Genomic DNA, 72,089 nt, shown 5'->3' with positions numbered 1-72,089 from the left:
TATCTCAGGGAAAAATTGGACACCCATTTTTCACTAACGGCACACTGTGCAGTCGGTTATCGCGTGCTTGTTCACTAACTACGCAATATGTATGGTCGCCGACATCCATTCGGATTGACCACACTGTTGTCGTTACAATTATGCGTTTGTGAATGCTCTCTGCGATTTGCAAGCGGTTAGGAATCCCGGTGCGTTCCGTCCAACTGCAGCCTGACGCCTTCCCTCTATAGGCAGTCTGTATAGTGAAGTTTGCTGTGTCGATCGCAGCGCCGTAACACATATCCCAGCGAGAACAGCAAATACTTTTAAGGCTCTTTCGTAGGGCGTTTTCACGCCACCTGCTTGAGCTTACAGGGATCAGATTGCACGTTCTGTCGAAGCTCTGCACGGCGTGTCAGATAACTGGGCTACATCGAGAGCGCCTATAGGCAAGGATGTTATCTGCCACATACGTATCTATAACAATAATGAATATGCTCGGTCGTTTATCGCGAACCAAGCGGCTAACAGCAACATTTTTTAGACGCGCTGCGGAACAAATGCAGCGCCGCCTAGCCAGTGCAGGTTCCCTATATAGGGAGCACGTATGTCTACGTCACAGGGGCAGTCATTTTGCGACGAATGAAGCACTGCAAAAGGCTGCAGCATGTCTAATCGGCTTATCGTTATTGATACTGAAGCTGTGCTCTACACCACAAAATGGCGCCAGTGACGTCAATTTAATACCTACCACTTATAGCTGACCACAGGAAATGCACTCATAATCTTCACGAACACGCATCAGGCGATTGAATATTTTTCTCCCGGGAAACCGTTCCTGGGGTGCCCGCGCCTCACGTACTTGTTGATCATTTTCACTCGGAAATATTTATTTCATAAGCCAAACAAGAGGTAATGATAGAGGTGTGTGGGGCTACTGGGAAATTTTTCAGCCTGCCTGGAAGCATAATCGCTTTTCCACTGCGAATGAACGCGGGAAGACCAATCGACCGCAGCACGCTTCGCGAGTTGACAACGTGCTTGTATGCGCGTGTCTGCATGCACGTATAGAAACAAAAGAAAATAGAAATGAGATCTTTGCATGCCCATCACGTCCGCAGCCTGTGCTCAGCAGCCGAACGGATGGGTGAAGTGAGAGGGAGACCGCTGCACAAGACTCCTAACAAGCACCGCAGAGTGCGAACGTCTCTGAGAGCCTGCGGTTCTGAACTTGCTGCATACACCGGGAATACGCAGAATAATTCAACGTTAGCATTTTCTTCTAACATTTTTCTTCGTCTTCTGTTTGGCGCGGTTTTGAGTATGAGACTTCGCATTCCGGACTGAGCTAGCCGCTCTGTTGCTTGGCACTAAGGCGCGAAATAGCTCTCCGTGATAGAAGTCACAATTACATCACTCGTAGCTGCCAGTGGCGGCACAACGGGCATTTTGCTTTGGTTAAATTTTCTGTGTAGTACAAATGTTGTTTACGGTAAAATATATGTGTATATATTTGCTATCCTGCGGCGCTAACCTGCAACTCTAAATTCAATTAATATTTCTACTCAGCGTCTTTTCAAGCAGAAGTGCATGTTGTCGCTTAACTCGTTTTAGCGTTTTAGCATTTGTGGATAATCCGACTGTTCTTTTTTTCGACTTCTGCTGCAACCACCCTGTGTTGTCCTTTCATCTGGCCTGTGGTTTCAGCCGTTTTGTTCCTTACGATGTCCCACCAACTGGCCTACAATCACTCTTTATTAGGTCACACAACTGAGCAGACAGCATTAAGATTTGGGTAGAAATTTTCCCTTCAAATTTTCCCAACACCCAGGGAACTGCAGCAGGACTGAAGATTGGGAGAGGTTTAGCCTCAGTCCTGTTGTTCTTTTTGTTTTTCGGAGTTGCGTTTTCATTTATTTTTTTTTTTTGGCTGGTTTATTATTATTATTATTATTTTTTTTTTTTGTAAGGAGGACATGCGAAGGATCTGCTGCTTTCAAGATACCAGAGGTAGGCGGTTGTCAAATGTTAGAGACCAGAATGAAGCCATGAATGTTCATTCCAGGTGCCACGGGATTGCTCTCTCAATTTTAGAGTATGAACATGTTATTAATGTAGTCGTAAAACCAGGTTATGACTAGCAGCTTACCGGTATCGCTCAAGATGAAAGTATGCAACAGTTGCATCTTACCTGTGCACACCTATGGGGCTGAAACGTGGAGGCTAATCAAGAGGTTTCTACTTAAGTTGAGGAAAACTCAGAGGGCTATGGAACGAAAAATGGTAGGGGTAACATTAAGAGATACGAAGCGTGCAGATTTGGTCAGAGAAATAACTCAAGTTACTGACATTCTAGTGGAAATTAAGAAGAAGAAATGGGCATGGGCAGGACATGTAGTACGAAGAGAGGATAACCGATTATTGTTTAGGGTAACATATTGGATTCCAAGGGAAGGAAAGCGTAGCAGGGGGTGGCAGAATGTTAGGTGGGCGGATGAGATTAAGAAGTTCGCAGGGGTCAAGTGGATGCAGCTAGCACAGAACCGGGTTAATTGGAGAAATATGGGAGAGGCCTTCGCTCTGCAGTGGGTATAGTCGGGCTAATGATGATGATGATGATGATGAAAACCAGTCAGTGCGCATCGTAAGCATGTGTTAGAAAAACTTGACATATTGTATCTTCCATTGTTGATATCTATAGATAAATATATTGGAGACATAACTCGTTTGTTAAGCGACTAGCATCCAGTTGTGCAGCCAATTACTATCAGTGGTCATCCCAGAGCAGTGTAGCCAACACAGAAAGGGAAAACTCGCAAAAGGAAGCCCAGAAACCCACTGAAACCGCTAAATTAGTTATTTGCATAAAAAAACGTAATATTTACGCATTTATACTGCTATTTTGTCTTTAAACATTGCAAGCAGCACTACGAATATAATAGAAAGTACCTATTTTTCTTACAACTAGAAACTTCGGGCAACGAATGCTTTGATTTTCAGGAATATATCGCCTGCTTTAAAGTTGTACAAGTAATGATTGTTTTCCTGATTGTAAGCTACTGGCTGCAGGCGCTTTCACTCGCATAAAGGCATCTTATTCACCTTGCTTTGCCAAGCACACTGCAGGCGATTGTCCGCTACTACCGCCGGTTGTGCTGCTGCGTATACTTTCATATCAGGCCGGACTTTATGATTACACCTCGTGTAACCTCTTTGTTCCTTCTTTCAAAAGGCTTTTAACCTCTTCGTTCGACTAGAGCAGCATGAACATGGAGAGAGCAAACTCGGCCAGCTCGAAGGAAAGATCTTTGTCGGAGGCAGTTTAGTTTGTGCACTTCGTCCAGTCATTTGGCTGTGCTCCCACAGTTCTTAGAGGTTCCAAGAGCGACCTTCTTCCATTGCAGATCAATGGCAACGATGTTTCTCGTGACATACTCATGAATTACATAAAGGGCACAAACGAATTATAAACTACACAAAGTTGTTCACTTTCATTTGGAACTTCCAGTACCCGGTGTCGAAACTCACCTTCCTGCAGCCACTCTTTCTTAAACTTCCGCACATTCTTTACAGGCCCTCGTGTGCCGGACGACGATATTAGCTACAGGAGATTGGACTACTTGAACAAAAAGAGGCCGCCCATATTTCATTAAAGGCTTGTTGTACGTGTTTCGATATTTGCCATCTTGACATCTCAGTAACGCCATGTGCTGCATAAATTGAGCATAATTTTAAGTAGTATAGTCGGTTGTAAACAAATTGTATAACCGACAAAAACCGTCAATAAAAACGCGAACAGGATCTAACAACAAATAAAACTCCCGCCTCCCCAAGTACAACATTTTTGCCTGGCAAAAAGCAGAAAACCCCACTAAATTTAGCGGGAAAAACTCGGCAACATTGCCCCAGAGAAGCGCGCCCTGTTTCGTAGTTACCAAGTTTGCATAAGCTAACTAAGCTCGAGCTCGGTATTGCGCTCTTTAAGGCAAACGCCGCACTCTTGTGGCCTTCACGTTTCGACAACCAGTTAAACAAAACAGAAATAAAGGCCAAAAAAGACGTACAAAATGAGCGGAAAAGGGCACAACGCAAGTGCGAGAAAACTGCCCATTACATAATTGTTACGTATACATACCTTTTGCATTGCTCATAACCCTCCATTTTGTTTTTATTAACCGTGTCGCATATCTCCATATAAAGTTAATGGAGGGGAGAACACTACGAAGGCTCACGTTTAGCGCACCCATTGTGAGGACATGAATAGAAGAGGGGGGGGGGGGGGGGGGTCAAGAGGGACGGAGGGAATGGCAGCTAGAATTAAGACGTCACGCAAAGCACTGCCGTGCAACTTGTGTTGCCTTCGAGAATGAAAACGTGACGTTGAGATTGAGCATACTGATTCCGTAGTGACTCCAGAATGCCGGGTATAGCCGTGAATGGGGATTTTTTTTTTTTTTTTTTTCATCTTGATAGTCCAGGTCCCAAAGAGGCCCGCAACACTCGAATAGAGCCATCATCCTTGCTTCCGCACAAAAGAAATGCTGCTTCGTCTCTGTTTTGTTTCTTTTAGCGCATGAACAGTTGTAGGCGCTTGTCGTTCGCATACAAGCAATTATAGCACGACCGTATACGGCGCGTAAGTTACGCATTTCGCCACCGTCATTTTTTTTTTTTAATTTTTTTGCTTGCCATTATAGTTTTACGATGCGCGTGTCACGGCAAAATGAGTGGCATAATCAGGTTCGTCCAGATTGATAAAGGACGCCGCGAATTAATAATACACACGATGTGATTGAAAATACGGTCCACACCCTCCTGTCACCCGGCTATTCATAAAAACAGTGACACCCTCCCTTTCTTTGAGGAAGTTGGGAGCCGCATAGGGGGAGAGAAACTTGAGGCCGTCATCTCGGAATGCGGCAAGCAGCAGTTCAGTGACGTCATTATAATGGTGCACTCGTTCGTCGGCTCGTGCTATTGTTTACGACAACGAGGAACCCTTTGCCTCGCCCTGTCTTCTCGCCACCCTCTCTTGAGTATAGCGTGCAGCCTTGTATGGGGTCCCGCATGTAACCGTTTCTCTCGGCGCTCTCCGTGTACAGGCACGCAACAACATCGTGTCCAACACGTGGCGTGTGGCCCAAAAAGGCTTGTTCCAGCTGACAAGCCCGGTGGTTACAGGCTTGTCGACCTCACTTTTCGAGGGGCGGGGCTTTTGTCAGGTGCTCCGCTGCACTTACGCATGCCTATGGGAGAGCGGGGGTTCCTCCACGTGCTCACGTGTACGCGATGACCGCTGCTTTTATACCACAGGCTTTGTTTCTCCCGCGGTACGGCGCCAGGCGTGCGCGCTACGCTCCGACGAGTCCGATAACTGCTAAATTAAATTAAATTGGTTCACAGGAAGGGAAAGGCGCAGTAACTGTCACACTTGCTCTGTGGACACCCGAACCACGCCGTAAGGGAAGGGAGGAAGGTGGGAATGAAAGTGTAAAGAGAGAAAGAGGAGCCGTAGTGGAGGGCTACGGAGTAATTTCGACCACCTGGGGATCTTTAACGTGCGCTGACATCGCACAGCACACGGACGCCACTTCGTTTCGCCTCATATTATAGCGGGCGTCTCCACGTGCACTTCTTTGTCGAGGCGACCCGATGCAGCGTTGGGCGAGTGCCGTTTAAATCGACCTTGTTCGCAAACCTTGTTCTTTACGTTCAGTTTGCGGTAGTTTAAGTTGGCTGATCCTCCTTCGAAATGGCGGCGGCTCTGTAGATTTCGCAGAGTACGTAGTTTGCTTGATTCGAAGCAGCTTCACGTGTGGTGGCGGTCCTTGTAGATCTGCACCCTTGGGTGCCTTTCAAATTGAATACGCTACACATTCTTGAAGCACGTGTCACCAACGGAGAGACAACGCCGTTGTGCCGTTGTGGAATATCGCAACTATAGACCTCTTTAAGATTGGTTACCCTCCTGCAAATATCCGATGAGCGAAGTAGGTTCTTTCATTAACATAAAAAGCGACGTGTTCTCACTCTACAACTGGCCTGTATACTAAAACTTTTGATATCGACTTAAAATGTTGGCGACAAAGAATAGTGCGAATTCTTCATCTGCAAAGCTTCCGAGAAAGCTAAATAACGTCCGTTTGCAGCCGTATGGTTGCGTTCGTATAGACAAAAATTGTTAGTTACTCTCTTAGATATAATGAACTCCAACTTCGTGGGTTCTTCGAAATACATTGAACTAAGGATTTTCAATGTTCGAGAATTTTTTTTTTTTCTTGAGAGGAAACAGTGATGACGTAAAGTTGGCATGGGTTTAGCATTATCAAGAGGTGCAAGCATCGCGTAGTTATGAATATAATTGTAGAAACCTCGATGATTATACTGCACCAGGGTTTGCTCATCCTTTTAATAAAATAGGTTATCGTTTATTTTTGGGCTTCATACTGTCCTATAGTGGTGACAACGTCGTAGACACCAAAAGAGTTCACAGGCGTAGTAGCACTGAAATTCTCTTTAATGGGGCTGACTAAGCAACTCGGTGGCGGCGATAGCAACAAACGTGCTCGTCGATCGTCGAACTAAGAATGCCGGTTTCACGCGTCAGTGCTCGATTTAAAGGCTGCAAAGAAAGATCGAGATAAAACCGCGAACATGACTAGCACAACCTAGAACAGTGAAGAAATATACGCGAGTGGCCGGAATCTTCGAGAAATATCTCGGAGCATCTTGCGCGACAATAAAACTGATAAAGCTGCATCTCGTGACAACGAGCATGATCAAAAAAAGAACACAGAACCGATACGCGTGCCAGAATCGGACTGATAAAACCGCTTGCGGGCGGAAGTCGAAAAATGAACAAATACAGATTTAAATGGTTTGTGGCGTTACGAAGGCCAAAATTTAACAACAATTTGTTTTATTAAAATGATGAAGACACGTATTTTTTTTTCTACTCTGTAACATCCCTGCTGTAGCGCCCTCGGGGTAAGTGGGGTAATCATTGAATAAAGAAACTCTTCCCGCAAGCGACACCGAGACGTTATCTATGTATCGACATTTCCACAGAACGATCTGCTTGAGTCGACACGGCGGACTGAATTTACAGAGCGATTCGAAAACAACTACAGACCTCAGTTATGTTTTCCAATCATATATCGCTTATGGTACGTAATTTCTGTAAACGCCACCTTCGTTTACATCTAGAGTGGCGTCAGGTACAGTTGCTATCTACGTTTCGCCTCGTATGCGGTATCCTTGATGAATACACGCCTACGAAATCGATTTTTGTGATCCAACAGCTGCGCCTTTGAATTGACCTGGAGAATCTCGCACAATAAAACAAAATAGCTTGCTTAGTGTCCCGCAGCGATTGACAGCTGGCTATGGTGCGGAACTGATGAACCCAAGGAGGTGGATTCGATCTCGGCCGTGGCGGCCGATTTTTGGTGGAGATGAAAAACAAAATGTCCCATGTCGTCAGCCCCGCCGCGGTGGTGCAGTGGTGAGACGCCTGACTACTGTGCCGGAGTTCCCGGGTTCGATCCCGACCGCCAGCGGCTGCTTTTCGATAAAGGCGAAACGAAATGGCGTCCGTGTGCTGTGCGATGCCAATGCATGTTGAAGATCGCCGGGTAGTCGAAATTATTCCGGAGCCCTCCCCACGGCAACCCTTTCTCTCTTTCAGCTTTCACTCTCACCTTCCTCCCTTCCCTTACTGCGCAGTTCAGGTGTCCACAGAACAAGTGTGACAGATACTACGCCTTTTCTTTCCTTTGAAGCAATTAATATTAACCCAGATGGTCAAAATTTCCTCTACAGACGAGTCTTATAGCGGACGTTAACGTCCTTTACGAAACCACGCCTTGCTTGCCGTTGTTCTTGTTTTAGACCTTTGTTTAGGGATAATGATTTATAGACACAGAGAACGTTTTTAGGCAATTTTAAAGCGAAAACATTTCAGTTCCTGCTACTATACAAGCCCGGAGTTGGCATTGGTGTCGGCGTTGTGACCGAAAAATCACGGGCATCATAGCCGGCAGAAAATATGATCACTAATTCTTTGTTAGTTTTAGTAACTTAACGCGACCACAAGTTTTTAGGAACTGATAACTCGTGTTTTAAATTTCCCCGTGGCGCTATCCGCATCAATCCTACACAATCCGCCGTCTCCCACCGAAACTCCTGGAGGAGAGGAATCGCATATTTCCTTATAAATTAAACGTCTTCAATGGCGACGGCAAACACTTAGTGGATGAAGGCATTAGCGTGGTTAAGGAGTCGTCTGGGCAACAAGTTCTCTTACTCTCGTTTTCTCTCTCTCCTTTACCTCTTTCCTATTTCTCCTCATGTACACCAACCAGGTCATGTACGTAATCCTTTCATCAGCCCCACCTCCACATAAGCACAATGTACAAACCTAATAAATTAGTCGTGGTGGAATTTGTCCAAACTGTCTTTGTGCCATTAAACTAAAATCACAATTCTTATAATTGTCATCATCATATGTTCCAGCCTGGCCTGGCCCTGGATTATGGCCCAGGTAGCCTCGGCTCAGCTATAGAGCACTCGATGACCCTAACCTGATAGCCGCGCCGCGAACGTTCTGAATACTTAATCTGTTTTTGTTACTAGTTCGCCTTCTCTATTCCTATAATTTGCAAGGCAGAATCGCAAGAAGATTACTTGTTGTTGACGGCGTCGCATGAGAGTCCAAGGCTTTATGTTCTCTTCGCGTTGATCCCTTTGAGTCTCAAAACCTGGTTTTACCAAAAGATGGCCAGGAATTATATTTGTACAATTCGTATTTCTTGAAAATGGCGTTTGCCATCTGATTCGATTGATTGATTGACAGAAAAAAAATATTAACTAAAATACTGACTCGAATGAAGTGGTTTCCCTTCAGCAGTTCAGCCATGGAGGCAGCATTCTTACGGAGGCAAATTACACAAAGCCCCGCGCTTTGTGCGATGTCACTGCTCATTTGGAATACGGGTGAGTGCTTGAAAAAAATAAACACACGAGAAATTATGAAAAAAAGTTAGTTTTCCTTTTTTTTTTATGGGGTGCAAAACACCGAAAAGATTAGGGCGACGCTCAAACCTGGCCTTAATAAACGTGATCCCCCTTTGACACCAGCTGTTCATTCCGCGAATTTTCTTTTATATTTTTGTAAAAATTGTCAATTGGCTTACAGGGAAAGAAAGACGCACCATTTGTCACACTTCTCCATGGGCACCTGAACAGCGCCATAAGGGAGAGGAGTGAAACCGAAAGGAAACGATGCAGCCGTGGTGGGGGAAGGGAAGGGGAGTAAAAGTGGGAGTGAGAGCGGAAAGAGGTGCTGCAATGGAGTTTAAGTTCATTAAATAAACTAAACTCCACTGCGGCATCACATTCCGCTTTCACTCCCACTTCGCTCCCCTTTCGTCAGAGCAATTTCGACCACTGGGCTGGGATCTTTATTGGTCACTGACATCGCACAGCACACGGACAGATCTCGCTTTCTCCTCCATCAGAGAGAGAGAAAGAACTTTTATTTGTCCAACAGAGTGGCTGTCCCGCTCTTCGGTGGTTAGACGCGGAAGGCAGGACAGTCGCCTTGGTTGCAGGCCGGTTGTTCTTGGAATCCGGTGGCACCTTCGGCCAGTCGAACAAATTCTCTTTGGGCTCTTGCTTCGCAGAAGGTTCTCCCAGGTGTCTTTAGTTATATTTTTAGCCCTGCCTGGGGACTTCGCATATTCCGATATTATATGGTCTAGTGATCCCGTTTTTTTACATGACGAACATAAGTGTGATCGTATTTCCGACCAACTAGAACTGTGTTCGAGTATGTATTTGTCTGTAGCTTTCTCCTGGAGGAGGATAAACGTTATTTTTGTCGACAGTAAGTAGTAAAATGTTGTGGGGTTATAGCCCCATCAAGTGGCCATTAGCTCATGGCGCTCGGCGACTTCTAGGGCTCTTGTCACGACCCGGATCTGTGTGCCCGAGTCGGAGCTGAGCAACGCGGCCTCCCACTGGTCTTGATTCGAAAGCTGGAAACCTGCGGGAGCGGAGTGCTGAGGGCAAGCCCAGAGTATGTGTGAGACAGTGGCGTTTTGGCCACGTAGCATACAGGATGAGGAGTAACCCCAAGATATATGGGAGCATATGGTTCAGAAGAGCGTGTTGGGCTAGTTGATTCTGCATAGTAAAAAGAGAAATGCGCGACAACTTAGTCAGGACACAGGAAGAAACACGTACAACATCTGTTGTATGTGTTTCTTCCTGTGTCCTGTCTAAGTTGTTGCGCATTTCTCTTATATACTATGGGAGCATATATCGCAGGGTTAGGGAAAGTGTTCGTTTGGAGTTGCCTCCACGCAACCTTTCGAGGTTTCGTAAGGGAAATATACGCGGGGGATAGATAAGTCGACCTAAGAGGCAATGCATGGTGATGTCATGAAACGTAACCATACGATCTCTCGCCGTCCGCAGAACGAGTGACGCCACAGCCAGGTCGACTAATCCTCGAGCATAATTGTGGGCCGCTTCGTTCCCTGGATGGGATGAGCATGCGCTGGGACCGAGGTTATTTGGATCTAGCGGAGATGGAAACTTGTGGAATGGAGGAGGGATAGAACGACAGGGGAGACCCGGGCTTTGGTGAAGTTACGAATTGCAGATTTGGAATCACTGAAGATGGTCTCGGTAGAGGTTGAGGCCATAGCCAAGGCTATGGCCGCCTCCTCAGCCTCTTCAAATGGTCTGAAAGGAATAGAGCGCGCAACCAACGGCCATCCACAGTGCATGGTTTACTACCGAGAGCGAAAAAGCATCGCGGTCGGAGTATTCGGCTGCGTCGACATAGACTGCTATCCGATCAGTCGAATATTTTTTGTGCAGGGACTTCACACTGTCCTTGCGGCGAGGGATATGATACCCCGGATGCATGGTTTTAGGGAAAGTGGTAACGCGATAAGGTTACTGTGAATGCGAGGCGGAAGCTGGGCCTTGTCAGCGACGGTCGCTTCTAAGCCTATTATCACCTTGTCGAGTATGTGACGTCACGTGGGGGTGTGGGTGAGGCGCTTGTACTGAGAGATGAGATGAGCTTCCGTGAGCTCCGTTACAGTGTTATAGCCCCCTAATGCCAGGAGTTTGTAGGTCGGGGTCCGGTGAGGGAGGTGAAGAGCCGCCTTGTATGCCTGTCTAATAAGACAGACAACGCGGTCCCGTTCCTGACAGCTTAAGTAGAGGTAAGGTAGGGTATATGTTAGGCGACTGCTAATAAACGCCTGGACCAGATGTCGTAACACAGCCTCCCGCATAGCTCTGTTTGTTAGCAATGCGTCGAATGAGACGAATGATCTGCGAGACAGCGGCTGTGAGTTTAGCTAGAGTGTCGGCATTTTTCCGATTGCATTGAATAAGAAGCCTCAATATACTAATGGTGGACACTTCTCGTATAGGCTGCCCGCTAGCAATAATGCAGATGGAAGGTTGATGGCGAAAGCCGGGTGAACCTCGGATGGGGAGCAGCTCGGACTTCTGAGGGGAGCATCTGCTCCAGCTACGTAGCGTTTAATGGCATCCACCTCTTGCTAAAGCGTAGATTCAATCTCGGCATCGTTGCCTGTTGAAACCTATAGGGTGATATTGTCAGCGTATAAGGTACTGGATAGCCGGGAGATAGCATTTAATTTAGGAGGTAGCGTGAGCAAGACGAGGTTAAAAAGGACACAGGAGAGGACTGATCCTTGGGGCGTTCCATTGCTACCGAGGGCAATAGGGGCTGAGGGTAAAGAGAGAACCGGAGAGAAACGTGCGTGTGTACTCGTCAGTACGGTAGCCAGGATTTAGTAGAGAGAGGTTAGTGAGAATAGCTTCTTGGGAGACATTGTCGAATGCTTTGGTTACGTCAAGCCCGACGAAGCATTTGTACCCGCTCTTTTAAAGGGACATATCTCTTTTGACAGCTGTGGCAAAATGTCCTGAGTGGAGACATTTGGGTGGAAGCCAATCATAGTAGAAGGTAGGAGGCGATTATCTTCAACAAAATGGTTAAGCCGGTTGAGAATGACGTGTTCCATCAGTTTACCACCACAGTGAGTGAAGGAGATGGGGCGAAGATGTTCGATATTTGCCAAGTATGGCTCGCTTAGTGGCCTGGTTAGAGCAATGTGATTCGAGTGACGACCTAAACAATGAAGATTCTGTCTACTCCTCTTTATCTCCATCCATGGCCATGAGCCTTCCCATTCAATAAAGGACATTCAATCAATCAATGCTCGAGAGCTACTCGTTTTCCGGGCTTTGGTATGAAAGTCACCCGCACGTGTTTCCATGCTGCGGGGATTTCAAGCTGTGTCCAGCAATCATTCACAAAGGCAGTGAGGGCTTCAATGGTTGGGTCGTCCAAATTACGAAGAGTTTTATTGGCAATGCCATCTGGTCCCGGAGCAGAGTAAGGGCGGAGTTGAGTTAGAGCGAATCTTTCCTCAGCCTCCGAAATCTCTGCATCTAGAGCGGAGTTGGCAATGCCCATATAGGGAGGGAGAGGGTTTGGGGGTGCGTTGTTGAGATATCGTACACGAAGTTCATCGATGAGCTTTTGGTCGGAGCTGGGATGTTTAAGAACTATGCGGGAAATGCTGTCTTGGGGGGTTTTGCAACCGTTCGGGTATAAAAGGTAGCGGAAAATTTTCCAGATGCGGGTGAGCCCGAGCTGGCCGCGCATGTTGTCACAAATTTCGCTCCATTGTTGGGTAGTCAAGGCAAAAGTGCGAGCTTCAATTTGCTTATCTATACAAGCTATTCGTCGTCGAAGCGTTCTATTGTGGCGTTGCGCCTTCCAGTGGATTGGCATGATTTCGCGAGCCTGCAATAGATGGAGCAGACGGCTGTCTGTATTACAAAGGGACTAGCTAACATGATCATTAGGTTGTTCAGCTGTGGTAGGGGAATCCGTAGTGAAGCAGAGACGTCTGCCTGGAGGACGGACACCCATTCGTCCAAGTTATAATTCGGGTAGGGGCGTTCTGAGAACGAAGCTCACTAAACGTATCCCATTCCGTGATGAGGGTCGGGCGCCCTTTTCGACGGTAGTGAGAATAAGTGCTAAGGGTGGTCGCTAGGATATAGTGGTCATTTCAAAACGCTACTGTTATAAATTAGTTTACAGGAAAGGGAAGGGGCCGTATCTACCACACTTTTTTTGTGGACATCTGACCCTTGCCGCAAGGGAAAAGAGGAAGGTGGAAGTGAAAGCGAAAAGAAAGAAAGAGTTGCCGAATGGAGGCTGTGTAGTAATTTCGACCTCCTCGGGAAACTTTAATAAGACGCCCACTACTGGATCAGAGTACCCAGTTTCGAATCCGACCGCCGGCGGCTGCGTTTCGATGGAGGCGAACTGGAGAGACACGTTTTCTGTACAATGTGCGTACACGCTAAAGGTCCCAAGGTGGTCAAAATTACTCCGTAGCCCGCAACTACGAAACCTCTTTATCTCTTTCCGCTTTCACTTCCACCTTCCTCCGCCGGGGTGGCGCAGTGGTTAAGGCGCTCGACTACTGTTCCCAAGGAAGCGGGAACGAATCCCGGCATCATCGGCCGCTTATCTATGGAGACGAAATGCAAGGCGCCCGTGTGCTGTGCGATGTCAGTGCACGTTAAAGAACCCCAGGTGGTCGAAATTTCGGGAGTCTTCCACTACGGCGTCTCTCATAGCCTGAGTTGCTTTGGGACGTTAAACCCCACAAACCAAACCAAACCACCTTCCTCCCTTCCCTTATGGCGCGGGTCACGTTCCATGGAAAAAGTGTGACAGATGCTGCGCACTTTGTTTTCCTATAAAGAAATTATCTTTAACATGTACGAAATCGCGCTGCAAGTGGGCGCCTCTCCATTTCATCTCCATCGAAGTGCAGACGTCGGCGGTCGGGATCGAACCCAGGTACTCCGGTTCAGTAGTCGGGCATCTTAACCACTGAACCACCATGACGGGGCTTATATTTTTGTGTGAAGTTGGGTTTTGGAGAAGGAACGCGCCTTAGTATATCTAACTTCTCAGTGGACACCTACGCTTACATTTACTGGGATACAACCGGAGGTAGATATGTCGTCGCTTCGAATTCTTATTGCAAACTAGCCTTGAACATGACTAGCAGATGGATTCCAAATGGGAAGCGAAATGGTTAAACTACCCCAAACGGCACGACGAGAAGCTCGAGCCAAGGCATTACACAAAGCACACGCGACTGACACCGAAGCGGCCTATGTAGACGCGGCAGAATACAGTCACCCCGTGGCATATGTCATATGCCACGGGGTGGCATATGTCATATGCCACGGGGTGGCATATGTCATATGCCACTTCAATCACATAGTTACTGCCTCTGTCAAAGCAAAAACGTCGACAGAAGCCGAAGAGGCTGCCACAGCGCTAGCCATCAGCGATTCTAAAACGACCATTCAAAATTTCGCGAGGGAAAATACACCCAGTCGCTCATAAAATCTTAACCTCTGGTTCCCCAGCTCCCCTACCCATTCACATCGTCTGGGTAGCAGGCAACCCCGGTGACGAGGCAGTCCACTCAACTGCTCGAGCGCACGTCAACCGAGTGGGGCATACCGAAGACTGCAGAAGCACGCGGGACAAACTTTTCACCTATCATGACATAACAGTTCACTACCGAGAACAACGACTCTTATATCCCCCACCTGATACCTCTCTCTCAAAACCCCATCAAATAATCTGGCGGCAGCTACAAGCCAAAACCTTTCCCTCCCCAGCTTGGTTGGCCTTGGCACACCCGGGCCGGTACGACCTGAATAAAGAGTTCTCCCAAGTATAACTATGTTGTCAAGCTTTCGCTAACACCTTGTTTAACTATGCTCAACCTCTGCTATTTATTTTAGTTTTTTTTTTCTTACGCAGCGTACAGCTCGTTTCGAATGTTTTCTGAAATATTTGCTCATTATCATGTTGCATGCCCTTTAGAGCACGCCCATTTTTTGTGCAGAAACAACGCGAAACAAGACTAGGACGAAGGCACGACGAAGGCAGGCTTATTACCTGTTTTGCTTCACGCGGTTTCTACGGAACGGAATACCAACCCACCCAAGCTTCAGTTAATTACGGACTCCAGGAAAGGAATACCGCATATCCGTCACACACTGTTCCTAAACCGTACTGTAAGGGAAGAAAGGAAAATGGGAGTGAAAGTGGTAAGAGGGAAAGACCTGGGGATCTTTAACGTTTACTCACACCACACAGCACACGGATGCCTCTCTGTTTGAATTCAATTTTACACGATATATCGTATATGGGCCTCGTGTCGCAGAAAATTCGGTGTAGGCGTTGTCACGGTGGTAACTCGAAAATCACTCGAAATCGCACACGTGATTTCGTGCCAAAACTGCGATGCAGCTATTCTTCGTGAGGCGTTGAGGATGGTGGTGGTAAAACATTCATTGTTAGAACCAGGGTACATTATAAGGATTGAGGTGGTTCCTGATCCCGGCTGGTATCCGTCAGGTCGTGCCTGGCAGCAGCCGCTTTAGCCCAGTCAACCAGCATCTTTTGCGCTGCTGGGTCCGAGCTGGAGACCGCGATCTCCCACCCTCTTGATCCGCGAGGCCCCATTGGGGCGGTGCATGGCTTGAAATCTTCGCATAGAAACATTATGTGATTGAAGGTGGCTCTAGGTGCACCACATAGAGAGCATGTGAGGTCGTGGTTTCAACGTGCGGTTCTCCTTGGCCTTGGCTTGACACGCTGAAATTGTGCGTTGGTTTATACCAAAGGAAAAGTGCAGTACCTGCCACATTTTTCCGCGGACACCTACCCCGCCTAGCAATAGTTCGTCCTCCTGCTCGGTGAAGGTCAAATGAAGGTCAAATTATCAGATACGCGAAGCACGGCTCTACCGAGCGCAGTGAAGCTTTCGCTTCAAAAACACGAATAACTCTGCGTAATATAGTATTGTTTTTAAGGTCCATGAACTAATCTGGGTTGGGCTATTGTATCAACCATACCTGCAGCCAGTTAACAAATAAGCATTCAACGAAACAGGTTGCACAGTTAGCAAACAAATGTTCTTGTGGCTGTAGGAAGAAGGAAAAGAAAATGCACGGGCCTGCTACTGGCTCTGTAGCTGGGCCACCCCCGCTGCCCCGCGTAGACAGAAGAGAAAATAGAGAAGAAAGAAAAAGAAGAGGAAGAGAAAGACGCGCGCCGCAACAACTGGCGCCCACCACCCCACCCAAGCGGTGGCGGGTGCAATGACGGCCCACAACAGATTCGGTGGGCAGCCCGCCATTCGAGCGAGCGGCGTTGACCTACCGTCCCAGCTCCGTAGGCCCAGGAACGGCTAGCCACCCTTCCCCCTCCCTTAGCAAACAAATGCAGAGGAAATGGCGGCTTCGTTAAGAGAAGGAAGCCAACTGTGACTGACACAAAGGAAAGAGTACGAAACTTCTTTTTATCGACTTGAAGTGTTAATGAAGAGTGTAAATAATTGGTTAGGACGAGAAAAAAATAAACAGGCACATGCCGGCGGTGGGATGCGATCTCATGATCTCTGAAGTTCTCGTATTCTAACAAATCGGCGATATGCGGGTATTTTTTTTTCATACTTTCTAGTCAGTTATATCCACGTTTAATTATTACTTCAAATTGATAAAAATAACTTCCGTTGTTTTCTATGTCAGTTTGGTTGAGAGCACAACGCTGTTCAATTTTAGCCACCAGGAAGTATTTATGTCCCCTGTTCTTAATCATTCAGTTTTGGTCATTTGTCATCACAGTCAATGTATAATGTCTAACAAAACTAAGTCTAAACACAGAAAGAAAAAGCGCAGTCTGTAATACTTAAGAGAAGGAAGGTGAGAGAGGAAGCGGCGAGAAAGAGGTTCCATATGGAATGTTACGGATTAATTTGGCCACCTTTGGGCCTTTAACGTCCGGGGATATCGCTGAATCCAGGGCTGCCTCTCCGTTTAAAAATAATAATTGGTTCACAGGAAAGGAGGAGGCGTGGTATCGTCACACTTTCTCTGCGGACACCTGAACCTCGCTGTAAGGGAAGGGATGAAGGTGTGAGTTAAAGTGGAAAGCGAGCAAGGGGAGCCGTAGTGGAGAACTACGGAGTAATTTCGGCCACCTGGGAATCTTAGCGAGCGTTGACATCGCACACCACATGGACGCCTCTTCGTTTCGCCTCCATCGAAACGCAGCCGCCGGCGGTCGGGATAGAACCCGGGTACTGCGGCACAGTAGTCGGGCATCTTAACCTCAGCACCACCACGGCGGGGCATGCCTCTCCGTTTAAGATAGGTTTTGGGGGAAATGAGGCCGCAGTATACATTTGGGTGAACACCACAGAATCGTAGACCCCCACACTTTATTTGGTCACGGTCACTTGAAGGGCAAATTGAATCTCACACAAGGACCTGCTATACCTATAATAATAATAATAATAATAATAATAATAATAATAATAATAATAATAATAATAATAATAATAATAATAATAATAATAATAATAATAATAATAATAATAATAATAATAATAATAATAATAATAATAATAATAATAATAATAATAATAATAATAATAATTGGTTCACAGGAAGGGAAAGGCGCAGTATCTGTCACACCTGCTATGTGGACACCTGAACCGCGCCGTAAGGGAAGGGATGAAGGTGGGAGTGAAAGTCTATACCTTTAGCGTAGTGATTCTTTTGGGGGGCTGGGATAGGTAGGTCACCGCCGTTTGCGGCGGGGCTAGCCTGCCACAGAATTTTTTTATCTGTTGTAGGCCGTGATTGCACCCGCCACCGTTTCTGTGGTGGACGATGGCTGTTGTTGCGGCGCGCGTCTTTCTCTCCCTCTTCCTTTTCTTTCTTCTCTATTTTCTCTTCTGTCTTTCGAACCCGACCTCAGCGGCTGCGTTTCGATGGAGGCGAAACGAAGAGGCGTCCGTGTGCTGTGCGGTGTCAGCGCACGTAAAAGATCCCCAGGTGGCAGAATTATCCGTAGCCCTCCGCTACGGCTCCTCTTTCCACTTTCATTCCCACCTTCTTCCCTTCCCTTACGACGCGGTTCGGGTGTCCACAGAGCAAGTGTGACAGTTACTGCGCCTTTCCCTTCCTGTGAACCAATTATTCTCTTCTGTCTGCACGAGGCAGCGGAGGTGGCTCAGCTACAGAGCCAGCAGGCCCGCGTATTTGGGTTTGCTCGGAACGGTGGCTCCGCAAGAAACAAAGCAACAGAAGAGACGAAGAAAACGGGCTGTTCCGACTAGCATCTACCGCCCCCAGGAGCCGAGCAGCCTAGCGATTAGCGGCGAATGCTTTTTCAGTGGGCGTCACGTTAGACGCGGCACTAGCTTGAGAGAGCCTATAATACTATTAATACTACTACTACTACTACTACTACTACTACTACTACTACTACTACTACTACTACTACTACTACTACTACAAATACTACTACTACTACTACTACTACTACAAATACTACTACTACTACTACTACTACTAAATAATATAATAATAATACACTGATATGTTTCTGCTAATTATATTATTATTATTATTATTATTATTATTAGTAGTAGTAGTAGTAGTAGTAGTAGTAGTAGTAGTAGTAGTAGTATAGAGGAAGACTCGTTTCACGAAGTTGGCACTCAATTGTCTAGTTAACGGCCGAATCAACTGGCTAAATATTATCTTCACAGTTTTAATTAATCATAATAATAATGATTGGTTCACAGGAAGGGAAAGGCGCAGTATCTGTCACACTTGTGTCTGCGGACACCAAGGGATGAAGGTGTCCACAGACACAAGTGTGACAGATACTGCGCCTTTCTCTTCCTGTGAACCAATTAATATTATTATCATTATTAATTAAACCTGGGATGATAATATTTAATCAGTTAATTTGGCCGTTACCTACAGACAATTCAGGGCCAACTTAGTGAAACGAGTCTTCCTCTATACTACTACTACTACTACTACTACTACTACTACTACTACTACTACTACTACTACTACTACTACTAATAATAATAATAATAATAATAATAATAATAATAATAATAATAGTAGTAGTAGTAATAGTAGTAGTAGTAGTAGTAGTAGTAGTATTAGTAGTAGCAGTAGTATAGGCTTTCTCAAGCTAGTGCCGCGTCCAACATGACGCCCATTGAAAAAGCATGCGCCGCTAATCGCTAGGCTGCTCGGCTCCTGGGGGCGGTAGATGCTAGTCGGGACAGCCCGCTTTCTTCGTCTCTTCTGTCGTTTTGTCCCTTGCGGAGCCACCGTACCGAGCAAACCCAAATACGCAGCAGGCCCGTGCATTTTCTTTTCCTTTTTCCTACAGCCACAACAACAACAACATGCTTTCGCTTCCTTTGTACTGTGTACTTTGTACTTTGGATACTGTGAGCAGATGCGAGAAATAGCGAGGACGAAAACGATCCCTGACGAGCTTCGCAAGTCCCTCAAGGTAGCTCCAATCCCGAGAAACATGGATCCTAACCTCCACCAAGGTAGAAGAGAAGCAAGGGCCGATTTTATTCAAAAAACATACGCTCCTCAAGACACGACCGTGTATGCAGACGCGTCCTCGAAAGGAGGACGCAACAAAATTGCAGTGGCCACGGTGGTCGATTCGTCTCTACGCGAAGTGACCAGTGCCTCTATCCGACACTGCACGGTAGCAGAGGCCGAGGAAGTAGCCGTTGCTCTAGCGGTGGCGGAGGGCTATAGAATAGGAGGGCTATATGAATTGTAGGATTGGTCGTCACGCGCTCCGTATACTCCTTGAAGAGAGCGACAGAATTAAAAACCACGAAGAAAACAAGAACAGACACAAAATTATGTGGGTACCGGGACACATGGGGGTGGCAGGGAACCAAGAGGCCGACAGGATAGTTCGAGCATATACTTTCCGAGCATCCGACGAGTCCGCGAACTTTTGCCAGCACCCAAGGCATACTCGGCCATACTAGAAAACTATAGAGGAAGAAGAATGCGATATCCCCCACTGCACACTTCTCTCACCAGAGAGGGAGCTGTCATATGGAGAGAATTACAGACGGGTTCATACCCAAACCTACACATACTAAACAAAATGCACCCCACCATATATACGCGGACAGATGTCCGCGGGTGCGATGAAAACCCAACACTATATCACATCACATGGGCCTGTCAAAACATAGATGCGGTCCCCAAAATTCGACACCACAGTGCGGATCAATGGGAGACTCTGCTGTCCAGCGACCGCTGCGAAGACCAGCAAGGTCTGGTACAGCGAGCCCAACGGGAGGCAGTAGCCAGTGGAGCCCTGGACTGAGGGCAACCGACCATTGTGCAGAAGTGGACGAGGTCGATGGAGAAGACTCTTGTGGGTTCAACAAGCAGACATCTCTGAAGACGTCCCAAAACCGCCAAGTAATATAGGGCTAAATAAAGTTTTTTTCTCCTCCTCCTCCTCCTCCTTTGTATTTATCAGAAAGGAAAGCCGCAGTATTTGTTAAGGTCACTTGAAGGTGAAAACTTTCGTGATGCTGACGGCTCCAAAAGCTGACGTAGTGAATGAAGCTTTTGCTTGAAAATGAGCTTGTACAATCGGAGACAAAAGTCCGTGGAAAACACGAACACTACCTAAAGAACATAGCTTTCTTATCGGCCTGTAGATTCAGAACTTATTTTGTGAATCTAAATGTGGGGTTTTCATTCTCTGATGTGCGCTGGTAAATAAGGGAAATATTATTGCGTTAGCAATACTACTCCAGGTTTTGCCTAGTCGCGCACCGGCCGTAGCCACAGTTTATGCCGTTGCCTAGCAACCGCTTCAGCCGAGCTCCGCCAGAAGAAGAACTCTCTGTCACCGGCAGCTAATGCTTTCGCTCCACATTCCGTTCAGCAGCATTGAACCCTACTCATTTATATGTGGGTTGGTAGCTTACGTTCTCGCGTCATACTCTTAACGGATAGTGTAATAATGTAGCCCCAATAATGTAGTACCTTACACTGATGGGGCGTGATAGAGGAATACTGTAGCAGGCAAAAGAAGCTTCCGCCGTTTCTATCGCAATTCAACTAGGGTTAACCAGAGTTAAACCACGACTAACTTTTTTTATTTTCACATCGCAGTTTTAGTCCCAAATTGGCAGACGGCTGTTCCAGGTACCTTTCTTCTAGATAGTACTGCGCTTGTGGCATTGACAACTACAATAATATATTTCATTTATAAAAAAAAATTAATAATATAGTTTCTAAGCGCCAAGTGTGATGCTGAGAGATAATCGGAGTAGGATTAGTGAGACCTTCTGTTGTATTGAAACGTGTTCAGATACCGCTTCAGAGTTCTTCATATTCTTTCATGATTTTAGCCCGCATGCGAACATTCCCTCAACACTTAGTAACAAAGCTGTCCCAGATGCGCATATCGTTTCTTTCAGCACCATGGAAAGCACCTCTGGCGACTTGGGGCGCTGTTCAAAAGAGGTTTCTGAAATTTAGGCTTTGTTTTTTCTCACGTTCCTTATTTTGAGCTGTCGACATCACACATCTTGATCGTCTAACTTCAATATGTCAGCTTCTGGAGAGACTGTAGTAAGACCCTTAAACCATCGTCGTGTCGAGACTGAAGCGCTAACGCTCCGGTGGCCACTACCTGCACCGTGCAGCGTTTATCCGCATATTCTTTAACTCTCTGATTGAAGACATAGCGGCCTCCAATGCTCCCTACAAAAATCTGAATTTGTGCACACACGCCCATCACCAAATTGCACAGCCAAAATCATCGTCCCTTCGAACTGGTCCAATCCCTAAACGTGTTGAAAGCCCGAGTACTGGGGCTCTTTATGCATCCACTCAGGCGGACAGAAACGAAATTGGCCAAACTGCGTAGGCTAGGCTGGTATATGTATTTGTAACAAGTCGGATTCTACATTTAACTCCGCACCTCCGCCTGCGGAAGCAAGACGAGGATGCACTCGAAATTATCCTACGCAGAAGTATTAAACGGGCCCTCGACATCTCCGTGAACTCCTCCAATCAGCGTCTTGTGGGGCCGGGCGTGATGAACACCTTTCGGGAGCTCGCGCTCAAGCTCGCTTCGTCCCCCCTCGCGGGTGCAGATGCGGTGGCGCTAAAAACGTTTCGGCTTATACCTAAAGAAAAAAAAAAAAAAAGAAAAAAGAAAAGTAGCTAATTTAGATAAGTTCGCCAGATGCGAAATCTGTGCTTAGAAAGAAATGTTTGATTTCGCTTTCGGTTCGAGGCTAGGGTTTTAAGGTCAGGCTTCAGGCAAAGATCGGCGAAATCGATTATTGGGGACCTATACTTCATTTCGCAAGATATCTGCAGCACTGAAAAATGCAAAGGAGCCCTTGCAATTGTGCTCCTAAGTGCCTCTCGCGCCCCTGCCCACTATAATATAGATTTGTGCTGCTACTTTCGCCCCCGCCAACTTGGAGGGCGAGGGGCCCGTAGGAGCAGAACTGCCTATTGTAGTGCGCGTGATCCTGATTGGACTGGGGTGCCTCTGCCTTTCGCAGTGCGGCAAATATCTTGTGAGACGAAGTATTGCAGTAGTGCAGTATAAAAATTTACACTACTTAAAACCATTTTGAGATGGCACTGCGACAAATGTGTGTATGGATCCTCTGCGTGTAAAGTAAGTTAACGAAAACGACGCCACGCAATGCACAGCGTTAGTTGCAGTTGTGTACAAAAAAAAAAAAAAAACACTGAGGGTGATCAGCTTCAGCTATAGCTGTGAGATTATGTGCAGGTTTCCCACAAGAAATTTCTGGATTTGAATCCGCTTCGACAGATTTTTATTCTTTTGAAAATGTCAAAGTTTTAGTCTTGCCACTACCTTCTGGTTTTCGAGTTTACTTCGGGGAGTAGCGCATTCGCACAAGCAACATTAAAAGTACGCTGAATGCAGTTTTCAAAATTTGGTTTTTAACTAAAACGGCCAATATTATTGGCTTTTAACACATAACTAGCTAGCTGTTGAGTACACGTCACATTCAGTCCAGCACCCTAGTGCGATTTGAAGCATTGTTCAGCTATAGCTTACGGGCCTTTACCGAAAGAACCACCTTTCCCCGCCTCTCAGATATTAGCACTGTTTGTTCAGTATCGTCACCGGCTTAGGGCAGCGGGTAAATGGCTTTACCAGCTTTACATCGCACATGACACGAAACATTGCGCCGGTGCCATGAAAAGTATCATGTTCTGTCTACTGTGACAGATCGAACGGCAGTTCCATCGCAGCCATGAACACGCAAACAGCGTAACGTCTTGCCACTTTGCTCAACCAAATGCACAGCCCAATGATAACGACCAAATTTCCACTTGATTTTTGTCTGTCCGCTTTCTAATTTAACTTGTTCTACCTTTTTTATGTACGATAGCAATTCATTCTACAAACACAAGTCCACATGTATCCCCATTTGACGTACATTTCTGGTAAATAAATATGTCATGTCGCACTTTTTTGCGATTATAGATGCGGAGGTGAGGCTATAATCAATTCAGTTCAGTATAAATTTATTGTTTCAACTGGCACCCCTACCTACTCTCTCTGGCACGGCATACAGGCCTCTGAGAGAGGAGTAGGCTGTTTATTTACTACTAGACTAACACTAAAAGTTAAGTGATGCTGCTGATACCAGTTGGGTCAGTTCCTTTTGCACCCTAGGATCTAGGCCTCTTAACGATTCATTCCATACTCTATCATCTTCATACTTACTTTTTCCTGGAGCTTCTTCGCATTTTCTGATGATGTGATCCATGTCGGCTACTCCTCCGCAAAAGAAACATTTTTCTTCTTGGCTTACTGTCTTTTATTCTTTTTTTTTTTCTTGCGGGGGGGGGGGGGGTTGGTACGTGCCCTCCATTTTGGGGAGGGGTAGTTTCCCGCCTGTAGTCTTATCAGTATCTTTCATTCTCTGTAGATAAGCCCCTTCCTGTCTGGAGCAGGCAGCCTTCGTCTATTGTCTATTTGCTCGGCCATCTTCTCCCTTGGAGGAGAGTCTTCCTCTTCTGCTATCTTGCTTGCTCCAGCGTAGTAAAGCGCTCGTCTTCATAATACTTTACGAGCAGTTCTGTCCGCGGTTTCACTGCCTAGATCCCCAGTATGGGCTGGGGTCCATGTTATTTTAACATTACTGTCTCTGATTACACTTTCTATCACTTCGGCCGCTTTCTTCCCGATTTTTCCTCTTGAGTAGTACACCACCGCGCTTCTGCTGTCGCTAATTATGACTTTGGCTTTGGTAGCGGTGAAGGCTAGCGCGACCGCAAGCTCCTCTGCTTCTACGATTGATGGGAACTCGGCTATCATGACTCATTTGCAGTTCCCAACAGCATTTACGGCCACCGACGCTCTGAAGGAGTAGATTCCCACCGCGGCATCAGTGTAGATATACCGTGTCTTGGTGCGATCTGGACTGGAATTCTTTTTTTTCAGGTTCTTGCTCTCAGTTTTCTTCTTTGATGTAATAATAATTAGTTCACAAGAAAAGGAAAGACGCAGTATCTGTCACTCTACTTCTCGGGACACCTGACCGGCGCCATACAGGAAGGGAAGAAGGATGGAGAGAACGTGGAAAGAGAGAGAGGTGCCGTAGTAAAGGGTTGTGGAGCAATTTCGACTACCCAGGTATCTTTACGTGCACTGACATCGCACAGAACACGAAAGCCTCACTGTTTCGCCTCCGGGGATGGGATAATGTTGCTTGCAGCTCAAGGTGCCAGTGTCTCGCAAGCAGCAGCTAGGCGAACGTCGCAGAGCTAGCTGGTCGCCAACAGGCGGCCCAGCCAGGTGCATGGTGAAAAACAACAAAAATCAACGGAAAAAGTCAGTAGATGATACCTTCGTCCGAAATTACGTTCTAAAAAAGAAAACAAAATTCGCATCTTGAATTTAGCACACACAAAAAAAAGAACAACGCCGGCCCAACCTTTAGAAAATAGAAACCCCACACGACTATGTATACCACCTGTTTCAAAAATACCAGAGTAGGCAAGAAGGAAAAGAGAGAGCGGTAAAAATGGTGAGGCACGAAACGAGAGCAATGTCGAGTAGTTTTGCGGCAAATTGGAATGTGTGGGTAGGCGTTGCGTTCGGCTGCACCTTGTGAGAATCGATAAACGTGCTTGCTATGCAAGAAGAAAAAGCGCTGAATGCCGACCTGTGTTTTTTACCTTTGTCGGTGTGAAAACACCACTTACCCTAAGATAAAGAATTATGCGCATCCCACCCAGCATACCGAAGCCTATTGTTCCTTGAGAGAGTACTCGCGTGTCCTACCACTGACATGCTTAGCGGCTCGCTTGAAACTTTCCTCCGCGAGCGCGCGCTCTCCAACTGTTCAACTCGAAGAAGAGAATCTTCGCAAGCAAGCTGCTTCGACTTTCCTGTTGTGCAGCGTAAGGTTATTTGTTGCTTTAAGCGGTGTCGAAAAACAGCAACACAGAGCTCGCGTGAGTTACTCTGGCCTAGAAAAGCTGTGCCCAGCCGCCATTACACGCTCGTCGCCCTTTAAGCCCGCGCCGTAGAAGGTCAGAGCTGGCACCGAGTAATGTCCAGGCGCGCGGGCGAGTACTGCGCGATGGCTGCGAAGAAGCGTGCGTTCTGCTAGACCGCTTTCACGCCGAGTTGAACGAACGGCCGAGATGCCCGTTTTAGCGGCCCCGCTCGTCGTTGGTCTGCTGCTAACCGCCGTGTCCAACTGCGCGGCCGTTATTTTGATTTGGCCCGTTATTTTTAAATCCAAACTCCGTCCACGGCGCTGGCATAATCGTAGCGTGGAGGTCGTAATCGGTGGGAACGCGTCCGCTGTGGTAAAGATAATTGTCGATAAAGATCACTGTACATGTTGCGAGCAATATATGCTCTCCCGCAGGTATGACCTGGATGCGTTCTTCACGATGATCAGCTTCAGAAGCCGAGAGAAAAGCGCCCGAGGAAGCAGTAACCTAAGAGGTTTTTCCAAGTTGGAATCCCACTCTCGGTACTTCCATGTTGTGAAACGTGCAAGGCCCCGAAAATGAGAATGCGTTTGTGGTAAGCTCTAGTACAGATTCTGCCGTCATAGAAAATTTTTGCAGACACATTTCACGTGATTGAATTTGTTACTTGGTATAAATTGAACGAGCCAAGAGAAATCTGAGTGGAATCCTGAATTTTTCAATCTAGAGGAAAAGATATTCGGAAGTTTTGTTCCGCGAACATTTAAGCTGTCATGGCATGTGCACCGAAGTCTAACGCTTACCTGTACTGTTTAATGTCTGTACATAAAAAGTTGAGTCAAGTCCAGCTTTCTCAGACGCATTTTCAATTGTGGCGTAGCTGCGAAGCCTTGTAAGATGCAGTTATGAACGTACTGATTGTCGTGGTGTAACATTAAAATGCGTAGGTAGTAAAAGCTTGCTTTTAAAGTTTGTACCGCGCTTGCACGGAGTTGCTGGTTTTGCCATTGAAAAGTGCGTTTTCACAATGATTACGAGACAATTGTGGAACATTGTAAAAATCTGTAATGGAGGTATTGATGGGATGGGTCTCTACGTTGGAAAATATAGCTGTCAATATTCTTTCTGTGCTCGCACCGAGTACTTACGACTGCCGTGGACAAAGCGGTGCGTCTTTGATATTAAATAACAAAAAATAGGACCCTCCAGAGAACGGATGTGCGGATACTCGATCGTCATGGCGTAATATTATGCAATGCGAAATAATTCCATTACAAGCAAATTCACGTTGAAAACACGTGCTTGCCGAGGATTGCTCGGCACGTTAAGTTGTCTTTCTTCACCACAATATTTGTTTTTCTTTGTATTAAAAATTGGAATGCAGTTGTGAACTGTTACAAATGTAATAACACCGCAAAACCTTATTTTTGCCGAAGAAAGTTCTGCGCTTCTGTGAAAATTTTCATGGAAATCTAGAGGACCTAATACAGCTGTGTTATTTAAAAACGCGGTTTATTCGGGGAATATCAGTCATAGTATTCCAAAGTACTGCAAGCAATTCTCGAAAAAAGACTTTGCAAAGGACCTAGCTCCGCTTGATATTAACTGAGTCATCGAAAGCATACAATGATAAAAAAAAAAACCACCGAGAACAAATTGTCACGCATGAAACATCAGTCAGTTTAAACACGTCCGGGAGACATAGGTGTTTATTCTGCTGAAAGTAATTTTATGCGCCATGTTAGGGTCTGCTTTTTTCAATTTCAATTAGCTTTCAATTTCCTTGTTTTCATTGCGTTTGTAGAAGCGCTTCTACTCGGAGCGGCACTGTACATGTTCACCGTTTACTGCTGTCATGATGTATAGGCAAAACCTAATGTATTCATGCAGAATGTAAGGAGATTTTAATGCTCAACTGCACTGTGTATCCCTCTAAATATTTTGTACACGATATGAGCTATTTCCAAACAGCGATGAATTACAGGCTCTTAGCAAATGACGTCTATGTCAATGTTTTCTTTCTTTCTTTTTTCAAATTGTGCATATATTTTTTTTTTACACGTCATTATTTGAAAACGTATATATTTGTGCTTGTGAATGCATGATTAAATCTAGTTGCAGAAGGTCTGCTGATGAAACCAATGCATAAGTTCACAAAATGTATCGTTATTGGTAACTTCAGCGAACAACCGTTATTGACGTTCACGTGCCACCTGTTGCAAAGAGTCTCTTGTCGAGACGTCGGTGACCGTAGTGATCACGTGGCCGTAAGCAGATAGAATTGCCATTGCAGTTCGTTAGTTTTTTTTTTTTCTTCAGTAATGTTGAATGGTAATTTTGTTATTGTTCACAAGCTCACGCGAACGAATTAACACTGTGACCCTTAATAATGTGCGGCATTCCTCATCACGCAGGAATGCTGAACATATCCTTGTTTACGAAACGTGGATTTAGGTGTTTAGTCATTTTTTCTACTAATATTACTGTTGGTATCAACACGCCCTCCAGAACAATACAATGCTGTAAAAACAGCACAACACGGCAGTATTTCATTTCCATATATCTGAATCGCCCTACATTCATCTCTTACTCGCAATTTCCACGCGCAATTATATACTATCGGGAGCATATTTTAATTGTTATCGCATACGGTCTTACAAAGAGAGCGACTGTACACATATTACATTGACAACGTAAGGCAAATTGCTTCATGACTTGCGACACGGGATAACAAATGTCATACTATGAACGGTGACAATTCATCACCTAGGATGGACCAAACGATTGCCGCTGCATACACAGCGCGAGCCTATGATTGCGACGCAGTAGCATGAAGCAACGTGACAAGCACTCACGTCACCCATAATTTAATACGACCCACTCATCCAGTCCTTCTTCCGACAGCCGCCTCTGACAGGTAGGCCCGGCTATAATTGAACGAAATGCGCTTTCGTTCCCTCCAAGCACACGAGTACGAGTGAGGAGAGTGTTCTCTCATCCGACGTGCGAAGACGTCAACGTGTCAGAGGAGGGCCGGCCCCCAACTCGCGTATAGGAAGGCTGCCCCTAAGATGCTGCCTGCCTCATGGCCGCTTAATGTGGGCGCCAGGTTTACTTTCGCTTCTTTCGTTTACTGTCGCCGCGTGCCGCGTTTCTCCGATCATAGTCGACAGCACTTTGTGACCGAGCCTGTTGTATAGCACCGCTACCCTACACGAGGAGGCCTTTCCGGGGGGAAGCTCGAATCACAGCTACTTGCAGCACAGCGGGAAAAGCTTCGTTCCTTCCCTCGACTATTGTGACCTTCACATTGGAAGATACGAAGGAAACACATGAAGGTGAACAATAGCACAAGAAAAATAATGTTGGGGCCAGGAACGTGCCTTATACTGGCAAGCTCTCAAACGTATGAAAATGCGTAAGAACCGGCTGAAATTCTTATGTGTGTCTGTTTGTTATTTGTGCGACCTACTACCACAAATTTGCCGCTTAAAGAATAGGCTAGAACATTTTGTTCAGTAATGCCTAAAAGAAAAAGAAAAAACACTGAGGCAGCTTCCAGCATACCGACAGCTAACGTTTCTGGCACGGCCGCAACCCTGAAACTGAATATCGCTGTGTGCACAGGTATTCACGAAACTCCCTGCTTTATTTTGCGTGAACAAAAAAAGAAAAAAAAAACAAGCAAACAAGCAAGAAGCATAAAAACAAGAACATCAGACGATATGTGAGGCTTAAAACTACAAAACTATACATATGGGCCATAAAAGGCGCCGTAGTGTTGTGCTGCAAATTAGGTCAGACCAGCTGGGGTACTTTATGTGCACTAACGTATCGCACAGGACATGGCAGTTTTAGTGTTTCACCTTCATAGAAATTCAGCCGCCGCGGCGTCTTTGGGCATCGCAGCTGAATGCCGTAGGGCACGGAGGTGCTGCTGTGGGCAGACAAACGCTTATATTTGCAGAGCTTTAGGTTTGTATGCTATAGTAACGGCACAGTTTGTGCCACCGTCCAGAATAGCGCGAGTGACAGCGTGCGCAAGCTAAATAAAAGGAGTCTTCTTCCGCAGTCGTTCCCTCCTGCAGAGATTCGTAAAGAGGGGGAGAGAGTGGGCTTCTTACTGGTTGTCGGCTGTCAGCGGCCGACGCCCAAGACGGTTAGACGACCCAAATGTCAAAGCAACCTCGACGACTCCGAGAATGCGATCCTCAGTGTATAGCGTACAGCCCAACACGCCTGCGGTGCATACGACGCAACGCCCAGAAATCTCTCGGGGGAACAACCTCGGAGTTTCTCCGGCAGGAAGAGAGAATCTCTTCGCTGCCGCTGGCGGGCGTCAGCTGGTGATCTAAGCGCTTCCCCGCAGCGCTTGATCAACTGTCAGTTGCGCGCCGCTGACGTCAAGGCAAGCTCGGGTGGAGAAAGCCTAAGGCGCCGTGAAGAGGTCGTTTGAAGCTGACGTGAAACGCCACTGCCAAATCGGGACTCGCGCCCGCGTCTGGCGGAAAGAAGCGCAAAGAACGAAAGAATGGAAAAAGAAAATAAAAATAAGAAACACGGTGTAAAGGTTCAACCGCATTCAGGAGCTGGGTCAGCCGGAAGAAAACGCGGGTGAGAGAGCGTTCGCGTGCGTGAGCAGCGGGTGATTGTTCACCACGTAAAATATCAAACTGCCGAGACCGAACAAGCGTGCAGGTTGCGTCGACAAAATAAAGTATTTCCACCCAGTGGAACAAACACATATTTAAAAAAAAAAAATGAAAGCAGCGTAAAATAGCCTCATCTAACATGAGCGACCAGGAACAGGCGCTGACACGTATATGAAATCTGACGTGGCATACGTGTGGCAAGGCTGAAGATTACCTTTTGAACAGGAAAGTCGAAGTCGGATAGCTAGTTGTATGTTGAAAAGCTTCACCTATATTTGTGCAGGAAGGCTTGTGTCTTTCCACCTGTCCTTCTGACTTCAACGAGAAAAACGAAGAAAGAATGTGCAGGCACCGGAATGACTGCCAAGAACGGCCGCCTCTTGTTCGGGGCGAAATTACCCACTTCCGGAAACTCGTACGGCACGCTGCTGATCGTTTCCTGCGCTGTACCGTTCTGAATGTACACCTGGCCTGACCCACTGTGTCACTGCGTAAACGTTGTGACAAATCGCTTGCTCGTTTTGAAATGTCGCTTCCTTGTTCGAAAGAGCGCGCGCTGTAAAAGTGAATTTGTACGGTCGCTGTCACGGTACGTGTGTGTCACCGCTACCTCCAAACCGTGGCAGTGGTCTGCGGTGACATTTAAAAAAAAAAGAGACAAAAAGGCCTGCGCAGGCTATGGTATATAGTTCTAAACAGGTCTTGCAATTTGTCGCAATGTCCGGAACCAGTCTCAAAACGGTTTTCGAGATGAAACCAGCCTACACGATATGTCAACATCCTTCGTTTCATTAATTCTAGTCAACAGAGCGTATTGCTTACATTGATACCGTCAGATAAAAGCGGCTCCTGAGACTATGAAAAAGGAAAATGATAACAGAAAGGTCTTAATACGGAAAAGCCTACTTTTGCTTTTCTTTTCACCTGTTTCCAGCGTCAACATTCATCATCAGCAGCAGCCGGACTATACCGACTGCAGGGCCAAGGCCTCTTCTATATTCCTCCAATTAACCCGGTCCGGTGCTAGCTGCATCCCCTTGACCCCTGTGAACTCCTTAACGTCATCGACCCGCCTAACTATCTCCCACCACCTACTATGCTTTCCTTCTCTTGAAATTCAATTTGTTACCATTAGCGACTATTGGTTATCTTCGCTTCGCACTACATGCTCTGCGAATGCCAATTTAAAATTCAAATTAATTTATTTCAGCCTTGTAAGGTTACAGACAGCGGAGGCGCAGAAAAAGCTGTCAGGTATAGAATGACAAAGCCGCGGCCCCCTTTCGCCTCTTGATTTTTCTTCCTGATTTCAATTAGAATGCCACTAACTATTCCCCTGACCCACTCTGCACGCTTCCTATCTCTTAACGTTACACCAATCACTTCCCGTAAAGATTAACTCAGCCTTGGAAGGTGTAGGTCATACAAGGCATGTTTTATTCTAGCTGGACTGTTTGCAGATATAAGGCCCCACAGGACGCTGCCTGATGAAGCATTCGTTGTGAAATGCAGAATGTATTTCTACCACTACTGTATTCCACCTTTTTAGCGCAAATATTTATATGCTCTGCTATTATTTTACAGGGTCACAAAAGGATGACAGAAGTGACCAGGTATGGATAGACGTCGCAAATGTCGTGAGTACTCACCTTACAATCGTTCTGCTTTCTTGCTTATCTCAGTTCTAACTCTGCTACATCTGTACAAATTCTGAAACTAGCACCTCCTCAATGATGTTTCTATTATGAAGCGCATACGAAGAGAAACTAAGGTCAGCGCTTTCACTGAAGAAATTTCTAATCTAGACAAAGGGTTCATTTCATTTTTAATTATATTGCTCTAAACTGGATGATCACCCGTAAGAGCTAAAAGGTATACTGCAGCAACGATTAGACAAAAAAAAAAAATCTATTGCGACAGAAAATTGTGTTGTAGCAATTAATTCGATCCAGCGAACTTGCGTCAGAAGATTCGCTATGTCTAACTCTCCCTTACATGATGACAAAGCACGTTTCTTTCCTTTTATGACTAATGTAAGACAGCGTTGACGCCGTCTGCACCATGACGCCGGTGGCGTATGACCTAGTGAATGTACGCTCCAGGGGAAACAATAACGCGCCTCGCTCTCGTACGAAGCCAAGAAGAGGTCGTTTCAAAAGAGCTTTCATGCATACCTCCCACCAGTTGGTTAACTCACGCAATCGCCATAAATAGCGACCGAAGTAAGGCGGGATACCGCAAGAAAGCCATGGCCTCGAGCACAAATAGAAAGAACAAGTTTTAATGACATAACGCATAAGCACTGGCGAGCGAGCGTAAGCTGAAACGCAACCAAAACCGGCGGTTGGCGTGCCCCCCTCGTCCGCTGGAGAAAACAGAACGAATGTTACGCGCCCCTTACAGTTGTCTTCTCGTTCCGAGTGCCGGAGCGCTCTTCGGGCAACAGCGAGGAGAGGCGACGTTTCGGATGCATGTTCAGCAACCAGAAGAAGGGGGGCGGTGTCACGCTTGAGATGAACGACCTTGTTTCAGCGACAGAAAAAGCCCGCCCCCAACCGCCTTCTCGCCCTCTTCCCCGTTGTGGATGCGCATTTCCGTCTTTCTGCATCGCAGACCACAATGGCTTGCCTAACTTCGCGTGCAGGTGAAAAAGAAAAGTACAACTAAAATTAAAAAGTGCGGCTCTGCTCCCTTGAAGAACGCGGCCGGACGAGCTGTACGGAGCAGCTCGGGGCACTCTATGACATGCTTGCGTTGTGCCAAGTTTAGCATTTTGTTGTTTCTCTTTCTTCTCAAAGATTAAGAAAAGTTAAGCGTACAGCATTCCGCAAGGCGCGCACTCACACGCACGCACGCACACACACACACACGTGCACACACACACGTGCACACACACACACACACACACACACACACACACACACACACACACACACACACACACACACACACACACACACACACACACACACACACACACACACACACACACACACACACACACACACACACACACACACACACACACACACACACACACACACACACACACACACACACACACACACACACACACGTGCACACACACACACATTTGAAAGTGGGAAAGGGTGTTCTCTGCTGGACACCAAGTGTGAATTATATTCACAGTTTTCGTAATGCGGAATTCCTGGACTCGCATTGTAAAGCAGCAAGAACTTTGGCCCTATTGTTTGTAGTCCTCATGGGGAACCTGCGTGCGAAGCAATCAGAGCATCAAGAGGTCAAAAGTAATTAAAATTTAGTGCTTTTTCACTGATCGCTGTCTTTACCCCCTCTAGTATACCTTTAACCATTACAGTGATTGGGACGTGAATGGCGCGTGCCTTGGGACACGCTTTAGCACTTATCGGGACATGCCATAGAACCTTTTCGCGCAATTAAGGCGTAAACGGAACAGTTTTCTGAGCGAGATGCTCTGAAGCGGGAACTTCTAATGCCACGGTTGTTTCCCAACGTTCCAGAGCCGAATTCGCGTACCAGCCTATTATATGCAGAACAATTTCCATTGCCATGGATCACAGCGCTTTTGGATAACTGTACCTTGTCGCGCTTAATTTCCACCTTAATTGAAGGCCCAATTCGCAATTTTGGTTCTCGCCTGTAATAAAATCTATCAGAGCCTTATAACAATTACCAGGTATTAATTGCTAATTACTATAACAAACATCATTACGTCTTTTGTTTACAGATTAATTTTACCTGCATCAAGAAAGAGAGCGAGGGAGGTAATGACAAGTAGAAAGAGCGAACTTTGTTTCTAAAACTGCCGTCAGTAGGGTCTGAGTCTGCGTGAAGGATGAAAAAGAGAACAGAGCAAGGCTTCCGGGCCGTTAAATGGAATGAAAACAGGCTTTTTTTTTTTTCATATGTTAATGTTCGTTCAGTACTATTCGGACGGAAATATGGTTTTCTACCTGTACTTGACCGGAACCGCTTCTCTATTCCCCCTTATGGTGGGAGTTGGCTTTCCCGCGGTGCATTTCGCTGATCCGGTACGGGCTTTAGTCACCCACTCAAATAAAAACGAAACGCTGAGCTCGCATGTAAAGTATCCACATTGTATCTCCGCGGGAAGTGCACGTACAGCCTTTGTCAAAAGTGTAGAGAACAGGGGGTCTGCTTCTGAGCTGTGTAGTGAAGCTGATTTAGCATTAATGGAGGTCCTTCCCATTGCAAAGGGTAAGACGAAAATTCTTCTTACCATCAAGAGATTCGGAACCCTGGAAATGCATTACAAGCCGCACGAAGTGGCTCAGAAACAGACCCCCTGGGCTCTACACTTTTGAAAAAGACTGAACTTGTGTTTGATCATATAAAAATTTCTCTCTTCTGTCATTAGGGAAGCATTAAGTTTTGCCGGGAATCAGGCCTAACAACTGGTGAAATTTTCTATGCTGCATGCAGACGTCATTATCTCTCTCTTCGTGTCGTTGCGGAGCTCTAAAATAATCTCGCAAGAAGGCATTTAGCTTTCTGAACAACTACTTTACTTTTTCTGCTTTACATAATGAGAGGGACTGCTGCAATATATGGCAATGCCATTTCCTGAGAGCGGATGCAGACGTTTTTCTCTTTTTCATAGGTTCAAGGGATTTTCTAGATACATTTGTATTGCTAAACTTTATCTTAGAATAATAAAGATAAACTGAGGAGCGACTCTAGTAACGCGTCTTCAATTATTTGTCTACGGCACTCTATCATATGAGCTATGACCGTAATGCTCATGTAACTCTGACGTCATTATACATGACATCAAAGGCAGCGTGCTATGTATTCTATTTTAGATCTGCGCGATGCGGTTTGCGCAATAATGAGAGAACGCAGATTGATATAAACTAAAAGCCTACCAGTTTCTTGCGAATTAAATGCCAAAAATCTGGATTGCCTGAGACATTAATCATAATAAAATATGAATTTATTTCTGCCTCAAAAGTATATGGACAGAGGAGCTGCAGAAAAAGTGGCCAAAAAACAGCTTGACAAGACCACAATCTCCATTTGAAAAGCAGCAGCAGCAGACGAGGCATCGACTCGTTCAGCTCGTAGACTTACATCAAGTATATGAAAAAAGAGGAGGAAGAAACACTAGTTTTAAACCTATCTGTTTTCGCAGGCTATTCGTATTCTCAGTCGTTAATTTCGCATGAAAAGGTGAAACCAAAAGGACTTCAATTCAAGCCTCTCGTATAAAAACGTCGCGGGCTGAGATAGCGTTCAGGCGCTGTCACCAGGGCAAACAGCCAGAACTGTTTGCCACCCAGTGTCAACAGACCGTGAAAAAACTGTGCTTCGATCCCACCGACGAGGAAAAGAAGATACGCCCCGCGACAGAGAAACAAGGTGCTAAGTGCGAGGTTGATGGTGCGACGCGATCTTTGTGCAGGTAGCGTGAAAAGCGCTCGCGGATTGCACAGAAGAGAAAAAAGAGAGAGAGAGAGAGAGATAGAGAGAGAGAGAGAAAAGAAAGAAAGAAAGGAAGAAGAGAGAGAGAGAAAGACAGACAGAAAAAAAGAAAGAAACAAGCTTCGCTAGCCACCCTCCCTCCCGTGCGGGTCAGGCATTCATGTAGGTGACAAAAAAGAAATGAAAAACTCCAATGGTCATTTCGATAAGCAATAGGCTGGAAGAGATGGACCATTTGTTATGCTTGGGAGCACTTAAGCAAAGTCAGAGACATCTGTGTAGAGTAGATTGTTTCAAAGTTACAAATACTTCCAAACAACGTCTGCTGAAGCAGGAAATATCGTTTGGAAAAATCTAATTTTTTGCGTTGTTTTTTTTCTTTTTTTTTTTCACGAAACCATCACATAGGCCTTAATTTTATGAAATCTGGTGGTCTCTTGATCTATTTATTGCACACCACCAGTTCTTTCGAAGGCTAAGGTAGGAAGGGAGATGATCCGTGCACACTGACAAAAATACAAAGCGACAAGGGCGCGAACAAATGCACAGCTGAAATACGTGTGTTAGGTGCAACACAAATGATCACAAAGTAGAGTGGAAAACTCATCTCCAGATTCTGTATAGACACCACGCTGGCAGTTAGTTGATTTCATACATGTACGGTCAGCGGGAAAAACGAATGTTTACAGTGGTCTTCAGCATTACCGATTTGGTAAGGATTAAAACCAGCGGAAAGACGCACAAAGAGAGAATCACACAACACAACGCTGGAGTGTTGTCTCTCTTTGTCTACATCTTTCCGCTGGCTTTAATCCTTACCAATATGTACCAATTGGCAAGCTCTCCACTCTATTGAACCATTACCGATTTCCTTAACGGAAAGAGTGGATGTCGCTTATGCGCGATGGGCACTCCTTGAAATAATGGTGTTTGTCAATTTGAATCTCTTAATTTATAGTACTATAGGCAAGACACACTACACCGACAGGGTGGGTGCGTGCATAACGACAGGCGTACACCGATTACACCTGTTGTGATGGCATGATTGACAGAACAAAAATATTAACTCCAGTAAGCCAATCGCACCGAGCCCGATATTAGGGATGTAACCCGTAATAGCACTTAAAATATTATTCGTAGCGCGACGGTTTACTAAGAGAGTTGTTTTTCTGATTTATACAATTCGTGATATATTCTTCCAAGTTGCGGCTACTGAGCGAATGAACTCGCTTCCCTTTAACGTTTGTAGTTTGTGCGGTTACTTGCACCGATTGAAAAAATGCTGGACGATGAGGAGGAGGAGGAAGATGAGGAGGAAAGGCAGGGAGGTTAACCCGTAAAACAAACCGGTTTTCTACCCTGCACTGGGGGAAGGGGGTGAGTGGATATATAAGTTGAGAGAGGAATAGGTGAAGTTAGTACAGTCACATAACAGACATGTCACATCACATCACAGTCATGTCACGTAACATAACATCAAACTCATAGTCTTTTGATTAGGCCTGTGCTTTTAATAAAGCGGAGCAGTGCCTGGGAGGCCTTCACCGCAGACGATATCCGTGGCCAGGTCGACCTAAAATCTTAATTTCAGTCAATGGGCGTCCATCTAGATGCTCCAGCGTACGGCACAGACACTGTCTTTCCTCACTGTATATGGGGCACTCACAAATAATGTGGCCTATAGGCTCGTCGCACCCACAGTTTGTACATGCAGGGCTGTTTGCCATGCCTATCATAAAAGATGAAAGGGTACATCTGTCTAGGAAGCCCGCTATGGAAAACCGGGTAACAACATTCGTGGCTGCTTGCACTGCCAAGAAACGTGTCAAGATGCGCATCTTCACTTCGACTTTTGCGATTCAGCGGAATGATTAACAAGATTGGCGATGAAGTGTGGTGCGCCTGCGCATGCATAGGCAGCCGTAACTGTGAAGGCACGTGAACGTTCAAACCACTCGGGCACAGATAGGAGCACGTCGCTCTGAGGCTGCGTCAAAAAATTGTGCTCCGCCGCCCCTTTCAGTTCGCTGGGCGTTCGTCAGTAGCAGCAGCGATGTCCGCGTAGCACACAATGGTGTGAGGCTAAAAGTCGCGGCGCCAGAGCGAATGCCCGGTTCGCTGGTTTTTACGAGTGCTCAAGGTAAGCTCGTTGAATACGCATTGGTCTTTATTAGCGAGTGGACCCATTGCCGCTGTAAGGTTGGCCACGTAATGAAGCACACGAAGTGGGTGCTTCAAAGGAATTAGTTGCGAGGTGCGAATCGCAAATGTCGAAAGCTTCGCATATTGGCGGTCTACTGGCCATGCTAGACAAAGATAAATTTGAAGTGTGTGGGCGTTGCGCCGCATGTGATTTAAGTTTTTTAAATGAATTTCGCATTGTAATTTTCACCCCGGTGGGTAGCCTACGGTGTAGGATGGCGAACGCGCAAAGCGACAATTGAGAAAGCTTGTGCAAATTAGAGCGCAAGGCTAGCAGGTTCAAGTGCATGCGTGGTTGCAATATTTCATCCCTAGAAAAGTGAAATAAATCTAAAGTCGACATAAACTGAACAATACGCTGTTTAATACGAATCTCGTCGCAGAAGTATGTAATAAATGTGGCTTCACTTGGAAGCGAATGCCGATTGAAGTGAGATCTGATACATTTAAATGCAAGGTAAACTAACGGTTGCTCTACTGAATTTTTAGTCTTCGGTTTCAATTGCTCCGTTCCATGTGTGTAGCTCTGTTACAGATTTTTGCTGACAATGTCAGTGATCCAAGTTGGTTTAAATTGCGTTGCGTGTAAAATTTTCCCGCGGGTGACTTGAATATCTGTAGGCGTTTTGCGTTTTCATCTACAGAAAACAAAACTGGTGTTCCTTTTGCTGAGCTGCACCACCTAAAAATTTCATGACACTGCCACTCTCAAGTTTATGGCATGTGAAAAAAATTTTAACGTTTATATTGAGATTGTGCTACAGTCACCATATTCCAGCTTTTCTTTTGTAGCACTATCAGGTTCAATGAGATTGTGCTACAGTCACCATATTCCAGCTTTCCTTTTGTAGCACTATCAATTTCAATGAGATTGTGCTACAGTCACCATATTCCAGCTTTCCTTTTGTAGCACTATCAATTTCAAAGCACTGCAGCGGCCGCCTAGTGAAAGCAGTTGTCCGTCTCATGTTTTCTCATTAACCGTAATTGTACCCAAGATAACTTTATCGGTCCCGTACTCCTTGCATGTCGCCTTTTAATATTGCATCATTATAGCTTCTCATTAGCATAAAATTAACTCGCCGTCTGCTTTCAGCGTGCCCGAAGACGATGCAATCATTTTTGCTCCTTTGGCGGCAATTAATAGTATTTAATTAGCAGAGTACAATCTGTCCCTTGATTAGCCTTCTGTAAGGAAGCTCCTATAGGTGAAGTTTTCCAGTCGGCTGAGAGAATAATAATTGATCTTGCTACGATAGAAAAAGTAATGAGGAGCTACCACAACGGCCAAGCGTCAGCCATTGTTTCATCGGATGGTTGAAACTGCATTATTCAGACATCATCCAACAGAGAGCCGTTCATTTGTCTCTGGCGACCCGTTAATCGTTGACCGCGCGGACGCCTCTCGATAAAGCACCAGCAACGAGTCGGTGCTCTGGCCCTCCACTTCCTTGTCTCCACTGGATGAACGAGAGCTGGCGCTGATTACCAGTCTAAAGACAAACGAAATACGCGCCCTCAAATATTTATCGCGTTCCGGGTCGCATAGCGCACAGCAGAAAAAAACTGCCCCTTACTTGAGGAAGTATGGGTACAGGGCGGGTAAGAAGGTACAGGTGGTGTGGCTCATACAAGCAGTTCAGCGCGGAATTCAGAGGGCCGGCGGTGTCCCGTTATACCGTCGGTGGCTCCGGAGTAACCTTGTCTAAAAACGGCATCACACGCTCAACCTCCGCGACCTTCTTTCCAGGTAAACTTTGTAGGAAGAAGGGCGCTTCGATGACTCGGAGTAGTGGGCTTCCCTCTCGATGACGCTCCGTTCTCGATCCGATACGTGATCGAGGTGCCTATGAAGGCGACGTTCGTTCTCCATGTCCGCCTCTATTCAGGCGTGACCGTTTTTACTTATTATACCTTGCCGGTACTTCGCTATCGACCGAAGAAATTCTTTTCATAACTCAGGAAGACATGACAGGACATTTTCCCCGCGAGATTCCTTCCAGTCTTCCTTCCTTTTTTTATGTTTCCGCACTGTAAGGGGTCGAAAAGGCACGTCACTGCGCGTCGGCGGCAGATTCGTGGGTGCGGAACTGATTCTGCCTGTCGTGCGGGAACATCGCGGCGTGTTGCTGAGCGGGAAAAAAAAAAGTACTAAAACTAGTTGTACCGAGCCACCTCCGGGTTCTGTAGAGAGCGTGCGCGCTCAACGCGGTGTGGTTCCGCGTGCCCGCTTGAAAGTGACAGTCAACGACCTACCGCCCGCCGGCGTCCGCGCGCGCGTGCAAACAAGCGTGCCGCGTTCGGAACTCCCGCCAGCCGCGTCCTTACTATAGGCACACAAAACATAGCCGTTGAAACGGTTCACCGAGTTTGTAGATCGCGTGCCCCGGCAGAGGGTATACGCGTCTATTGAAAGCGACTCTTTTCAAATCCCCAACGGGGGGTAATTGGCTGTGTTTAGAGGTTACCGGTGGCTGACTGTATGTGTGTGGGCACACACATACTGTCACGCTCTGTACTCAGATTCCGCGCATGAAAAATGTGCAAAGAAAAAAAGGGAAGGAAGGTGAGCATGGTTGAGTGCGTGGGCGGTGCCCCGCTGAATCGCTTCTGCATTGGTGTGTATGGATGTTCGCGTATGCGAAAGTGCGTACTTGCGTTTGTGTTATCGATGCTGGTCGGCGGCGTCTGTCGTTTGATGCGATGATGGCCGCCGAGCTCTGTGCACCGATGGGTCACGCGTGTCACTCATGACGATCCGTCCCAGGACTGCTGTTGCCCGGCCACTGGTTGCACGATGAACCTCCAAGCATTATGTCTGACCACGATTGTCCACGCTGCCTCGCTCGCCAGGGGTTACACAATCAACATCACCATCAACGCAGTTGACAGCACGCCAAGTGAGTACGGATGCTAATGCCATGTGGTTTTTAGTTCGAGCTCATGGGATAAAAGTGCGTGTGTAGCATTTGCCGGTGTAATTAGAGGCAGAATTGTCAGGAAGATCTGCAGTACCACGAAACCAAGAGGTTGAGGGTCACTGTGTTATTCGACATGGTGATGGACTGTCGTAAGTAGCAGGGCTTTGCTTCCTCATTCGAGGTGAAACTATAGAAGACTTCATTGTTCAGATGAGTTTTCAGTAACGACGACGCCGTGCACTCAGATCAGAATAATGCTATGCGAGATAATGCTTTTACAATGGTCCTGACAGTGCAGGGAAAAATTGACTTATTGCTCATTGATGCCACCGTTCAGTTTAAATCTCAGCTTTAGGCACCACACTCGTTCAAAAAACGGAAGTCTATCATGGCGTAGGCTTACTTAGGCAGAGATTAGAGGAGACACTATGGCCACTGCTTAGTTTTGAAGGCTCTGCCACTTCTGTAAGGCTTTGCTTAGCACCAAGCCTTATACTTGAGTGTGGGAATTGTGCCCGAATTTAAGTGACGTGCGCCCAAGGAGTTTCTTGAAAGCGCTCACGCTAACGAAAGAGAAATCGTCAGGACTTAACCTGTGTACATGTTTAAGAACGCGTTGTGAATAAGTTGATTATGTGAAGTCCAGTGGGCATGCGTGAAAGTAGATTGGGCGTTTAACCTATTTTTGCTGATTATACTTCGGATGAGAGGCTTTAGGCTCCTCCATTGAAGTGATCAGACCGAAAGTGGTTATATCCAGTATACTTTGAAAAAGAAATGGGAGAGATTACGCGGATAACTGCACTTTGTGCGTTTAAAGTGACCTTCGCGGCTGACCTCTTTGGTGTGTGGGCTTACGTATCGACGTGTCTTTATTCTTTCCAGGGCACATAGACACTTATAGTACAGCACCATTCGTCTACCGCCCCATGCTGTCCATGTGGCGGCCAAAGCCTCCTCCGCGGCCATACTATCATCATCGATCCTATCATCGCCCAAGAGCTCCTTACTCTCACAACTCGTATCGGCCTCGGCCAAAGACGCGCTACTACTACAAGCCACGCTACCCGCCACCACCACCACCTCGGTCGATACTGCGACCGTACCGGAGGCCCTACGGACCACCAGCGTATAGGTGGGTCTTCTTCCACTTTGTTAAGTTACAGTTCAGCGAAAATTCGGGAAGCGTAATCGCACTTCTTTAGGCGCGTAAATAGAACACCCGCATCTCTCCTTCGCTGCCTTTCACTGGCGTGTCGGCTCACCTCACCGTAATCAACACGTTCCCAATGCGCGACAATTTATTTTAAAAAGGACGCTGTTGACGTTTTTATTAAATATTCACTTCATGCTTGTTTCTGAGTATGCTATTTTTTTTTAGACACAAAAATGTGCTATCGCATAGTGCACTCCCTTTGGGAAGTTTCCCGCCACTTTATTTAGACCCGTGTCGTCGACATAGAAAATGACTCCGTGATCACCTTTTTCTATTCAGTGGCTGCATAGCCTATAGCGTCTGAGAACCGCGCGCTGAAACTGCCGACACCTCACTGTGTACTTACGAGATCGGCCGGTGGCGGACAAGAGTATATCTTCTTTTTTTTTTTTTTTTTTTGGAGAAGCCTGTCAGATTATCGGCCTTGTGGTAAAAACTGTGTTAATGAGCTTTGCCGCACACTGCGGAAGAAACTGCTGATCGCGCTTATGGATGTATGCATTCGATAGCGATGACGCTTGTGTGGCCTTCAGTGCTTTGTGTGCTGTCGTGAATGGTACGCTATGAATGCGAACAGCAGTGACGCGCTATCATACTTCATTCAATGCCTGATCTGCGTGAAAAATTGGATGCACGTTGTTCATCAAACGGCGCACTGTGCTGTAGTTTAGTGTTTGTTCACTAACTACGGGTACGTTTCGATATAGTCTGCCGGCTTCCGCCTACAGGCGTCCGCAGGGAATGCCCGCATAATCTTGAAGACGCGTCAGCTTATTGACTGTTTTTGTGACTGAGCATCCTGTCGTGCTTGCCGGCGCCTCACATATCGCATGTGTGATGAAAAAATTGGAGAAAACCACGTGTTTGCATTGTGCTTCGTACATTGACGACGTCCGTCCGTGCGAGTGTCTGCATGAGTGTCCACTGAAGTAAAAAAAAAAATGGGGGCGGGAGAACATTTAACCACCACATTTTAGGTTCTAAGGCTATAGCATGAGTGTCCACTGAAGTAAAAAAAAAATGGGGGCGGGAGAACATTTAAGCACCACATTTTAGGTTGTAAGGCTATATAGCGATAACGGCTCTAGTCTGTGACGCCATTTGCTGATCTCAGTTCGCTTACATGCACCTTACTATTCGCTTAACCACTGACCGTTTAATTTGTGCCTCTATTATCTCGCACATATGTGTTAGCACAGATGCGTAATCTAAACAGTTGCGAAAGACAGCCTGGCATACGTGCATAAACACTTGAGCCATGCATGCATTACAACCGCGTCTGCATGGGCAATGGAATACACAAGATCGAAGGGTTCTGGAAGGTGAAGTTCAGTGATTAACTCCTCACTTTTCTGGTGACACACTCTGCCGAGTTTTAAATTATCATTTCACAATGCTTGAGAATGACACTTCTTGAACAGGCTTCGCCACATAGTAGCTTTACTTTCGCCACAACTCGGTAAAGTTTCCTATAAACAACCTGCACCGTGTGCCTAAGTGACACTGCAATTGTTCCATAGCGCACCTAAAAATGCTGCCGTTAGCAGCTTGGTTCGCGATAAACTACCGAGCATATTCGGCATCATTGTAGATACGCATGTGACAGATAACGTCCTTGCCCTGGCGCTCTGGATGTAGCCCAGTTATCTGACACACGCCATGCAAAGCTTCGACAGAGCGTGCAATCTGATTCCTGTAAGCTCATGCAGGCGGCGGAAAAAGGCCCCATGAAAGCGCCTCAAAAGTATTTGCTCTTCTCGCCAGGATGTGTTACGGCGCGGCGATCGACACAGCGAACTTCATTGCAGGCTGCCTATAAGCTGGCTTTTTTGCTTGACATTAGCGCTCGGCAACTACCACAAATTCAAGGAACTGAAATTAGAGCGAAACGGCTTCATCGGCCGCCTAACAAGCATAACAGAGCGTAAATGTCGTTAGAGCTTGTGGTTCTGAACTTGAAAGGGAGGACTCTGCACCCGCATTTGCGCCTAGCCTTTATAGCTTTTAGCGCTGGCTTAAATCAGACCTCTTATATTTTATACGACGTCCGCCGTTGCGCTGTCCTTGATTATTCCAACCGTAGTGAGCTACTGAGACGGCAATATAGAATTTCTTGAGCGCTCCTTTTTACGTCACTCATTACGCCTGGCTGGTATCCGCTAGTCCTGGTATGATGTGTGCATTACCTTTACGCTATTTTCGCAGTTGTAGAAACATTGCTTCCGGTAGAAATGACGTGTTTTCTCTCACGTGACCCTGGCTGTTAGTCTGACTTGTTTTTCTACCTCCCTTCAGTGTCCCTTTAAAGAGAACTTTAAAATGGCCGCGGACATACGTTGCTTTATTTTTAAACAAGAATAAGAAAGATTCATGAAAGGTGGTTTCGGATATCAAAGAAAGATTGAGAATGTGCTGACGAAACCGTTTTAATTGACCTGTATATAATATTTGTGGTCTAATATAGAAAACAAATTGGCAGACAGGGGAGAAATTTCCTACTGATTCACAAAAGCAAGCGTCTTGATATGAGCCAATAAAGTACCCATATCTTTAGACAAAGCTCACTATCGTGAAACAAGTCTGCTCTGTATTTTCGAGCGGCAAGTAGCTTCTCACGTACCAGCTCTTTCGCTTTCACTTTAACTACTTTCATTGTTAGAACGAAACCCTTTCAGCATTTTCCCTCGCTTTGTGAAGTCTGGTCAAATTGGTGCTAAGTGCAAGGACCTAGCATCAGCATGTGCTATCATCAGTTTGCTGCTAGCTTTGGTTGCATTTATTGCGGATAGCGGAAGCTTTCTTTCAAAACGGCGTTTGAGTTTAACATAATGGAACGTAACATTATTTGCAAACATTAAATCTTCCCTAAAGGAAGCCAATAACTGCTTAAAAGGAATGAAGACCTTCCGATGCTCGCTGAATTAGCAACTTTTCCTGCTTCGCTCGATGCACTTCCGTTTTGGGTAACTGCCGCTTCCTCTAAGCCTACCGAGATTGAGGTCTGTCTGTGAAATCGCGCGTGCGATGATTCTCCATCCGTGTTCTGCACGCATGCTCTTGACATGGCGCAGGCCACCGTATCAGACCCCGCCCTTCGCGGCAAAGCCGGCGCCTCACATACTAGCAGCGCCGGCTGCCCATCCGAGACCACCACTACCACCACCCACGGAGTCTTCCCCGCCGGGAGCTCCTCTGCTGCCGCATGGCGTCGCCGAGACGACCGATGTCGCCGAGAGCGGTGGCACTGCTGCGGCGCCCGGACCCTCTTCCTACCAGCCGGCGGCGTCCTCGGGCGGCCTCACCAAGTTTCTTCGGCGGCCGCCCTTTGCTCGCCCCGGAAGAACGGGCAGTGGAGCGGATGCCTGCTTCGGCGGCTCCCGGTGTACGTTCTTCCTGCACTGCTGGATGGCCGGTGGGTCGTTGGGATCGTCCTGCGGTCCCTTGCTCTCGTGCTGCATCACGCCGTCGGACGCAGTCATCAAGCCGCGCTTCTACGGCCCAGTCAAGAACGACCCATGTAAGAAGCTGCGCATGCGCCCTGTGAGCGGGCCCCATTTGCGAGTACGAGTCAGTGTGTGTGGATAAGATAACAAAGTGAAGACTTAATATATTGCTGGGGATAGCGTAGCGCCCATCGAAAGCAAGTACTGAAGGGTACAAAATAAGGAAATGGGAAAGTAGAGGAGCGTGGACTAGGTGACAAATGCGTGTTGATGTTACGGAAGGTATGTACTCTTCAGATAAGCATTGTAGTAGTAGTAGCAGCAATTAGAGTAAGCTTGTATGTAAACGAAACGAGACCCCACTGTTGAGGTGGCACAACAGGGTGAACAGGTGAGGTTGTTTCTGCATATACGAAGGGCGGTTGCGCCTGATAACGCGGTCGAGTATGGGCGGATAGAAATCTTTAACTCACAATAGCATGTACTGCGCTTAACGCTGCAAATGACGATGTCTCCCTGTTTTGAAAGCAGGCTTAACTCGAAATATTGCTACGTTAACTGCAGATTCTGCCTTCTTCCTTGATCGGCTTCCAGCCAACAAGGGTATGCAGAGAAGGTAAAACAAAGGGATGCATCTCCCGTAGTCTTGCTATTGGATAATTGCGGTCGTAGGATGCCGCGTAGAATGAGTCTATAAGCTGTATGAATGCAATTAGTCTACTAGCGCTGTTCGATCTAGCGCGGAGGTCCCACACTGAGAATAAGCAGCCCATACGTGCCGTCTGCAAGGTCCGTCCAAGTCCGACACCATAATAGGCCACCGTTCGGCGCTTGTTGGCCTTCTAACGACGTCCTCTGAAAGGCTTGTTCTCATGCAAGCGCTCGAAGAAATTCTGGGGCAATCGACAGCGTAGTGGCGAAAGATGTCCACGTTCTTATAATCTGGTTGCTCGAGCCACTGGGGCCATCTAAAACCGTTATACATCGAGGTTGCAGAAATCGCTAGAATGACAGTAGTACAAAGTCGCCATAGAATTCCACTAGTATTTACCAAAACTCACCTTGTGAATAGCATGTCTGCTTTGCTTTGTAACCATCACTGCAGAGTGCGTGAAGGTGGAGCTGCATATACGCGATGTTTTAAGTGACACGCGGTAAGCTGGGTTCTACCATTAAAGAAAAAAAAAAAAAAAAAAACATTCGCTCGTCGTCGGAGGTGCCCCATGATTAGCCAACCAGACACATGCAGTCAGTTTTTCAGTTTTGTTTCATTGCTGCCGAATAATAAACCGTAGACAGTACTTGGTATTTACGTCAGCAAGCACGTGCCATCTTGATCGTCGGTCAAATCACAAAAAAGGTCAAATCAAGGATCCACAGATACTATTTCGCTACGCAGATGAACGCACTGTAGAAAACGGCTTCCATTGCCCGTACACTGCTTACGCTAAAACGTATGCCATCACTATAAATCTATAAGCATAGCTCTAAGAACATTGCCCCACCAGCTATATACTGCGCGATTGCGATTCGTAGCATATTGCACCAAGATTTTGAGTGCTTGTTGAACGTGTTTTTTTTTTTTTTTCATCGCTGCGGTCTTCGCGTTGAAATTGGCCTGTGCGCGCTTTCACGCACGCGGCCTTGTTCTTGTCGCAGACTGCGGTCGCAGTGGCGGCCGCATTAGCCGGATCGTGGGCGGAAAAGAGGCAGAGTTCGGCCAGTTTCCCTGGCAGGCCTTCATCCAGGTAGCCGGCAGCCGCTGCGGAGGCACGCTCGTCTCCCGACAGCACGTCGTCACCGCCGGCCACTGCGTCGCCAAGTGAGACTCCGCTTCTGATCGTTTTTTTTTTTTTGTATGTTTGCTCTATCAATGTTGACGGTGCATTGGAGCTGGAGCAATTGTTTTGGCACCACAGCGACTTATGTGTATGGGAAGCTACCACGCACGTTTTAATAGGTCGCATTAATAGCGGCCTTTCTGTGTACACAGCGATGAATCGACAAAACACAACAGAAAAGGAATGGTTATATATGGAGAAACTGATTCTCATACGCTGATGCGAAGAGCTTTTCTGCAGGAAGCTCTTGGTCAAGAACGACATGCCTGCGAAACTGTTTCGCTTTATTCAATACCGAATGAGCCGGAGCAAGTTGTTTGGTTACTATACCCCTTATGTATTCATTATTAACAAATATGTTTCCAGGATGCACTATACGTGCCCGATGAAATAGTTTCGGTTAATTCAGACACAAAAGGACATGTATAGAAAAACGTTTAGGTAAATACTCTATATTCACAAATATCTGAACCAGGCATCCCAAAATCCAGTATCCTTACCTCAAGAGCACTATGCTCTCCCGGCTCTACAGGACTGCATCTAGCTTCTCTTAAAAACTTAATGGCGAAAGCCTTTCCTCCTTCTCTTATGCCGCTATCTTTCATGTTTGTGCACTAGTTATTTTTCTTTTGTTTCGTCGCGATATCGTCAGCTCGGAACTCCTCTCCTCGATATGCAAGACTGAGTTGACTTACATGTGGCCTTAGGGGGCTTTTTATAGGAACTAGGCCTGCCCAGCCGAACGGTGAAATTATGTCGACGTCCTAACCTATTGCGACGTCCTGACCACGAAAATTTATGTATTACACTACCCTCATGACCGAGGGCATTACAGAGGTAGTGGGCATCGTATGTTACACCAGAACATTCTCAAACAATGAGCAAGAATGACAAAGGTAACAAAAAAGAACACAAGACAGGTCGAACTGTGAAATGCGTACCACGAATAAGAACAAACACTACTATAAAGCGAGCAGAACTGTTCTGAACAGCTTCAATGACATCGATAAGTCTGCTGAGCTGGGTCTGAAATTGGTGATGCATATTCCAACTTTGGACGTACAAGAGTGATATTTAGTTCGAGATGTAACAGATATTGCGAAACATTTCGCCTTAGATAGCTAACAGTTTGGTTTGCATTGTTTACTGATTATATGGACTCCCAGGTACTTATATGAACATATATGCTCTGAACAACTACCATTAATTATGTATTCTGATATTTGGGGGGCAATTGAGCGGCGTGAAATTGTCATGTGCTTCTGTTTATTAATATTAAGTCCTTAACAATATGTTGCACCAGTTAGAAATACTGTTGCATCTAGGTTTAATTAAGAGTTTATTCTTCCTTCTCCTCTACCTCTATATCGCGTATTTCAGTGCTTGTTATAATTATGAAATATTAAGGAATACTTAATGAAAAAAGATATAGGCGGGAAAGTTTTCTTCCAACTTTTAATTCTGGTAAATTAACGCAACATGTCTGGAGGGAAACCCTGGTTGTACGACAGTAACTGGAAGCTATAAAGTGAGCAGATCTATTATGAATAGCTGCAATAGCATCGATAAGTCTGCTAAGCTGGATCCCAAATTACTGATGCGCATGAATGCAGTCGTCGGCAAATAGTTCACAACTCAGCAAACAGCCAGAATAACAAAATTAACGCATGAGGGGAGGTTATTTATATTCTCTACCGTTCTACCACACCGTTCGTTTGGGGATGATATGGCGTGGAGTGGCGAAAACTGCAGGAAGTTCTTCGACAATGTCCGCTGTGAATTGGCGTCCACGGTCACTAATGATGACTGCAGGAGGGCCGTGCCGAAGAATGACGAGTCGAAGTAAGAAATTTGATACTTCAGACGCAGTAGCGAATGGTATCGCGGCTGTCTCACAGTAGCGGGTTAAATAATCAACGCACACAAGAATCCATCGGTTTCCTTTAGAGGACCGTGGAAAAGGTCCAAGAAGGTCAATGACAACTTGCTCAAACGGGGCTGTTGGAGGTGTGACTGGCTGCAGTTTTCCATGTGGGCTTGAAGTCGACAGCTTAAAGCGCTGACATTGCACACAGGTGGCTACATATCGCTTGATCGTTGAACGCATCTTCGGCCAGTAAAATCGCTGCTGTGTGCGGTGGAGTGTTCGGGCCACTCCCAGGTGACCAGACGTGGCGTCATCATGCGTCATTTCTAGAACTGTGATATGTAGACTTTCCGGAACGACAAGAAGCATACGCGCTCCCCCAGAGGCGAAATTTTTCTTGTAAAGCACTCCTTCGCGAATGCTAAATGTGTTCTTCATAGGATTGTTGGCGGAATCAAACAGTGAAGTTAATGTTTTGTCTTTGCGTTGCTCGGTTCGGAAAATTCGGAGATCGGGGAAGGTTTGTGCAATTGGAGCCAAATATTCATCGAAATTGTCTGAGTCATTATCAGTCGTTTGAAGCGGCAAACGTGAAAGGCAGTCAGCATCTGAGTGTTTATGGCCGCTTTTATGCACCACAGTAAAATTAAACTCTTGTAGGCGTAAAGCCCATCGAGCGAGCCGCCCACAGGGGTCACGAAGACTCACGAGCCAGCAAAGGGAATGGTGGTCGGTCACAATCGTGAAAGCATTCCCGTACAGATAGGAACGAAAGCGCTGTACAGCGAAAACAACGGCTAGACATTCTTGCTCCGTAACCGTGTAATTTCTTTCACATTTACTCAACGAGCGGCTGGCATACGCTATCACGTGCTGATCGCGTCCATGGCGTTGTATGAGTACAGCGCCGATACCGATACCACTTGCGTCAGTGTGTACTTCAATTGGAGCTGATGGGCAGAAGTGGCGGAGGATTGGGCCCGAGGTCAAAAGAAACTTCAGATGACGGAAAGCTGAGTCCCATTCGCTGGTCCAATTGAATGGTGTATCTTTATGCAGTAGACTCGTAAGTGGGTAAGCGATGTCTGCAAACCTTGGTATAAAGCGTCGAAAGTACGAGCATAGCCCCAAAAAGCTCTGCAACTCTTTTACTGATTTGGGCACGGTAAAACTTTTGACGGCTTCAATTTTCTTGGGATCTGGTCGAACACCTTCTTTGTCAACTAAGTGACCAAGGACAATTGTTTCACGATCGCCAAAATGGCATTTCTTTGCATTCATTACAAGACCAGCTCGTTCCATGCAATTAAGTACGATATCCAGACGGCTGTTGTGCTCACTAAATGTTTTGCCAAAAATTAATACGTCGTCCAAATAACATAAACAAATTTGCCACTTTAGTCCACGTAGAATTGTATCCATGAACCGCTCGAATGTGGCAGGTGCATTACATAATCCAAAAGGCATAACGTTAAATTCGTAAAGTCCGTCTGGTGTTACGAATGCCGTTTTTTCTTTATCTGCAATGTGCATGGGGATTTGCCAGTAACCGGATCTCAAGTCAATAGAGGAAAAGTATGAAGCTGAGTGCAGACAGTCAGTTGCGTCATCTATCGTGGAAGCGGGTAGACATCTTTCTTCGTGACTGAATTTAAACGGCGGTAGTCAACACAAAACCTCCATGTGCCATCTTTCTTTTTAACAAGGATAACTGGAGCTGCCCAAGGACTACAGGACTCTCGAATAATGCCGCGCTTTAGCATGTCTTGAACTTGCTCATCTATTACCTTACGTTCAGTTGCTGAGACTCGATAGGGCTTCTGACGTATTGGAGGGGCGGACCCTGTGTTGATCGTGTGATGAATACGACTGGTAGGCAGTGGCATTGAGTCATCCTTGGCAAAGTCGAACACTGTCACGTGTTTCAGTAGTAGTTCCACTAGAATACGACGCTCAGTTGTAGAGACTTACTAATCATAGCCGTAACTTGGGTCTCCATGCCTGGTCGCACCTGTTGCTCAGTGACAGAGCTGTTTAACGCCGCGACGGAACCGGATATGCCTTCCTCGAAACGGGCGAGTTTTAGGCCCCGAGGCAACACAGTTGGCTCTTCGGAGTGGTTCACTGTCCATAGCTCAGTGCGGCCTTTAGTCACGGGAATGACGCAACGAGGCACAAGGATACTCTTCTTAGAGCAGGTGAATCTCGTAGGTTCTACTATAGCCTCAAAAGATTCGCACTGGTTCCGAATAGAGAAAACCCGCACGAATGCTGCAGATAACGCTGGCACAATTGTCTTCTTCCACAGCAAATGCTCCAAATTCAGGTGTCGAGTCATCCACAAGAACCGAAAGTAGTGAAGGATTCAAAGCAATCTCTCCCGAACCACAGTCTAAAGTTGCACCACACTCTTGCAGAAAATCAATCCCAAGAATCACATCATGCGTAGACCGAGGCAGTACTGCAAATTCTACTCTAAACTTGAGGCCGCCAATAACAACATCCGAAGCACACACACCAAGAGGAACTAAAGGTTCACCACCGACACCACGGAATAACACTGCACGGTCACCACTGAACATTACTTTTCTACCTAAACGGTTCTTAAAACTCAAACTCATAACAGATACTGTAGCACCAGTGTCCACAAGAGCCATTGTTTTCACACCATAAACAAACATTTCCAATTTGTTCTTTAACATAAACACGGGCAGAGGTATGGACGTCATCGACTCGCCGGCGGCCTCACCTCCATCGGCCGCGCCCCCTAGTTTCCCGGAGGCGGCGGGGTAGAACGACGTCGAGGGGAAGGTGACCTCCGCGGGCGCTGGGGTGGCGGCGTCACACTACGATCAGATGCAGGAGATGAATTCCGCAAATGTGTCGAATGGTGTGAGTCCCCAGTAGGCATAGTCGGGGATCGTTGTTGTTCGGTGTGCAGCCGTCCGTGAATGTTCGCGTGGGGTCGGTAATCTTGTACAGTTGGAAAACGACGGCGGCAGTATCTAGCGATATGCCCCGCAATGCCACACCTGTAGCACACAGGTTGAGGGCGCCAGCGATCAGCATAAGAGTCCTCACTAACAAAGTCGCGACGTTGGTTGTAGCGAGGCTCTCGCTGCTGACAAACCACATTTTCAGAGTAGGCGGGCCTCTTTTCCATCGGCTGGAGCCTGGTGGTCATAACGTTGAGTATAGCTGCGCTGATCGTCCATATGAGAAGCGCCGCTAGGTTGAACCCACGGAGTGGACAGGGCGGCAACATTTGCCTGCGGTGCACAACTCTGCCGCACATATTCTTCACTACAGATGGCGTCCCTAGATCTTGACAATTCCTCGCGTACAATCTCTCGTATCATATCAGCCATGAAAACTGAAGGACAGGCTTCAACACTGGCTACAGAGGTAACATTGGCCAGTCTTCCGAATTTGGGTGTAATTCGTCGCAGCTTGAGAGCCTCAAATGTTCTACAATGCTTTATAACATCAGCGGTGGTGCTCAGGTTCTCTTTGCTAATAAGAAAATTATAAACGTCTTCCGCTATTCCTTTCAGGAGGTGACCGACTTTGTCTTCTTCAAGCATAGTGGGGTTGACGAGTCTGCATAGCTTTAAGATGGCTTCGATATATGCAGTACAAGTTTCTCCGGGTACTTGTGCCCGGTGAAACAAAGTTTGTTCAGCGCGCTTCTTCTTTGCAGGTTCATCTCCAAAATTTTTTTTGATTTCGCTGGTAAAGATAGCCCATGTACTTAATGAATCCTCGTGATTATCGAACCAGTCGAAGGCAGTGGCGGCAAGGAAGAACACCACATTAGCCAGCTTAGTAGCGGCGGTCCAGTGATTGTATTTACTCACTCTTTCGTAGTGCTTCAACCACTCATCAACGTCCTCCTCAGGTTTTCCGGAAAAAGTACGCGGCTCTCGATAATGGGGCCAGTTGTTCGCCGTGGATGGTCCTGGCTGCTCGGTACTGCCGTCTTCAGCCATGTCTGACGGCATTGGTGGTAGGCCAGCAAGTCTACGGCTTCTTCGGTAGATGAAACGCTCCGTGGTCGCTACCCAAGCAACTCCACCAAGATGTTACGTACTTTGTACGCGATGTTACGTACGTTGTACGCACGGGGGGTTTATTTACAGGGATCGGTACAAAGAGGATTGCGGCGAAGCGTACAAACGTTCCTCTGCCCTTGCTCTTTCTTCTTCTTCACCGATCTACCCGACCGCTCTTTTTCATCTTCCGTCGACGTTCTACGAAGGCGCGTGACTATATATATATATATATATATATATATATATATATATATTGGAATGAGTAAGGCCCCTAATGCAGAGCCTTGAAGAACACCAGAGTTTCCTAAACAATATGGTTAGGCGCAGTTCAGTATCTCTTACATACTGAGAAGTTAGTTTGAAAGCATTCAATCCGTTTCAGTATAATAGGGTCGATATTTAACAGGCTGATATTTGTTAATAGTAAGTTATGAGAAACCTTATAAAACACTTTGGCGAAATCGTGTAAAATGCAGTCAGTGAGCATATTACAATCAAGGGCTGCAGCTATGTAATGTGTAAAAGAGAGAAGTTGAGTTTCACAAGCGTGGTATTTACGAAAACCATGCTGAGACAGACCGAGTTAGATTCGAGGAAAGAGACATGGTTGGAGTAGATGATACAAGATTTTGCAAGGAATTCTAGCTCAGGCGACTATTTTTAATAATGTTTTTTATTGCATCAGAGCATAATGTAATATGTAAAAACTTTAAAGAGTGTATTCAATGAAAGAAAAAAAGGTTGGCTGTTCTAATAAAGCTCAAGAGAGCGATGATAAGGCCCTTGTGTTCATGCAATGTATGATGAGTTGTTCAGCGAAAGGCCCACTGCCGTCAGGTGCCGAATTCCCGTCTGCTTCAGTGCTGGGCAAACCCACGACCAGTGGTGAATATCTGCATCATGATCTCGTGACTTGCAGACAGGACATCCTGGACGTTGATATAAATATCCATATTGAGGCCATGTTCGTGTCACAGCAGGTGTGAGGGCAACCCCGACCTGAATCCTCCGTAGCGCAACCTCCTCTGCGCGGGCAAGACCTCTGGGGAGGGTTACTGCACACGGTGGGACAAGAGTACGTGTGCGGCGCCGGAGGTGCTCCTTTCTTGTGAGAAGCAGAGTGGCATCATCCATAGTGAGGAAGCGTATCATTGATCAAGGTAGAGTCCCCTGGCGGGTTGCAGAATCTGCAGAGGTTTGTGAACTGAGTAGGTCACGTGGGGCCCACTCAATTCGAATGGTTTGCGAGATGCGAGCCGTCAGACGATGTATATTCTGGCATATTTCTGGGCTGGGACTGACGCGTCGGAGCAGACTTATTGCTTGTAGGGCATCGGTGCGGATGACAATTTTGGCTGGTAGTAAGGTTGCGACGGAGAGAGCGAAGCGCGTCTAGGACGGCAACCAGCTCAGCGCAGAAAGTTCAGGAGATTGGTCGGTAATGAAGAGGTGATTGCGGATTGCCTGATTATAAATCATTATATATTGATTATAAGTCGAGCGGGGCAGCCTCCCACCGCTTTGGGGCCGGTCTGTGATAAAGTGATAATGGGTATTTCTGGTATGCGTTATAATGCCCACACTGCGTGGAAGAGTGACCGGAGGCAGAGTGGTCTATATGTATTGTGTATGTCTAGCAGAAATGATGTTCGTCTAAAAGCTATTCAAAATCGAGGAAGCATAACATTTTGTTTTCAAGGAACTTCATATTTATTTTTTGGCAAACCAGCTGTTCCTGAAAGACGTCAGTAACCTTCGCCATAATCCAGCTTGCGTCTTGTTGTTGATACGGTAAAATGCTAGACAATCATCCTTATATCTGAACCCTGTGGGCAAAATATTCTTAAGCTGAAATGATGCCTTCGAACTGCCGTGAATGTGTTAGTTCTTCCCATGACTTTTTTCACACATTGTGGTATATAACAGAGGTCAGCAAGTGCAAGTGATACTCAGAGCCACTGGCCAACGATGTCACCCTGGTTGGGCGTGCTGTTGCTGGAATATCAGGGACGAGACTTGAATACATGCTCTCACTCAACAAAGACACATAATTATTCAATGATTTAGAACTTGCTCAACAATTACCGTAGCCATACGTGGTAGGTGAGGATTTTAAAGGGCAGTCCGCTTTCTGAGGGAGTGAGCGCACTCACACAAGAGGTCAAATTACAGAGGATTTTATATCAAATAACATATGTCTGTTGAACACGGGAAATATCACATATCGCTGCCCCAGATCGGGCAAAATGACGTGGGTTGATTTAGCCTTTTCATCACCATCTATTTTAAACGATTTTAATTGGGTTGTTTTAGATGACTCCAGGGAGAGTGGCCATTTACCAGCTATTTCAAAGTTATCATTCTCTATACCGATCATCTCCACAAGGATACAGTGTTGAAAGCTTCACCTCGCTGATTGGTCACTTTTTAAAACAAATGGCACATTAGAAAAACAATACTCCGAAGAATTAACTATAGAAGAAATAAATGAAAGCCTTTATACATGCATATATCAGCAGCTTTAGCAGCCAATTCGCAAACATCAAAACACGTAAAGAAAAAGCACAAGATGTGGTGGACTGAAGAGCGTAAATCAGCAAAAAAAAAAAAAAAAAAAAGAGCCAGAACAAAGCGCGGGGCGCCGATCCATCGATACCCAACCGCAGAAAACTTAATTACCTTTAAAAAGACCAGAGCCAGAGCGCGATACGTCCGCCGAAATGCAGAGAAATCCTCGTGGCATAAATATGTATCGTCCTGCAAATAAAGTTCGGGAACAGGTTAGAATGTTCACAATAGATCATACCCCATTTACTTTTCCAATGCTGACGACATCCGGAACACAAACAACACTCGAAGGAGAGGCGAGCTCTTCACACTATAGACACGCTTCAAAAACTCTAGGCAATAGCAGAAAAACAAACTTCCTTTTAGTCCAGCCCCGCCGGGGTGGCGCAGTGGTTACGGCGCTCGACTACTGTTCCCGAGGATGCGGGATCGAATCCCGGCCTCGGCGGCCGCTTTTCGGTGGAGGCGAAAAGCAAGGCGCCCGTGTGCTGTGCGATGTCAGCGCACGCTAAAGAACCCCAGGTGGTCGAAATTTCCGGAGTCCTCCACTACGGCGTCTCTCATAGCCTGAGTTGCTTTGGGACGTTAAACCCCACAAACCAACCAACCTTTTAGTCCAGGCACAAATGAAGAATACAACAAGCTAATAACATTGCAAACACTAAATTCAGTATTATTGTGTAGTAAAAATACAGCACCAGGTTCAGCAATGTACATTGCTATGCTTGCGCATCATTCTGAAGCTGCCGTAGATGCCCTGTTGAAATTCCTAAATAAAATATTGTCACAGAAGCCAGTGAAACTGGTTCAGCAGGTTTACTTACAACTAAGTAAAAGTACCGGCAAGATCAGGCACGGAACCGACTGGCGGGCGAGCACCGAAAGCGAAGAAGACGAGCACGTGCCAGTCTCCCGAGCTCGCCACATGGCGGCGCCAGTAAGATAACATTGCGGCATTGCCCCTCCCGGTGGGAAAGGCATCGTCCCGATGCCGAGTGGCGAGGTCGAGGATAACCCTGGTCGGCGAGGATGCGCGTTTACATCAAGTAGTTAAAGGAAGCAAAGAAAAAAAAAAACATGTAGCTTGACCTAGCGGGAGTAGAAGGGCTTCATCCTGGCGACATGTACGACTTCCGATTGTGCTTGCCGTCGGGATGAGCGAACAGTTCCTTGCGGTGTGACTTCGTAGCTGACGTCGCTGAGTTTGCGTTGTACTTCGTACGGGCCGAAGTAGCGGCGCAGAAGCTTCTCGGAGCGACCCCACTGGCGAACAGGTGTCCACACCCAAACCTGATCGCCAGGGTTGTAAATTACCTCCCTGTGACGAAGGTTATACCGTCGAGCATGTTTAACTTGCTGTGTCTGGACTCTCAGTCTAGCCAGCTGGCGAGCGGCCTCGGCATGCTGGACGAATTGGTCGGCCCCGGCAATCGATGGGTGGGCAACATGTGGTAGTAGCATTGCGTCCAGCATAGTGACAGCTTCGCGACCGTACACCAAACGAAACTGTGTAAAGCGGGTCGTTTCCTGGACTGCGGTGTTATAAGCAAATGTTGCATACGGTAGTATCTGGTCCCAGTTCTTATGATCTTCGGTTGGTTGGTTGGTTTGTGGGGTTTAACGTCCCAAAGCAACTCAGGCTATGAGAGACGCCGTAGTGGAGGACTCCGGAAATTTCGACCACCTGGGGTTCTTTAACGTGCACTGACATCGCACAGCACACGGGCGCCTTGCTTTTCGCCTCCATCAAAAAGCTGCCGCCGAGGCCGGGATTCGATCCCGCGTCCTTGGGAACAGTAGTCGAGCGCCGTAACCACTGCGCCACCCCGGCGGTCGACGTACATAGAAAGCATATCGGCGATAGTCTTAGTGAGTCGCTCAGTAAGGCCATTCGTCTGAGGGTGGCAAGCTGTTGTTCTGCGATGACAAGTGCCACTGAGCCGCATCACTTCCTGCGTTAGAGCTGAAGTAAATGCCGTGCCTCTGTCAGTTAAAACGATCGCAGGGGCACCGTGACGAAGGACCAGATTAAAGATGAAAAAGTTCGCAATATCAGTAGAAGTGCCGCTGGGAAGAGCTTTCGTCTCACAATAGCGGGTTAGATAATCTGTGGCGACTATTATGTACCTGTTGCCCAATGATGACGTAGGAAATGGCCCGAGCAAGTCCATACCGACTTGGTGAAAAGGTACTCGCGGAGGAACAATAGGCTGCAGCAGGCCGGCCGGCTTGACAGGTGGTATCTTCCGACGTTGGCAATCACGGCACGTCCTAACATAGCGCTGAACCATAGCGGCAAGCTTGGGCCAGTAGTACTTTTGTCGTACTCGTGCCAAGGTGCGCGAAAAACCGAGATGTCCGGCAAGAAGCTCGTCGTGGCATGCCTGCAAAACGTCGGTACGGAGCGGCGTTGGGACAACCAGCAGATACTGAATGTCTGTGGAAGCGTAGTTTTTCTTGTAGAGGACGCCGTCACGCAAGCAGAACGACGACAGGCCACGCGTGAAAAGGCGAGGCGGCGATGAGGCGGTTCCTTCGAGGTAATCGATGAGGGGCCGCAGTTCTGTGTCGTCTCGCTGCTGTTGAGCGAGATCGGCGTCGAGAGAGAGCCGAGAAAGACGGAGTCATCTGTTTCACTTGAAGAACACGGGATAAGGTCTCGGGATAGGCAGTCAGCGTCACTGTGTTTCTTGCCGGACTTGTACACAATAGTGACATCGAACTCCTGTAAGCGGAGACTCCAGCGGGCTAACCTGCCTGAAGGATCTTTAAGGTTCGCTAACCAACAGAGTGAGTGGTGGTCGCTGACCACTCTAAATGGCCGACCATACAAATACGGCCGAAATTTTGTTACCGCCCACACAACTGCAAGGCACTCCTTTTCACTAGTAGAATAATTCGCTTCGGAACGAGACAGGGTGCGGCTGGCGTAAGCAATCACCCGCTCAACGCCTTCTTGCCACTGAACGAGAACTGCGCCGAGGCCAACGTTACTGGCGTCAGTATGCAATTCTGTGTCGGCTTCCTCGTCGAAGTGGCCAAGTACGGGCGTTGTTTGAAGGCGCTTGCGAAGTTCCTCGAAGGCCCTTTGCTGCTCGTCGGCCCAGATGAAAGGCTGGTCGTCCTTTGTTAGACGAGTCAATGGTTCCGCTATTCGGGAGAAGTCGTGCACAAATCTCCTGTAATATGCACAGAGGCCCAAAAACCGACGCACGGAACTTTTATCAGTGGGGGTCGGGAAAGCAGCTACGGCAGCCGTCTTCTCTGGATCAGGGCTAATTCCCTCAGCACTCACGACGTGACCCAGGAACTTGAGCTGTTGGAATGCAAAGTGGCATTTTTCTGGTTTTAATGAGTCCGGCCCCACGGATGGCATCTAGCACGGCCGTCAATCGTTTGAGGTGCTCTTCGTAGGTCGCAGAGAAAATGACAACGTCGTCAAGGTAGACGAGGCACGTTGCCATTTCAGGCCGGCTAGGACAGTGTCCATCATTCTTTGAAAGGTTGCCGGAGCGGAACACAAACCGAATGGAAGCACCTTAAATTCGTACAGTCCGTCAGGAGTAATGAATGCGGTCTTCTCTCGATCACGTTCGTCGACTTCGATCTGCCAGTACCCGCTGCGTAGATCGAGCGATGAAAAGTATCGGGCGTGGCGAAGTCGGTCGAACGGGTCATCGATTCGAGGCAATGGGTAGACGTCCTTTTTCGTAATTTTGTTAAGCCTCCTATAGTCGACGCAGAATCTGAGTGCTCCGTTCTTTTTAGCGACCAGCACAACTGGTGACGCCCATGGGCTTGTGGACGGCTGGATCACATCATCGCGGAGCATTTCATCAACTTGCGTCCGAATAGCCTCTCGTTCTTTCGGCGATACTCGGTAGGTGTGTTGGCGAATAGGGCGCTCGGTGGGATCAATTATAATTCGATGTTTGGTTACTGACGTCTGTCTCACTTTGGAAGTGACGGCAAAGCAGTCACGGTAAGTGTCCAAAATTGCTTGAAGGCGGCGTTTCTGGGTAAGAGACAAAGCTGGATTCACGTCAGTTTGAACACTATGTCCAGTGCTCTCGGGAGGGTTCTCGTTGGCCAGCGAAAGGGCGCAATGGGCGGATGGCGCACTGACTTCGTCAAAATAAGCGATAGCTGTACCTTGCGGTAAATGGCGGTATTCGGCACTAAAGTTCGTTAAAAGCAGTTCAGTTCGTTTACTTTTCAAGGCGAAGACCCCCCGAGCAACACAGACTTGTAGGCTCAACAATAAATTCACGTTCGTTTCCGCGAGGCCTTGAAAGGCGGGGGGGTTGTCGCACTGCACTGTTACAAACATGCTGGTGCGTGGAGGTAGTGACATGGTCGTCGCACACAAGGAAAACTGGCCTGTCTGTGTAGTCGTCGCTGTGGTGTCTGTACTCGTCGGAAATTGCGCGGTGAGTGGAAAACGTCACCATGAAGTCACGGAGGTCGATGATTGCGTCGTTTTCCCTAAGAAAATCAAGGCCGAGAATCAGGGCCTTGGAGCACTCTGCTAGCACAACAAAGCAGCACGAGAAAGTTACGTGGTGAATCTCGACGCGAGCGGTGCACACTCCGAGCGGCGTTACCACGTGCCCTCCGGCTGTCTTTATCGGGGCTCCGTGCCAAGGAGTCAGGACTTTTCGCAGAATGGTAGCAATGCCATGACTCATAACGCAAAAATCAGCGCCGGTATCTACAAGGGCAGTCGTGTTGTGGCTGTCAACGACGATCGGTATGTCGGTGGAATGCAGCTCACCGTCGACAAAGTGCGGCTTGTCAGGGATCGTCGGGCTGACGGGTCGTTCGTTGCGTCGAATTACAGCGTCGAAGGTAAGCTTCTGTGATCGTCGGGAGGTCGTCGGACTCGTTGGTCGTGCGGTGCGTCGATTGGGGGCGTCGGAGGAAAGCTTCGGCGATCGTCGAAAAGTGGTCGGATTGTTGATCGGAGCGAAGGGTCGGAGGTCGGTATGTGTGATCGAATCGGTGAGCGGAGGATGTTGGTCGTTATGTCCATCGACGGCGGCCCTACCCCCGAGGGTCGCAGTCTTCAGTTTTCCCGGTGCGGACTTGGGGACTGCCTGAGGAAAGAACGGCGGCTAGTTGAAAACTGTCTCGGCGGTGGTGACCTGGACTGGCGTCGCTGGAGGGACGCAGGTGGGACGTGGTCGCTGAGGTACTGGTCGATATCCCGAGGTCGTTCGCCATAGCGCGGCCGAGGGGCATCCGGGGGAAAGCCGCGCAAGCCCATCCGACGGTACGGGCAGTGGCGCAGAACGTGACCGGCTTCGCCGCAGTGGAAGCACAAAGGCAGATTGTTCGGCGTGCGCCACGCGTGTGCTTTGCGAACGGGTGGTCGAGGTTCAGGCACACCAGTCGAAACTGGATATTGCGGTGGAGGACGTGCGGGAGGAGCAGGGTTGCAGGGTGCCGATTGTTCAGGCGCAGGGGTACGCAACACGTCGCTGTACGTCATGATCTGTGGTGCAGGCGGCTGGGGTGACGGTACTGATGGCACTGCTTGGTGGAGCTCTTCGCGCACCATATCCGAGATGCCCCCAACACGTGGATGTTGTTCGAGAGAGGGCAGCTTTTGCAGCTCTTCGCGCACGATGCTTCGGATAAGTTCGCGAAGGGCTTCTTTGTCGTTTCCGGCCATTGGCAAGCGGAAGTCCATGGCAGCGATGTTTGCTGAGCGATCAAAATGTACAAATCGCTGATTCAAGGCACGCTCGATGCTTGTTGCTTCTTTCGTAAAATCAGCAACAGTACGTGGAGGGTCACGTACAAGACCAACGAACAACTGCTCCTTGACGCCTTGCATAAGGTAGCGCACCTTCTTTACCTCCGACATGGAGGGATTCGCCCGGTTGAAAAGGCGAATCATTTCTTCCACAAACATGGCGACGCTTTCATTAGGCCGCTGTGCTCGGGACTGTAGAGCGAGTTCGGCCATCTCTTTTCTTGCATCGTTGCCGAATGTTGCGAGCAGCTGCCGCCGGAAATCCTGCCAGGTGGAAATGGAAGCCTCATGGTTTTCGAACCACATCTTGGCGGCGTCTTCTAGTGCGAAATAAACATTCTGCAATTTTCGCTGCTCGTCCCACGCATTAAATACAGCGACCCGGTCGTAGCTGGTCAGCCAGTCCTCAACGTCTTCGAACTTGTCGCCATGAAACGGTGTGGGCATACGTGGAGTATGGCAGATCAGCTGCTGGGCACTCACGGGAAGCTGAGTGGTCTGAATTGCCGCTGTAGTCATCGTGGTTCGCGGTGGGGAAACAAGAGGACCACACTCGGGTGCTAAGCCTCTCAAGCGACTGCTCGCCTTGTGCACAGGTGTCGTGTCCACGGTGTGTAGATGGGCGTAGGGGGCAGCCAGAGGCTCTTCGTACATGGGATCTACCCAGCACCTCCACCAAAAATGTCACAGAAGCCACACAGAAGCCAGTGAAACTGGTTCAGCAGGTTTACTTACAACTAAGTAAAAGTACCGGCAAGATCAGGCACGGAACCGACTGGCGGGCGAGCACCGAGAGCGAAGAAGACGAGCACGTGCCAGTCTCCCGAGCTCGCCACATGGCGGCGCCAGTAAGATAACATTGCGGCAATATGAATAATTGCAATAATACCTAGGCGTGCAAAAAAGCAGTAATAGTACCCTTTCTGAAAGCAGGTAGAGCCTCCCTCCCCCCCCCCCACACACACACACAGAAATATTAGTTACAGACCAATAGCCCTTAAGCTATATTGCGAAACCTTTTGAAAGCATAGCAAACATCAGACTAACTTTTGTTCTTCAATCCCGGTAACTGCTGGACGTAATATCAGTGCGGATTTAAAAAGGCATTTTCAACAACTGATGCCCTGGTCTGCCTCCAGAACACAGTCTGGGAAGTGTTCATCCACAAACAGCATTGCATTGGGGCCTTCTTCGATCTGGAGAGGGCCCTACGATACCACGTGGAGGTTCGGTATCCTCCGCGACCTAGCAAACCTAGGTATATCCGTGGCAGGATGCTGAACTACTTGAGCGACTTGCTAACAAACCGCCCGTTCAGAGTCAGTTTAGGCGCAACATTCTCCACGACATTCACACAACCCAGAGGATGCATTCTTAGCACAACTCTATCATAGTAAAAATGAATTCCATAGTTAAAGCAATCCCGAAATCCATAGTACATCCTGTTTATATAGAAGACCTCTAAATAGCGTGTACTTCCTCCAGCGTACGAAACCTGTGAGCGACCAATACAGATGACTATAAGCAAGCTGTGAAATTGGACGGACAAAAATAAATTCAAATTTTCTCCACAGAAAACGTTAGCCGTTCATTTTCCACTAAAACGAGGCTTGCCAACTGATCGTATACATTGTACCTGAAGTAAACTCAACTACCAGTCAAGCAAGAACATTAAGTTTTAGGTGTAACTTTTGATAAACATTCTTACCTTATTAAACGAACTAAACAAAAAAGCATCGCAGGTCTTAAATGTACTGAAAGTACTATCAAGGGAATGCTGACGGTCTGACAGAGCTTGCCTATTACATATCTATCGTTCTCTGGTGGGATCAAAGATGAATTATGGGGGCATAGTATACGGTTCAGCAAGGCCATTCTACTTAAAACGACCAGATCCAATACACAATATTGGTTTACGATTAGCATCCGGTGCTTACCGAACCTCCCCAATAGCCAGCTTTTATGTGGAAACAAACGAACCCGCCTTAGAAGATCGATGAACTGCCCTAACTTTTCATACGTCCTTAAATGCCTTTCTGAACCAAAATATCTGTTATTCCATAGGCGCAAAATGCCCATCCAGAACGCTCATCAGCGACAAGCCCCGCAAAATAAAGCCACTCCTCCTGCGATTCGAAGAAAAATGCCGGGACCTGGGCATAACGAGTCAAATACTAATCATTGCCCCAATACGTGAACCACTACCAGCATGGTGCACCTTCCCCAGGTTTTGTGGCCTCACACAAACACATATTTGGAAAACACGCACACCACATGAGCTCACATCACAAGAATATCTGGCACTAGAGGAAAAATGTAGGAATTACTGCGTTTTATACAGATGGCTCAAACGCTAAAAATTGTCAGAAGTGCGATATGCAAGGTGAAACAAAGAACTCAATACGACTCCTTCAGTGCGAATCAGTTTTCACAGCAGAGTGTTATGCAGTTTGTGCCGCTGTGGAGCAAATAAAGAACGAAAACATCCAAAATGGCATCATTTACATAGACCTATTAAGTGTGATCACTGTATTAACCTCTAGAAATTTTGTTGAGCCACTGATAGGAAAGATTATACATAACATAGTAATAGTCACGACACAACCAGTCTATAAAATTCTGCTGGGTACCCAGTCACATTGGGATTATAGGATAATGATGGAGCTTCATGCGCTGCATGAGCTAGAACCATGGAAATAGAACACCTGAATGTGCCACATAGAGATTACATCAAATTAGTGCGCAGCAAACTAAGAGCAAAGTGGAAGGCTGCATGGGGAAAGAAACAAACAAGCTTCACTCTATTAAGCCAATATTAGTATAGAAATTGTCAGCACCAGAAACTCTTAATCGAAGTAGTTGTATGTTGTCTACGAATAGGGCACACATATCTTACGCATAATTTGTTACTAACAAAAAGGAACCAGTATGTGAATTTTGTACTAAAGAACTCGCTGCAAATCACATTTTAATCGCATGTGTAAAAAGACCTGAGGAAAAGAATCTTAGGTCTGCCTTATTTTACAGTCAACGCATCCAATTTCATCTAGCACAGCTTATAGGAGAACAAGCACTTGTTCATTTTTCGCAAGTTTTAATGGTTCTAAAGAAGTAAATCATTTTATGTCAACTATAGTAATCTAGACATCTAACCCTATGTTTGGTGCACGATAGCTTATGCTTCATAACTTGCCGCCGCATAAGGCTTCCAGTGAGCGAGACGCATGTGTATGATGCATACTATATGCTGGGAATGAGAGCAAGTTCAGAACGCTTGCAAGTTTTGCAAATGACAATATCATGATTGTTATCATTGCTGTTATTTGCACTTCAGGTATTGCTAAACGTCATTAACAGCAGATAATGTGCACAGGTGGAACATATGTTAAAGGGGCCAATTTACCCACATTTCTAGCTTTCGTGCTGTTTCCCTATACATAATTTGAGAAGCCGCTCACACCCCCTTGGATAAAGACAGCTTTAAGGGAAGCACCTTATTTCAGAAGCTTGCTTGGTATGGCGTTGAGATACGAGGAACCGCTTGGAAGCGGCTAAGAATATTTGTCTAGAGAGCGGAAATATATTTTTCGTAATGAAAAACCAAACACGACGCTATGCTAGCAACACTATTTGTAGGCAAGCGCATCTACGCGCAACAGTCTTCCATTCCACGAGTATGTTTCAAGGATCTTAATAGCTAGGGAGAAAAGCATAATTGTTTCGGCAACGACATACTGTTTTGCGGTACAGCAGTTTCCTGTCTGTGGTGCTCGAGTTAATCCTCATAATCACTCCATCGGCCGAAGTCGTGTCGCGCTACTGCGCATAATCAGATCTATTGGTTGTGCGGCAAAGCATGCGTTCAGGGCCAGGAGAGAGGTAAGGAAGCGCGAAGGTAGTCAGTTATTTCGAGAATGTTATCGACATGGCTTTCTTCGTATGGTCTGTAAGAACTATGCGAAGGGAGTTGAACTGCTTTTAGGCGCTCTTGCAGAGACATGAAACGCTTCAAAATGACTCCACGACTTGTCATTAGCGAAATGACAGACCTAACATATTCGCAAAACTAAGATACCGTAAAAAGCCGTTGGCGCTTGTACCAAAGTCTTGGTTGGGTACACTTCCCATCGGCATTACGCACAGTTTCTGGTACATATCGCTGTAACAGTTAACCGTATATATACATCAAGGTGTTGTTTACTGCGCCTAGAGTCACGCAGCCACTTATTTGTGAGGAATTTTTAGCGAGTTGTACCTTCATGGCAGCAGAGGCGTAAGGGGTGAAGCGCACTTCATCAACTGTCACAAGTGCGGATATGGTGCCATTGATATCACCAGTATCACTCAGAAGAATCCCGTTGGAAGCGATCAGATTTGAGTCATTACTACTGATCCTCTCCACATGAATTAAATAGCTTTAATATGATGTACGAATTAAAAGGAGTCTCTTTCGTAATGCGCTGCCACATGAGATAACCATTAAAACTATTGGAGAAATTTTTCGACGTCCTCGCGGCTGTCATGCAGTGTAGATACATCGTTGCATTGTATCTCTTTACAGGTACCAGTACAACCCATCCAGCATACGCGTGACGCTGGGCGACTACGTGCTCAACTCCGACGTGGAGAGTCTTCCGAGCGAGACATTCGGCGTCCGCCAGATCCGTGTGCACCCGGACTTCCGGTTCACCCCGCAGGCGGACCGCTACGACGTGGCCGTGCTGGTCCTGGACCGACCGGTCACGTACCGGGCCAACGTGTTGCCCATCTGCCTGCCGCCGAAGGATGCCCAATATGTGGCCCGGGTCGCCGAGGCTGCCGGGTGGGGCGCCCTCGAGCCTGGCACGTACCCTCATACAAGGCTCTAACTGCTGACTTGTGGCTCTTTTCTTTTTTGACACACGCATAGTCTTGAGAAAACCTTCGAGAATGGCTTCGAGAGCAAAGTTTCAGCTAAACCCTTGGTTCTAAGTAGGATTCAGGGTCTTCTGGGATAATTGAAGGCCTAGTTGAGGCCCCAAACGTTAATAAATCAAGACTATAAAATGACTCCATCCTCTGGGGGAACTGTAAAGAAATTACTTGGAGCAATGATTTTATTACTTTTCTTCCTTAAGTAGCCCATAATCCCCATGTACAGCCAGTTGTCCCTATTTCCATTCAATAATGCTTATCAACAGGGCTGTTCAATCAGCGTGACTGATGCTGAGGTGGTTGTGGAAATTTTTGCTTGAAGACAAGCATATTATACTGCTGCATGGTATCGAGCGAAAGGTTGTCCCCAACTGGATATCAGCTAGTAACTAGAGCAATAACGCAAAGAAATATAGGGTGTCGTCCTGCATGAGAGTCAAGAACCAGCGAAATGAAAAAAAAAAAAGCCCGAACTCCCAGCTCGTCTACCCTGGGGGACGAATTCGCAGCAATGTCGTACTGTGTCGCCGTCCAGTAACGCGAAGTCCAAGTGAGATGAAATCGATAGGAACCCAGCTGTGGTCCTCATTCTCTGTCGTAACCTTTGAAACCTAAATTGTACACAAGATCACACCCTTAAAGGTGCACTGAGGTACTGAAGCAGCCTTTTAATAGGAACGGTGGTGCTTGCTGCACTCATAAAAAGGTTGCATCAGTACCTCAATGTACCCTATCTGAAGGGTGCGAGTTTGATACGGAAAACGTACGCTTTGGTTTACAGTAGTTTGTCTACGGTCAGTTGGCTCGAGCTTCGCGCATAGTTTAACGATTGATTTTCACAATTGACGAACTATTTCCTCGCGCAGTACTGCTCTTCCACGTACGGAAGGCAGCTTTACGAGTGGCACCCTGTTCTGCGCAGGCTCGAAGGTCCGGCCTCGTGTCCTGCAGCATGTGCACGTTCCGGTGCTGCCTAACGAGGTGTGCGAGAACTGGCACCGGCGACAGGGCATCAACATCCGCATCCACGACGAAATGCTCTGCGCGGGCTACGAGCGCGGGGGCAAGGACTCTTGCCAGGTAAGCACCCTTAGCCCTCTTCAGCCCCCCCCCCCCCTCCCCCCCTCCATTCTTCGCATCCTTTTCTATCGACGCCACTGTCACTGACGTCGTTCTCTATATTTCGCGTCTGCTGGGGCCACGCACAATGGCGGTCGTGGACACCGTGTTACGCTTGGCTGAGTGACAGAAACGAGCGCTCGCTATCGCGCCGCAGCATCGACGACGGCGTTGAAAGCGCTGCCGCGTGGACACCTATCTTTACCACCGTGTCATGTCTCCCCTCCCGCACTCCTGTTCTGTGGGAGTAGTCTTGGCCACTTATGGAGGTCGCCGGGCGTGGGTGACTTCTATAACGGAGGGAGGCCAGCGAACGCTCGGCGTATTCTTTCGTCGGTTTTCTGCGTGCTCACGAAAGAAAAATGACTGCCCGCGGCAGTGAGAAACGACGCGGTGAAAATGACTGCTGGCGAGAGAAAAGAACGCGATCCTGTTATATAAGCAGTTTCCTTCTTTTCGCGTAACAATGGAGGCTCTTAAGAATGACTAGGGCCGCAAGGGTCTCTTTCGGCATGGTGCTCTCTCCTGGTACGTGGATGTGTGAGGCGCTCTCACTTCGGGTCGTGCGATAGCCGCCCTGATGAGATCAGCGGTTGGGTGCCTCTCACATAGCTATTTGGGTTCTGATGTCAACTTTTAACGTTTCCGCCTTTTCTTCTTTCAACAGCTCAGATCGCCCATAATTGTTTTTGTGGCCTGCTTTCAGGGAAGAAGGTATAGTGGACGAGCCGAGAGAGGTGAGCTAGCGTACGCCGAACTGCACTTCGTCACACCCTTGTGCTACGTAAATGGCTGTTGTAAGAGCAGAAGTCCGCACCAGGCATTTAGGAATCGCGATTGTGAACGAGGTGCGAGCTGGGTACCTGCTTCTCGAAGTTGACTGGTTGCGATCAAGACGCAGGTCGCTTGGCTCGCGTTATCTTATCGGCGGGAGGCGTGTGGACTCAAGAACTCACTGCGATTCTTTTGCTTCACTAAGAAAAATGGCCTCTGCACGACTCGGGCTTGGGCTCGGGCTCAGACTTAAGACTTGGAGAAGAGCGAAGATAAGTCGCTATTTTGCTAACCTCACCCAACTTTCATTCTCCAGCCTCCCTGCTCATGTAGTGTATATATAGCTAACATCAGATGCATCCACATTTGTCAAGGATCTGGAGCGGTCTGCTGCGCTGAAGCACTGATATGGCTGTGGTTGCCTTCCAGTCATCTAAACAATCCTGGAGCCTGCCACTACGGCTTCTACAATAGAGCCGTATGAAACATCGTGGCGTTGAACCGCATTTACGAAATATAAACAAGTCTAATTAGGCACGCACCAAATAATTCACACTTTCAGTCGGCTATACGTAGTAATTTAATAAGCCCAGTGTATACTATGCCGAAACAAAATGAACTTTGCCAATCTTGGCTGCTTCCATGTCTCTAGTAATTTCCGTGTCTCCAGAAAGTAGTTACGGAGATCCACGTAAACACACACACACAAAAAAAAACGTGCGTTTTCAACGCGAGAACAGACCTTGTTCATTTGCCTTTAGTTCATTCGCTCCTTTTGCTCGAAATTTACCGAGAAAAGCAACCTCCCTAAACTAGCAGGTAAATAAGTAACCGTACTCGCTTCTGGCTCGGACCACTCTTCGCAGGGCGATTCTGGCGGCCCGCTGATGATGAACGACTACGGCGTCTACTACCTTATCGGCATAGTTTCGGCGGGCTACTCCTGCGCCAAGAACTACCAGCCCGGCATATACCACAGGGTCAGCAGCTCGTCCGATTGGATATCGTCCAATATCTACTGAGGGAACAAGCCCCCCCTATCCCCAGTCAACAGTGAAGACGCGTGCCCCCTTCTATCGCGGCGGTGCGTGTCAGGTCGCAAGCAAAGGCTGCTGCTGTGCGTGCAGCTTGGACGTCGACGACCGCCTGGTCTGTGCATTGCGGGACCACCTTCTGCGCACAGCGCGTCGCAAACGTGAAGACTGTTCTTGTAGCGGCAGTGCCGGTGCCAGTGTTTTTTGCGCGAAAACATTGTGTGTGCGGCGCTGGTGAGCCAATAGGCGCTTCTGCCCCTTCGCGCGTGTGATCTTCGTCGGCCTTCCTTGTGTGTGAGCGCGTGTGCGCGTGCGCGCAGCGTTCCAGGAAAGTTCACGTTGTTGTTTTCTTTTTAACTGTTTTAAGCGTTTTTTGTCCTGTTTCTAATGTTGTTCGCATTTTTAGGCTTTAAGCAGCGGATTTATTCAGGGCGTACGTTGCCGTTTCTCTTCCAGCTGTGTTTTTTTTAACTAAAACGATCCGTGAGCTCTTGTCCAAAGCCGTTTTTTCCTCGGCACAAGGATGTGTGAAGGTCACTCTTCCAGGATACCGCGCCTCAATCTTTTTTAGCCCCGAGAATTCGCCGCACGCTCAAAAATTGAGACGCTGTTCCAATTGCTGGCCAAGCAGCGTCCTCGCATCGCCCCCGCCGCTCGACTGTCTTTGAAAAAGTAGGAAGAGTGCGCGGTTTTACACGAACGTTGCATGCTTTTCATGCATTTGTGAAATAAATCGTGTTTAAGATATCTGCGCCCTCCTGTCGCATCTTCGAATTTTTCACAGAAAGCTGTCGATGTGCTGCATTGAAATTAGTCGATTGTCGTATGGTGGCACCAGGCACTGCAGTACCAGAAACCCTGTGTACTGCACCCTTTACAAGCTTAAAACAGCCCCAGCGGAGGCATTTTCGCGGGATGACAACTTTCTCGCTAGGCACAAACGTGAATTACCTCCAAGCGTGTGAAATGCTGACCTAACTATGCGCACACACGGTCGTCGGCAGTATGTAGCTCATGCTTCCAATGCTGGGTAAAGGAAGACAACATAATTGCTTAGTTTGTACGTGGCCACGTGTGTCGATGGGGTGTGGATCGAAGGGGGTCATTTCACTAGGTACGGCTTGTGCGCTGCCGGCGGTGATGACTGCTCTACTGAAACAGATCGGTGTCCGGCCGAATGCAGGCGTATATTCTAAAACGGCGTTAAAAATAGGACATGAATTTCCCGCTATATGTGAAGTTGACAAATTTTACTTTAATTTAAATGAAGGCATTTTGATGTATTTCATTCTTTGCGGTTTCAGTGGGAAGGTGGGGCTCATTAACGTGCAATAACTGGGCTGAGAACAACTCTTGAACTCAAAGCTTTCCTAACAAGCATAATTATATTAAAAAAAACAGCAGTCTGAAATAAAGTTTGCCTATACTTAATGTTGGTTTCTTGTGAAAACGTTTCAAACAGACGTTTAAGGTCTTCTCGCTGTGTCCTTGGCAGTGGACAAAAGGGAATTAATGCTCTGTTAATTGAACTTTTCACAATTCCATGCACGCAGGTTTAGTGTATATTATGGTGAGTTCAAAACACTTTGAGCTCACGCCAGAAATATTTCCGAAAGCGATGTAGTTATATTAAGAAATGCCAAGATGAAATAATTAAATAGTATGATGGCTACAGTGCTTGCGTAAGATCATTAGCACGCATAGCACCTTTTGATATTAGAGAACTGATTTTAAGCATGATGGAACTAACCAGCGCTGCCGATGAGTCTTTGAATGTGGCAGGCTGGAGCAATATAGAGTTCACGGAGACTGCATGTGGCGCTTTCCCCTGCCATGTGGTAGATTCGGTGTCATTTTTATCGAATGACATGGAATGTGAAAATAATTCCATTCTCGTTTGAATATGATGGCGAAGTCTGGAACAGCTCCCCCTCGAATGTGTGTGAGCGATAATCATGAAATATAGCTATAATGTGAATGCATGTTCCAAAATCGGCAACATGTATATTTCGAGGGCTGTTAGGCCTCTTCAGCTTAATGTTTTGATATGTGAAAATCACGCTTCATTGAAAAAAAAAAAATTTATCGTTCACCTGGAGCCCATAACATTATATGCATTATCTGCATGGGGCGATGCATTTCCTCTAACAAACTCACTGGTCTGTATGTATAGTTGCAGTAAAATTAGAATGACAGTAGGTGACCCATGAGGGGCCACCAAACTGGGAAAGTATCTATCAAATTAGAACCGATCCGTACCCGTAAGGCGTCCCCCGTAACCTATGTCATTTTGTGAAGATAAACAGTATTTGTAACCTAGTGTATTAGGTTTATCTCTGAATTTATTCTACCCCTTCGATATATCTGTTTACTCCGCTTCAGTTCAAGTGCTTCAGGAAATTAGATTGGAGATACGGGCAGGCAACATTTCTTTTTCGGCTTAGTGAAAATCTCGCATGGGCGAGATTTGGCCCGCTACGAAGTCCAATCGCCGCAACGAGCACGTGCCATCGCCGCCGAATAGAACAACTCACCTCGAATCTGTCACAAAAGAAGCCACTGTCCTGCACTGTGTGATCGGCGGGGTGCTTTCAAATAAACACTGCAGTAGAACCAGCCCAAAAGGTTTCCTCCTTATCGCTCTTAAAGGGTCTAACGGCCTCGAAAATTTTAATACTTGAATAAACCACCACTTACGACTACTATGATTTAAACCCCATATACTGTATACAAGTTCATCCTTTATTACATTTCAGCACCGTACTTAGTCCCCAGGTGCTGCCCATAATTCATTGCATGGGTAGTTATTATAGCAG

At 47.0% G+C, this 72,089-nt stretch overlaps 1 protein-coding gene across 1 annotated transcript; it reads left to right on the top strand.

The window, feature by feature from the left end:
* Nucleotides 1–37,509: 37,509 nt before the first annotated feature.
* On the top strand, nt 37,510–69,744 carry LOC146186555 (brain-specific serine protease 4-like). The gene is made up of 8 exons (XM_084607260.1): nt 37,510–37,704; nt 40,534–40,666; nt 41,573–41,822; nt 44,975–45,420; nt 47,006–47,168; nt 65,994–66,274; nt 67,269–67,426; nt 69,106–69,744. Exons 2-8 carry the CDS (start codon nt 40,564–40,566, stop codon nt 69,259–69,261), a joined length of 1,557 nt encoding a protein of 518 aa, XP_084463386.1. The 5' UTR covers nt 37,510–37,704; nt 40,534–40,563; the 3' UTR covers nt 69,262–69,744.
* The last annotated feature ends 2,345 nt before the right edge of the window (nt 69,745–72,089 follow it).

This window comes from Amblyomma maculatum, chromosome 6, assembly GCF_055883805.1.
Source record: "Amblyomma maculatum isolate TAMU_Amacu chromosome 6, ASM5588380v1, whole genome shotgun sequence".
Classification (NCBI taxonomy): domain Eukaryota; kingdom Metazoa; phylum Arthropoda; class Arachnida; order Ixodida; family Ixodidae; genus Amblyomma; species Amblyomma maculatum.
Note: the sequence above shows the minus strand (reverse complement) of the source record. Positions and strands in the feature narration are given on the sequence as shown.

Excerpts from the sequence above, each read along its gene's own strand:
- LOC146186555 (XM_084607260.1), top strand. The coding sequence starts at position 40,564 with ATGAACCTCCAAGCATTATGTCTGACCACGATTGTCCACGCTGCCTCG. Across the intron at positions 41,823-44,974 it reads TACGGACCACCAGCGTATAG|GCCACCGTATCAGACCCCGC; the intron begins GTGGGTCTTCTT and ends GACATGGCGCAG. Across the intron at positions 45,421-47,005 it reads CCCAGTCAAGAACGACCCAT|ACTGCGGTCGCAGTGGCGGC; the intron begins GTAAGAAGCTGC and ends TTCTTGTCGCAG.